At 32.1% G+C, this 58,697-nt stretch overlaps 1 protein-coding gene across 3 annotated transcripts; it reads left to right on the forward strand.

Annotated features, from left to right (window-relative positions):
• The first annotated feature begins 11,379 nt into the window (after nt 1-11,379).
• On the forward strand, nt 11,380-40,143 carry LOC134240668 (fibropellin-1-like). Of its 3 annotated transcripts, XM_062722733.1 has the most exons (10): nt 11,380-11,567; nt 23,717-24,938; nt 30,902-30,903; nt 32,713-32,831; nt 33,009-33,135; nt 34,011-34,174; nt 34,304-34,422; nt 35,036-37,534; nt 39,668-39,815; nt 39,951-40,140. In XM_062722733.1, exons 2-10 carry the CDS (start codon nt 23,744-23,746, stop codon nt 40,087-40,089), a joined length of 4,512 nt encoding a protein of 1,503 aa, XP_062578717.1. In that variant the 5' UTR covers nt 11,380-11,567; nt 23,717-23,743; the 3' UTR covers nt 40,090-40,140. The 3 variants fall into 3 exon arrangements, with proteins under 3 accessions (XP_062578717.1, XP_062578715.1, XP_062578716.1); XM_062722731.1 differs by lacking the exons at nt 11,380-11,567; nt 23,717-24,938; nt 30,902-30,903 and adding an exon at nt 32,039-32,209 and having other exon boundaries at nt 39,951-40,143; XM_062722732.1 differs by lacking the exons at nt 11,380-11,567; nt 23,717-24,938; nt 30,902-30,903 and adding an exon at nt 32,039-32,209 and having other exon boundaries at nt 35,036-37,504; nt 39,951-40,143.
• The last annotated feature ends 18,554 nt before the right edge of the window (nt 40,144-58,697 follow it).

Consider the following 58,697-nt stretch of genomic DNA (forward strand, 5'->3'; position numbering starts at 1 on the left):
GTTTTTCAGTCGTATGTCTGACTAGCAGATGAAGAGTTAAAAAATAAAGTTAGCAACTAAGTACTTAAATTCTTGTCACAAGGAAAACACAAAAGTAAAAGCTTTAAATAGCACTATACATTAAAAAAATATGACCAAAGTAATTTTTTTTTTCAAAAGTACGGGATCAATGTCACGCGTTTACAAAATATTAGATTCAAAGTAAAGGTCGTTTCACAAGGAATATATCAATGACTGTTTAATTTAAAAGCACCGGCAACAACTTTCCAAAAGTTCAAATTAGGCAAGGTTATTTTTTAAATGTGAGTTATGTCAAAAGCCAAGCCATAACAGAAATGCAGGTACCGAAAGTTAGTAAAAAAAATCCAAGAATGAAAATTTAAATTAAGATGTTTAATGAAACAAAGGAAAGGTCTTGTAAAAAAAATATGGTCGTTTAAAATCATCAGAGGTGGGATCAGGTGCCATGGAGGAGTGAGCATTCCCTGCCGATCGGTCACACCCGCAGTGTGCTTCTTGTCATATTCGAGAAAAAATGAAAAAAAAAAAAATCCGTCGACAATTCAGTGTGTTTGATATTATGGCCTAACAATTAGTATGAAAAACGTCAGTCAGCATTCGACTCAATGATAAATTGTATTTTGCTGACAAGGTCATTGTATCGACAATAAAACTTAGAATGAAATGATAACATCAAAGGAAAATGATGAAATTTTGTTTCAGCAACTTGTTTGTCAATAATTATCTCGTTCTCTCGTAGAGGATGCTCTCTCGTATCGAATCGACTGAGAGATATAAATCCTAAAGATTCATTGCTGCATCAGTAAGGAACGTTGACGATTGAAAAGTTGGAGTCATCACTTTTATCATAAGGCTTGATTCATTTGTCAGAATGATGACCATTTAGGTGTTTTTAAGTTGATTAAAATATCTAAATATGAAACAGATGTGTCAGACTCTATGATATCTTTTATTTCAAGCTCACTGGATATATCGTATCGACATAAGAATGGGAATTACCAATGTAAATTAACATTACGTCGTAGATATATCTAAATGTCGAGTTGAAGGACACAGCAAATATAGGGTTATGAACAAATTCTCAATCTCAATACTATGCATTTGATCTACTCCTCTTAGACGTTTGTGCGACCATACTCGAGGGTTCCAAACAGGTCTTAGGCAGAGTAAATTTTAGATCAACGAAGCCCAATTTTATAATTAAGATAACTGACATCATTAGTTTTGCTTAAGATGACGTATTTGATTTTTATCATTTATGATCATTAATGTTGATCTTTTAATGCGTCGTAAAAGTACTTTTAATTAACGTGAAAAAATGTAGATGTCTATTGTCAAAAGATAATAAAAACAAAGGACACCACTTAAAGCTCTGTTTATAAATAACTTAGAAAATTGGAAAACAGAAATAGTGCATAAATTTCAGAAATAATCTACAAAAACACTAAAATCAAACAGACGTACATGTAAAGCCACACCAAGATTTTTATGTATTGATATAGATAAGTGAAAACCATGCAAACTATTTTGAATTGCATAAGTTAGATATGAAATAAAGGATGCTGACAGGTATTTACTAATAATAATAAGTTTGTTATTTGGATGAGCATTTAATATCACTTTAATTTAAAACTGGAATTTGAGAAATCTATAATTTAACAGCTACTCTTATACATGTAAATGGTCTAGGCCAACCTTTTTAAATTGAAGTCATCAACGTTTTATGCACGTTTATTCATTGATGTAATTTAGTGAAAAAAAACAGATTTTCTAGCCACAAGGTTTCTATTTCTATTTACTTTTTTGATGTTCAAAAGTTTTTTTAATTTCAAGTAAGATATGAAACAGTTTGATAGTTTGATTTGGGTTTTGTGAAATGTTGTTTTGTAGTAAAACCTATGCCAACCGGTGATTTTAATGGTTGTGGTTGGACTTTTAAATTGGGTTTTCAAAGTTACAAAAATATACATATATCAACCACAAGTACATGTATATGTATAGGGACGGCATAAATTCTCCTGTATTTTTTGGACGAATAAAAAAACAGTGTTACTGTAAAATCATAATACCGGTATATAATGGTTTATGTACCGAATAAAATTTGGCAAGCGGCATCCACACAAGAATTTACGTAGCCGCCCCACCCCCAAAAATAGTTTTAAAAATGTAAAAAAAAAAATAATAATAATAATAAATAAACAGTCCAATTTTTAAAACTACACCAGTAAACTATTCTCTGTCAAGGGGGCACCCCGACCCTACCACAAATTATGGTTGTGTATAAAGTTGAAAAATCGTAAGTTTTTAAGCTGATTTTGGTAGAAGCTTGTAATTTTAAATCTTCCAAAACTTCCTTCGAAATCAATATCTAGAGTTAAAAATACTTTGGCAATCTGTGCTTTTTTTATATTTAATATTCAATATTTACTATTCAATATTTTATATTTAATATTAATATCTCATATTCATATTTCACATTTTAAATATTCATGTTCTTTGTTAAAAAATAAAATATACCAAATGTACATATAAAAGACCAAATTTAAAGAAATATAATGCTTACGTTAAAAATTAAATTGTGTGTAATAATTTGTAACTAAAATAGGCTTTAAAAGGTAGTAAGCTCTTTCTTTAAGAAAACATTAAGGAATTATATTCTTAAACACGCAGATATTATAAATTAAGCTGGTGCTCTGATGTCTATTGGAGAGAAAAAAATCACATCATTAATATCTTCACTTGATGTTTATATCATAAATATATCTAATATTAAAAGAAATCAACTTCGAGGATGGCACGAAATCAAATCATTTAATTACTTACATATTTTACATTTAAAATAACATAAAATAATGATTCTGAATTGAAGAGGGTTGGATGGAAGATTTCAGAATCAAGAACACCTGCCTGTAATTCATAGAGAGAAGAAAAGGTATTTTATATTGCAATGATAAAATTTTGGTATCCATTAAACCACTTATCTGATATCACATGAGAAGGAAATCGTGTTATCAGCAAAGTTTACCAAATATTTCAACACTTATAACCTGAACATACTTCTTCAAGCATCAGATGTTTCTCCTGATTGAGAAGATTGTAGATTCCACGACTTGATGGGTATAAATATTTTATTGAAAACGCTGTTAATCGCAGAGATGCCTATAAGCTTAAGGTGTTCTTGAACAACAAACTTTTGATAAAAGTATGTCCTACTCTTTGCTTGTTGACGCTGTGCCACATTTATATACACTGTGCTTTTCACGGCTGGTGACCGATTTAATTTCTGTTTGAAGATAAATATGATATATTTCTGTCATGTAATATCGTTTTTATTTTTCATACTTTTGGCATTAATCTCAAACAAAGGACCTAAAATTCAATTTTTGAAATAGCTAGCTAGCTGAGGATCCATTTCCGACCGATATCTAAATGCAAGTGCCTTTCAATATGAAACTGCTGATGTAATTCATAGCTTAGTGCATTATGAATACGATATATCTACACGTTATTTAATCTCTTAAAATTTGAAAGCTGCATAAAACAGTTATAAGATAATCATTTTTGAAATATTGGAGCCTACACCCTCTAAATAACATTGACCGTTTAATGCTTTACAGGTGAAGGACTTTTAATGTTTAAAGCTCAGGATTGACATTGTTGACCTTGCCAATTATCGACCTTTTTTTATTTTTAATTTTTTTTTATTGGTTCATAACTTTGAAATAAAAATTGACTAACACCATGTGTTTCGATGTCTGTGCGTGTAATCCTTTATCATTTCATACGATTTTAAAGTAAGGTTATCTCCATTTTGATTAGACTCCCCTCGCCATCATGGTGTTTATGTTTAGGACAATTCAAAGAAAGACTAGCTGGTGACTTCTCCTGTCCAAAAATGAATTTTAACAATCAGTCAGAATTTCAATAAGAACCAATTTCACCCTATTGTGTGTGTTATAAGACTTTTTTGGTATTCATATAAAATAGAATTGATTACAAAAATATTAGAAGATTAAAGCATATGCATTGACATTAAACTCGACAGAAAGGTATATTGATAAAGCGTTATCAATTAACAATAATAGTTATTTACATTCATATGCCATGTATGTCGACACATTTTTTCCAAATCTAGTGAACTTGAAATGAGTGGTACCACAGAGTCTGGTGTAACTTTTACCATATTTATATGGTTTACTTGGGAAACAGACGTGAATGGAAACCTATAAAAACCGTGTAGTTACCGTAGTGACTTTCACTTTCCTTCTTTTACTTACTAGTAATTAGTAATTTAAACTTGAGTAGCATTACACCATTAAATCACCTGCATACTAGTATGTGGGTTATGTCCCTAAGTTGATTAAGATATGCAAGAACCTGCTCTGTGTAACAATTTCGTGAACAAGGCAAGGTATAAAAAATCCAGTTGATGACACAATGATATCAGCAGTCTCGATTTAAATCATAATTTTACAAGCCTATAGTCAATACATGCATGCAAATGACCAGTTCACGAAATACGATATATATTAAAGGTCGAATGCTGGCTGACGTTACTCACACTAATTCTAAGAATTTATTTACACACTGAATTTTCTATGGATTTTCCGTTTGCCCAAACATGACAAGGAGCACTCAGAAGATGTGACCGGTAGACAGGGAATGCTTTCTCTTCCATGGCACCTGATTCTAATAGTGGTAAATGTGTTCGCCCAGCTCTCGGTTTGGATGTGCATTGTTTGAATGAACTTCCAAATTGATTGCCGCTAGGACTATAAAAATTTCATGAAGAACTGAAGAACAAGACGTAGCACATTTTAAATTTATACATTAGGTTTTTTAAGAAAAAATATTTTAGTAGAAACAAAGCATTTATAAAAAACAAAATAAAAAAGTAAAATGTTACAATAGATAAAAATATTTATATGTTCCAAAAACCAAATATGACACGTGTTTATGTAAATGCCTTAATCCAAGTTATTGAAGATTTCTGGAGATACAAGTTTCACTAAAATCGATGTGCCATAAAATTGATTTTAAACACCTGCATTTTATTATTATCACTCAAGATCGATCACCAGGGAATGCATTCTCCTAATTTTATGATATACATGGTCTTTTGTTTTACAAACAAAAAGAAGCAGAAGATAGCTCTCATATCGCGTCAGCTGATGTGTTTTGAAACTGTAAATGTCATATCACAGTTTGAAATTCACCTGGTTTGTTGTCTAGATTACATGTAAGTAGACATTTCGATCCCAAAAAGTTTGTTAATATGCGAAAAATTGCTGAAATAGGTAAATTTTACATTTTTCCTCCACAAAGGATTGAACTGTATTTTTCTTCCAAGATTGGAAACAGGACACAGTTGTATGTTTATACAGGCAGGAAGTGTTTTAATAAAGATAAATTTCAAACTAAATGAAGGCTCTTGTAGTTGCATCATCAGATGCATCATGCATGCATCTATTTTCATTATAGGAGATAATGAAATGGACCTGCCCTAAAACCTTTCTTCTGGTCATTCAATTGGAAAATGTACAAGTAGGTCATTATGCAGCACCAAAGTATGTCTAGCAGTGCACAGTCGTGATGTTACGTCCATGCAAGTTTGACCCATGAAGGGATAGTAATTAATTCACAATACATCCTGTCCCAAAAGCTTTAACCCCCTTCCCCGCAGTCACGCATTTTAACGCATATACCATTTGAAATTTCTGACGCAAAATCACGCATTTACCGTTTCCCCGCAATCACGCATTTTCACGCACTTTAAAAAGCTCATTTAATCGAAAATTTAATGTCAATTTGCTTCTATTTCATAGTTGCAAAAATCTCATCAAATAAGAAAGGCTATTTTTGTGTTAAAATATGGCTTCATAATATTATTTACGCAAAACTTTAGAGAAACGTGTACCTCGCCAAAATGTGCTTGTGGGTATAATTAAAAAAATGGTAAATTTTTATTTCTATGACGTGAACATTTAGTGTATGTTGCATAACAGGTCATATAAGTTGTAAAGAGTTAATTAAAACTGCTAATCCTTTTGGACAATTAAAATATGAAAATGCAAAATTTTAAATATCACGAAGTTTTAATAAATCAGGGCACATAGAGCTCAGTGAAAAAAAATTACAAATGCTGGGACCCTTAAGACGAAGATATTACAAAAAGTGCGCGACTTTACCAGTTTTAGATGTAGAAGAAATCTCTGCATAGTGTGGCCACAATATAATATTATAATTTATCATAGCATTCCATTATATCCCCCCCCCCTTAAGTGTTGCTAGAAATTTCTAGAATTTTTATCCATTTTGTAAGTTCTATATGCTCGATACAATGACCTTGTCAGCATTTCCAATTTGTCATCGAGTCAATTAAATGCTGACTGACGTTTTTCCTACAAATTGTGAGGTCACTATTTACACATTGAATTGTCGACGGATTTTATCGTTAAATCCCGATCATGACAAGGAGCACACGGCGGGTGTGACCGGTCTGCAAGGGATGTTCACTCCTCCATGGATCTAATGAAATAATTTTTTTAGATATCTTTTTCAAATTGATCGGCACAGGAAAAAAATACGATATGGCTAGTGATGAAACCCAATTTTTTACACTTAATATAATTTTGTCCTTATGGAGGAAATATCCAGCTATTTTGTTATCTGCGAATGTTCGTTTACCAGACGTACAAATCCTTTTCTCCTACTGCATTCCGCTTCCTTTAATATTTTATAACATACAATGCAACGAAGATGGTCAAATTTTAGGGTTTTTAGAAATATCACCAGATTTAACAACTCATTTCTAATACATTTCTTATCAAGGTTTTCTTATTCTAATGGCAGTTTTTTTAAAAGCAGCATTACATGTTTTTATAAAGGGTGTTAAGAAAGTTCGTTCCACATGTTTTCTTTTATTTTCGAAAAGAAATACGAAGAGAAGATATTCACAATTTGTGATATTTCATGTTTAAAGAGTCCATTCTTGCTAATGATAAGGTTTTAACTGTCTTTTGTTGAATTGATAAGGGGAGGGCAGGTATTAAAATAGATGATGTCTGTTCAGAAAAAATCAGGGATGGCATAAATTTGTGACATTTATTAAGCACACAGGTCAGGACATCCTTTCAAATACTATGCAAAAATTATCAAATCTGTGGAAAATTTCAAAATGACAAACCTATTCTGTTGAAAAGTTATCTATCATTGTTATTCCATCGTTCATCAGCTTGTCTGATGCAAGAACACAGCTATGAAGAAACAAAAGTAAATAAGCCTTTATTTTTATTCAAAATGACCAGAAATTTCTATCATTGGGTGCTTTAAAGATTTTTTTATATATATTTTCGTATGGATGAACAATTCTATTGTTTTCTGCTAGAAATAAATTCCTTTAAATTTAAAGCAAACTCTTGTGATTTTGTCATACAATGAAAATTAATCTCTTTGGTTAGGATTTAACACTATTTTGAAATTTTTATCAAGGCTTTCTTATTCTAATGGCAGTTTTTTTAAAGCAGCATTACATGTTTTTATAGGAACAATATACAGCATATGTTGTCTCAAACCTGTGTCATTCTCGAACGTTAAATTAAATTGGATTCGACTCAAAACCGAAAGATGTTTGGTTTATAAGACCTAAATTAATCCTAACAAGATTATATCGAATAACAGCAAAAATATGCATTTTATTTAATACTTACCGTAAATGTTTTCAAATCAATAAACGATTAGATCAAGTTAGGTTTTAATAAGATATTTTGAATGTCATTAAATTAACAAAGCATAGCTATAGATTAATGCCCTGTTCACGCGGAGAGTTTTATTCGCAGTAAATTAATATGCAGTAAACTAATGCGAATTAAAATAATGTGACTAAAATAGCGCTCACAGGAAGCCAAAGCGAGGTATACTAATGCAAATTTAAAATTTCGTTTCTACAATAGGGCTATTCAGTAAGGCTATTATGACGTCATTTGTAAATCCCATCATGAATCAATTGCATAGCTGGCCATCCATTTGATATGGTGATCTGACCAAATACATTTTAATGATTAATATCATAATTTTCCTTGACTTTTCAACCCAAAACAGCACAGATGCCTAAATCTGACCACCGCCATGTGGCCTGTGACCTAATTCCATCCTTAGGCATGCGTCAAATTTAAATTCAAATTAGCTTCGATTAGCGTTCACACGGAGGTAATGCTAAGTAATTTAATGCGCAGTTAGTTAATTCGAATTAAACAAATTCGCATTAAATTCTCCATGTATGACTCCTCACTTCTTATTTCCATATATTATTTTCTTATATCGATACGAGATATCCCCGTGAGCTTGAGATTAAAGATATCACAGAGTCTGACACATTTGTTTCATATTTGGATAATTTAATTCAAGATGACTCTAACTTTACAATCGTTAACTTCACTTACATGTATTTATACAGTAATATACCTTCATTACATATATACGGAGTTTATATATCTCAGTTGATTTCATACACCAGAGCATGCTCTGCGTATGAACAATTTCTAAAACGAGATAATTTATTGACAAACAAGTTGATGAAACAAGGATTTCAACATTCTCGTTTAAAGTCATCATTTTGTAGGTTCTAGGGTTGATATAATGACCTTGTCAGCAAATACAATAAATCATTGAGTCAAAGGCTGACTGATGTTTTGAATAGTAATTGTTAGCTATATATAGTCCATTATTTATACATGGAATTGAGCACACGGCGGGTGTGACCGGTCGGAAGGGGGTGCTCACTCCTCTATGGCACCTGATCCCACCTCTGATGTTTTGGAGGTCCTTGTTTGTTCTGTTCCTTTTCTGTAATGTTTTAGAGATTTTTGATATTGAACAACTTTCGTTATCTCCAGATGTTTTATGCGTTAATGCCCTGTTCACATGGAGAGTTAAAATGCGAATTCAATTTGAACCGCATTCAAACGGAGAATTTAATGCGCATTAGTTTAATTTAAATTAACTTACTGCGCATTAAATTACTTCGCACAGACTCCGTGCGAACGCTAAGGAAGGTAATTTGAATTAAATTTGACGCATGTTTAAAGCCAGAATTAGGTCACAGGCAACATGTCGGTGATTAGATGTATTTGTGCCATTATTATTAAGAAAAATGAAGGAAAATTATTCACTAATTAAAAATGTATACATTCACTATGATTTTTTATGTCAACTGGATACGCAGCTCTTCATATATGACGTGATCTACAAATGACGTCATATTGTAAAAATAAAATTTTAATTCGCATTAGTTAACTTCGCTTTATCTGTTGAGTAAAGGCAATTTATTTTGCATCAATTTACTTTGGATTATTTTATTTAGCACTAATTTACTCCGACTTAAACTCTCCGTATCTTGAAACTACGGACTTAAATTACGACCATCAATGTAAACATTTTGATATTAAATCACACAGCCTCACTATACAATTTTTAGCTCTACTGGTCAGAGACCAGAAGAGCTTATGCGATAGTAATGCGTCCGGCGTCCGTCCGTCTGTCTGTCTGTCTGTAAACAATATTTCAAAATGCTACTCCTTCTACAATTTTAGTCTGATTTCAATATTACTTGGCACACAAGTAGACTACACTAAGATACATAGAATAGTGCATCGGTTTTTGATTTCGATGAACAGTGTTGTGAAATTCCTTTAAAACGCTACTCCTTCTACAGTTTTGGTCTGATTTCAATATAACTTGGCACACAAGTAGACTACACTAAGATACATAGAATAGTGCATCGGTTTTTGATTTTGGTGAACGGTGTTGCCATGGTTACTAAAAATAGAATTTTCTGTGAAATTCCTTTAAAACGCTACTCCTTCTACAGTTTTGATCTGATTTCAATTTAACTTGGCACACAAGTAGACTACACTAAGATACAAAGAATAGTGCATCGGTTTTTGATTTCGATGAACGGTGTTGCCATGGTTACTAAAAATAGAATTTTCTGTGAAATTCCTTTGAAATGCTACTCCTTCTACAGTTTTGGTCTGATTTCAATATAACTTGGCACACAAGTAGATACAGTAAGATACAAAGAATAGTGCATAAATTTTTGATTTCAATGAATGGTGTTGCCATGGTTACTAGAAATAGAATTTTCCGTGAAATTCCTTTAAAACACTACTCCTTCTACAGTTTTAGTTTGATTTCAAAATAAGTTGGCACACAAGTAGACTACACATAGAAACTTAAAATAGTGCAATGGTTTTTGATAAGTACAAACCAGTAGAGCTACAGTCTCGACAGAGACTTCTGGTTATGGAAATATGACTTATTGTAAACTTACATTTTGAAGATTATTGTGTGTATCTGGATCAGGTTACAGACCTATGCACAGTGGTCCTAAACTTTAAGCTCTTTGTTAAAATAAAAAAAAATCAACGGTATCGACATAACAATAAATACTTTGGTTGTTAAGGAAATAAATTTTCCCCACAGTTGTAATGTAAATTCTCAGCAACTTTTGTAATAAACTGTTTAATTGAAATTCCCTTTGTTCTAGTGAATTAGTGATGGACAACAAAACAATTTTTATGAGCCATTCCTTGTACAAAGATGAGGACATTTTTAGTTCAATCCACGAAGTTTTTGAGGAACAGTCAACTATTTGCTTTAAAGGCGTTATATGCTCTTTGAAGCGATGCTAGCAATAAATTGACCAATAAATGCCTTTATAGTGAATTTAACAAATAAATGAATGGTTATCGATTTTCTAAAATCAGTTATATATTAATGTGAAATGATAGTGATGTAAACTACATCTAATAGTAATCTTTTTTTTCAACGTTATGATAATTTTTATGTGGAAACAGTGTCATATCAATGCATTTCTATCATAAGTCTCCAATTTTCTTTTGGTGTTCATTTTCCAGTGTAGAGTGATAACGATATAAACAATTTATAAAAAGACTGTGCAATCTAGAAAAATGAAACTTTGACTTGTATATAGCAAAAAATGATTAGATTCCTTCTTTTCTGCATGTTACTATCCATATAAATTTATAATTTATTGATTTACGGTACAGCCTTGAATACAAAATGAAATTCCATTAAAATGTCCTCACAAAAATTAAGAACAAATATATATTATAAGATAAGTAACACATCCATTTTGTTAAATGACAACTAATGTCAGGATCGAATAATAACAGTGTGTGCAACATTTGCTTACGTCAGTTTCATTTCAAAAAAAACATCCAGCACTGCAGAGATTGTGTGTGAAATATTATCAGACGACCCGTCCTCACCTAACTCTCATGGCCTGTTTTCTTCCATTCCGTGTTAAATAGTAATATATATTATTTTTCCAAGAAGAATTTTTTTTTTCAAGACACGTTGGCTTATCGGCCTTCGGGGAGTGAGCTTCGATGTCATCACGGCATTGAGTGACAACGACGGCTGCTATATATCAGAAGTAGTGAATCTGCAATGGAAAAAAGAACTTGAAGCCTCAGAAATAAGACAAGATCTTCAGTTTCTTCTTCATTCTTCACGTGTTACAGGTAGGATCATTTTTCATGTTCTTTAATTTTTTATCAGATTTTGTTTGTGTTGATGTATGACTGACGCTAATCTATTTTCTTTGAAAACTTGAATGTCTAACTTAAAAGTTCTTTATTCGGGCTAGGTATATTTCTGAACGACACAAAATAGAATCTTGAACATTTTTTTGTTTGTTTGTTATAAGCTTCTCTTCACTTCTCTTTTGTACTAAATCAAATATTAGATGGACATTATCTTATAGTGTTAGTACATGTAAATGTTGTTCTTTTATATAAATATTTAATGTCTCTATGTGCACAGATGGATGAAAACTGAAATTTTTATAGCAAAGACATTTATAACTAGTATTGAACTTAGTATTTAATGTCAAAGTCATCATCTTTTATGTGTAGTTTGACAATAATTCATATAAAATTGCATAGGACACACAACACAATGGATTTCGTTCAATAGTTTCTCAAACTTTAACACGATTGGTTCGCTTTATACTATATTTCCTATTCAAATTTTTAACTGAGGGAAACATAAATTATCGACTTTCTCTATAAACAAATACATGTACATTAAAAGTGAATAATTATAAATCTAAGAGGGAGTTACAGATAATTATTTGTAAATTTTTCATTTATTTTTATGAACTTTTTGCAAGCTTTTGACCTGCACGTGCGAAAAAATCAAAGAGAGCAAGCAACAAAGCACTAATAACATAAAAATATTGATCAAGACTTACCAGCAACGTAAGAAAACAGTCAGTCATTAACGATAAATAATACTCCATTTTTTCACTGGTCTTGTCAAACACTATTAAATTTTCCAAGTAAGGCAAGGCCATTATGCGCCACACCATCAACAAAATAATTTTTTCGCGTCATTCAGGATTTACATGCGCATCTATAAATCTAAGAAAAGGTGAATCGGAAGAATCGACAATTCTTCCGTTTGAACATCTTTTTGATTTAATTTTGATTGGTTAATTATACGCAATTATTATACAAGTTTTTTAAAGTAGTAGCTCAACCACAATATCTTCGTTGCAAATATATTGCATAAAAATTACATATTAATTTCCACAAAGTTATAAGAGACTGGAGATTTAACTAATATTAGAAATATCAGCTTGCATTTAACTACTACTGATTTAAACAATTATCGGTCAGGAATAAAGAAAGAACAAACATCGATTGGTATCATTTTCATGAGAACATACTTTATTTTATTTTCGCCCTTGTCTTAAGTAGGCGAATTTAAAACGGGGCGAATTCAAAGAACACAGTATTAATTCTTAAACAAAATTGTGGGAGAATTTAAAACGGGGCAAAATTGTCAGCAATTGTAAAAGGGCGAAAATAGCAAGGGACGAAAATAACTGCAAAAGTCATCATTAGGGACTTTTCCAGTCCTATCATCTTCTTTCATTGAACTGAATGGTTAAGGTTTATTCTTCGATGATCAAATGAGTAACGAAAATTTAGTTAAGAACTGGTACAATTTGAATACATGAAAGCAAAATTCATCTTTCCCTCAAATGTAAATTGCTCTCAGATTATCGTCGATAAAATTTATAATGCTTTTATGCATTTTGCAAATTAATGTTTAATTTAGGTGTTAATAATTATGTCATTCTTTGAAGCTCATGTTTAATATTAAAAATTAATGAAATTATTCACTGAGCCATGCATTTTTTCAGTATATTTCAATGTATAGCCTCCATCTCCGTTTTAAGCAAATTCCTTACCCCCGGGTCATGACGTGAGAGTGATTTAAGATCCTCATTTCCTATGTAATTAAAGTTATAACAAAAATGATCTAAAATATTTTTTTACCATTCGTTATTTTCTACCCTTGGAAGTACGCTTGTTCATGTACATGTAGAATTAGGATACTTTGTGTCAATATTTATCGAACTTAGCATTGGTTCTCAAGAACATTGGTTCCGAGCCGAGAATGTGAAATTCTACAGATGAACGTACTAACAACAGCTAGACAGACAGAAAAAACATAGGTGCAGACAACTAGACGGACGGACACATGAAAGCCAGACAACGGGGGATCAGAGAATGAGCTCGGTTGATTTTTCAGCTCAGGTGAGCTTTATAAAAAGTACTTCAATTTCTGCTGATTCATGAAATCTTAAGTGACGTATTTTATTGCCTTGCTTAATCTTGAAACGCACTAAAAGTATTACTCACCAGATTTCACTAATTCCAGTCACACAGATTGATTTTGGAATGTGAAAAGCTCGATTTTTGTTACACGTTTTTAATTCATAAATTTCTTTCTGACGATAGGCAATATATAAAATCGTTTTCACATATAAATAACATTATGAAACTCACAGTGTTGATATATGATTAGAAATGCAATATATGATATTTTTATAATGGTCATACTGAGTAATCCATTTAAATAACTAGAACTTGCAAAAGAAAGTAAGTTTAAATAAAGAAATTATAGAGGGCATAAAAGGTTTTTACAATATGAGGGTATAATAATACGTAAAATCAAACCAGTCCTAGCTTCATTATAGCTAAAACGTACATGCAAAACATTTATTCATCATTACATTTTTTGTATTGAAATTTATTACATTTTTACCCGTGAAATACTGTAATTTATTCGTTGAATAAAAATGATATCCTGTCACAGTGTGAAAGGATATCAAAATGATATCCTGTCACAGTGTGACGAATATCAAAAGTGCGGGAAAACTCTCGATTTCCTTTCTCATAACGAAGATTTCTGTAAAAATATCATCCTTGACCTAATGTAACATTAGATGGAAATAAATAAAGCATTCTGACAGCAAATATAACTGTCAAAATAACGAAAAAATTGTTGTCAAATTCATGTTAATAGTGTTTTCACTTCACTTAGCTATGACGTCTCAACCGCTCAACTATGACGTCACGAGTCCATGAAATTATTACAAAAAAAGACAGAGCCAAAGGAAAAATCAAAGAATTTTTTTAAAAAAATGTAATAAACAGAAAATTCAATGTTTTGTAGTTGAATATGGAATTTATTTCACTCGTGAGACAGGATTTTTTGATATTTTCACTCGTGCTTCGCACTCGTGAAAATATCAAAAATCCTGTCCCACTCGTGAAATAAATGCCATATTCAACTACAAAACATTGAATATCCTCTATTTATATAATTATTCTGAAAAAAGTCCTTTATTTTATACTGAAACCAATGCTAAGCAATAATAAAGATGCAATAGCCAAATATAGATAATAATTTAATTAAATTGAAAAGGTACATGTATGAAGACATATCCAGTTCATTTATATATATTAAGGATATCATATGACTTTAATTGTATACTTTTTTCCTCAAAGAAATCTTTTAACATGAGAAAAATAAGGTCAAACAATGCTAAAGCTGTAGGCAACTCCGTTTGAAATCATGTAAAAGTACAAGTAATCTTGTAATTGATGTATCCAGTTTCATTTTATATAAAGGAAAGGAACAGAATAATATATATAATTCGTTTTTCCTAAGAGACTGTAGGCGACATGGTTGCATTTCCTTCGTCTGATGTGTTGAAAAACTTCCAAATTGTCTATTTTTCTTATGTGTTTATTGAAAATTACAGTTTGAATATTCAATATCTGCATTTACCAACAATTATGTCCCGATATATCTCATCTTATTACTGTATAGCTAAAAGGCATCATCAAAATAGAAAAAATATGTGGACCCCTTCCACACACAAGGTTTTGACCATAAGTATTTATACAAAAAAAATTAGCAGCATGGATGTAAAAATAGCTTATAAAAAACTTGATTGTTAATATTTATTCTCTTGTATGACAGTTCACAGTTATTTGCAAGATAAAAGTTTTCCAAAAGTAGGTTTAAAAGATTAAAAAGTCGCTTGTACCAAACAGAAATTCTCTCCTCAGGGAATTGTGAAAAAAGACACAATTTTCAGAAAATATGGCCGATGTAAATGTTTGAAAGGTGCAAATTATTGGCATACATAAAAGTCTTTCCCGAGGCCCTCAAACGTCAAGGACATAAAGTAAAAAATAACTAAATACGATAGTGTCACAAAAGACACTCGATATATACATATACATCAACTACTAAACTTAATCGTCCACTGTGGCCTAGCTTTTTTCCCTGGAGTTATAATTTTAACAGATTTGAATCTAAAGATGCTTATATATTAATTTGACTAGCTCATACCTTTGATTATGTTGACCAGAATTTTAAAGATTAGTCCCATATATTTTAATGTAAAACTATTGCCTCATCCTAAATCCGGATTTGAAAAACGTTGAATCTTAACCATAAAATGATGTTCCAACGTACTATTTAGGTTTTTTCAGGCCCAGTAGTTATTGAGAAATTTAAAAAAAAAAAATCTTCTATAGATTTTCACACATCCGTGAATTCGGCGATATACGTATGTCCTGCAGTCCGTCTGTTCGTCTGTCCGTCTAGAACGCTTTCGGGATACCCATCTCTTATCCGCAACTTCACTTTTTTCCACTGAATGAAATTTAATAAGACCTTCATGAAATTTATGTTATATAGTGCCATCGTGCACCTACTACTTTTAACTTTTGACCCGACGCTTAATTCGGGTCTTGCAGAGCAAAACATGGAGTTTGACTTTACTTAATGGGAGGTGGAGATATCATTTAGTGAGCTCATTGCTCATAGTACCTCTAGTATTCAATATAGTTTAATTCCTTACCACCCTTGTGGAATAAATGTTTGGAATTCAAAGCCAACAGAGAGATTTGCATCAAGATTGTATGCTTTCGTGAAATTGGAGATTATCTTTGTAAATATTATCGAAAATGATGAACACCGAAACGTATTATTTCCCAAAATAATTTAAATTACCCGTCCTTATCTTGACACCACAAAGATTTTTTTTTAAAGTTTAGCGTTTTTAAGTTTTGTTTTTGAAAACAATCAATGCCTTCTTTAAAGTTTTTTTTATTTAATGTTTTAGATTTCTCTTGTCCGATAAAACCAGCGTTTAAGAAAAACGTTTTTATTTGAAAATCTGTGAAACATCAACATTTTGTAATAAAAAAAGAGAGAGATAACTTTTTTGGAATTCAGAACAAAAAGCTTCATTTAAGAAGGATGTAGTCTAAAACAAAAACGAAAGATAAGAATATACTTTTATACATGGATATCAAATTAAATCATTAATGAGCATTACATTTAATTATATCAAATTCGTATTAAATACTTTCATACGTCACCACTGTTTACTATTTATTTCACTGAATAATATACGTGTACAATGAACTTTGCTTTGCATGTGAAACTAAATCTATTATAAAAGATAATCGTCACAGAATGGCGTCGTTCCTTTTTACTTTAAAGGTGAAAATAGAAAAGGCGATAATAAATATTTTTCCACGTGTTAAAAAGTACACGAGACCAATATACATTTGGCCTTTGTCGAAGTTTCTCAAATGGAAGTCAAACTTTAATGTCAATGGATGAAAAATACTTATTGTTGATTAGTCAAAGAAAGAATGCGTTCTTAATGGATTTATCTTTAAAGTATGAAAGTCTAAGAACTAATCATTAATAACGAATGGCCAAGGTCAAAGTTTATAAATGTGGGTCAAACTCCAAGGTCTAAGTGATAGAAATTAATTAAAAGTTGGCCAAGGGAAGGCTTAGTCATAAGAAGTACACTTAGAAATATTAAAGAATTAGCACCAGTAGTATTACGTTAAAGCCAAGGTTAAAGTTTTTCAAAAGTAGGTCCACTCTAAGGTCAAAAGGTCAATACATGTATCATTAATAGACTTTAGTCATATGAAATACACATTAGAATATGAAGGCCTTGATACTTACTGTTTAAAAGTAATGTCCAATGTAAAAAAGATTTTTAAGAATAGGTCAAACTGAAAGGTCAAGGTCAGATAAAAACTCTAAATTACCACGGGAAATGTCTTATTACAATGAATACACATGTGCAAAATAAAGGCTCAAGCACCAACTGTTCAAAGTTATAGTCAATATTAAAGTTTGGTAATCTTTTGCAAAATTGTGTCAAACTCCTAGGTCAAGATCAAGAATTCAAATTATGTGATACTTATCAAGGCCTTGTCACAAGGAAGACACATTTGAATTATGGGAGTCATAGCTCCAAGCAATCAAAAGTTATGGGTAATGTTTTAGATTTTGCGGACAAACAGACAGAGAGCTACATGGACATGGTAAAAGAACTACATACCCCCAAATCTTCTATTATATGTATGGGGGCATATCAAACGATATTACGTACAAGGTGTTAAATTGTCTATAAACACTTCCAAGCTACTTGAAACAAACCTCACTTGAGTAATGTCATTTTAAAAAAAAATGGATCGTCTCAGTATGCACAGAAATTTGAGAAATAACTGAACACATGCTTCTATACTGGGTCACTTTAGGGAGGTATTTCGTCTCGATATCTCTACAAACGAGCCCTCTTATCTCTCAAATGCAGTTAAAATGACGCAAACCTAATCCGTGAATCAATTAACAGAACAGATAGACATAGGAATTCATCAAAATTTTAAGATATGTTGATCAAATAAATAGCTGTATTTTATCCGTTTACAAGTTACTACACCCTTTTGAATTCCATATCACTTGTCTGCATGTTCACTGCAATTCTGAACGAAAATATTTCAAAGTTGGAATTTATCAGACTACTTTATCGTGGAGGGGATTAGGTGGAGTTTTGAAACCGCGTAAATGACAGTAAATCATTTTGCTATCTGTTTAAAATATAATTTTTATACACTACAAGTCTTGAAGCGACGGGCTGGGGGAGATAGACACGTTGACCTACATATGTTGGAATCGTCTCAGAAATGATGACCAAACAGCATTTTCTTCATTACTCTTTTACACTTCAAATTGATTAATTTGAAGGAGGACATCCCTCTTTTCAAGACACATCATTCAACAAAGATTAGATATATTTTACAAAATTACATACCTCATAAAACATAACAGGACTCGTCTTTATTCTTGACCAATCGGGGTCCTTGAGGCGGGGCCCATTGGCACATTGGGTCCCCTTTTAAAATTTTAGGATCCACCACTGCTGCATGTACTTGTGTATCTGTATGAATGAAAAATCTAAAACTTGCATGCTATTTAACGAAAAATTGCTCATACTGCAGAACACTGGATTTCATAAACTAAACAAGAAAATGTATAACAATTAAAAGTGTGTACATTATAAATTGTGTGTTTTCTTCCTGGCCATTTAATAATTCTTTGACAATTAACCACAATCATTGAAGGCAAAACCTGAATTAGCTGTATCCCTCTGATTTTTTTCTGTGTTGTGGAATATTTTAAAACGTGGAACTCTAAGGTTCATATTTCCGGATATATACTCACCATATTGTGTGTGTGTTTTTTTTTTGTTTTTTTTTAGATAAAACTAGAGAATTAAAATTATCAATATGCATTTCTCTGAATTTTGTTTTATATTAAAAAGAGGAGTTCGTGATTTTGCTGCAAGGCATGCTTCTAAGTAGTGTTTTTAAATCACCTGAACTTACATGTAGAAGACATTGAATTCCCAAGTGTGTCAAAGCATGACTTTTATTTTCCAATTCTTTTTAAAGTTTAAAGTTTAAAAAATTAATATGCGTTGATTAACAGACAGAGCCTATATTTTCAATCAAAGAATCAATGAAAAGGTATCGCAGTTTTGTATTTGATGAAAAGTTGTTATAATTGATATCAGAATGCAATTGCAATATTCCATTTCTGATGACCTTCAAATGAGACTGTATGAACAGAAATTCTTAATTCATTTTCATTATATATAAAGTCAATACTTCAATGCACTAGAACTCATTCCAACATTCTTGAACCAGTGTCAAATTAAAGTACTTATATTTTCAAAACAATAACAAGACTATGATTTGTTCATTTGTTTTCGTGTGCATATTTTGATTCTAACGTGATGCAATAGAAGTCTTCCTTGATAAAATAGATCCGCAGCAGTACCAAGTAAACACCCATTGAACTTTAAGAATTCAATAAATAAAGATTAGCGAGTTAACCCAGAACCACATTTCTAACTACTATCCCCTGGCCCGTCGATAAAGCATACTTGTTTTGCAATAATTAACACGACTTTGTGAATTCTCAAAGTTTTCTCTTCGTCATAAATTCTACAGAACTCATATCTTTTTATTAAAATGAAAAACTAATGGAAGTCATACGTAATACCTTATCTCTTGAGCATTAAGAAACCACAAATCTCTCCTAACCCTAGCAATGGAATCGCCTCCCAGAACAATTCCAAAATTATCTTTAGCCAGCGTTGTTAATATACTCCACGCCTGTTATTGATACAGGTATCAGTGGCGATGTCCTGAAGGGAATACCACGAGGTGCCATTACAAGGAATGCTTTCAGTGATCGCAACATTCGCATCAAATTCTTCGAGTGTTCGGGAGGCTTTACTGTGATATGAAGCCGAGACCTTAATTCTGAGTGACATTCACGCGCTATAGAGTGCTTTTTCACACTCACTTGGTGGTCAAGAGGGTGAGAAAAATACAAGGAAAAACTGGATCTAAAACAATCTGACATTTCTGTATTCTCGCATGTATAGAGAAGAAATATTCACACAATTCTGACTCTCTCTCTTCTTTTCAATGAGTCTTGTTGGTTTTGGCTGTCGGAGAGTCCAATTTACAATTTTGATAAATGAAGGAATTCTTTTTAAAAATCTAGATCCCTGCTAAACGGTAAGATTGAATTTTTTTTATATCTTACCCAAATAGATTTTATTTAACTTTATTTTCAGAATAATGATTGAAGTTATCTTTTCAATTGTTTGATCATGCTTTGAATTGAATTGGTGACTACGGATATATCCTTACTGTATGTACAGTGATTTATTTCGTCTTCAATAGATAATACAATTTTTTTTCGTTTTTCGTAAATAAGTTGATTAAACACGTTCGTTAATTCTATGATTCCATCGTTTTTACTTGTGTAATTGTTTAAGTATTATGTGTGTCAAAGTATACATGTACGAAATATAATAAGGAAATAAACTACAGTACTCAGTATTCTAGTCTTTTTTCGGTCAATTCAACAAAATAAGTTCAAAGCCATACACAATTTTCTATGAAGTTAAATCCGGAATGCACTGTTACTGACGGAAGTTTAAGATAAATCACATCAATGTGTTATAAATAAATAGTAGTAAAAATATTTTACTTCTATGAATTGTATAAAAAGCATATATAAGGAAATTTATGCATCAAAAGTGGAATTGATTCAATAATAAAGTCACTGTGGGATGAAACATTGTTCGTTTTGGGGGGTTTTCAATGGCAAATGCTCATATAATTATCTTGGGTTGTTTATCAAGTGCCAGACATACTTAGGAGGTACAGATTGGTTTTCCTGGAGGAATTTTATATCTTGTCAAAGCTCACGATTCTTCTGAGATTCGGTTCATTATCACCCCATATTAACCCCAGTCTATGGAGATTTCACCATCAGTACACAAGAAAGGGAAAAACAAAAGATTGAACAAATCGGTAGCAAACTTTGACATTTCTGTTGATTATTTGCGTAAAGATCACGGTATGTTTTATTTTTTTTAATTGCATCAATTAACATCAGTCTTCATTTTCCTTTTCATACTATATATACTAATTATTTTCAAAAGTTTGATAAAATGATGAATTGAACAGTCTGTATTTGAGATTAAAAGAAAGATACAATGAAAAAGTTGTTGGGCATGAAGAACACCATAGAACTATCATGTGTTACTTTGACCTCAGATATAAATTTATAAGTTATAACTGCATGACATCACATTTCTTACTTGCAGGTCAAAGTAACAATTGTAATGCAGAACTTGAAAAAGACTTAATTTTAAATAATATTTTAAATGTATACATGTAACAGAGGTGCAAAGTAGAAATAGAAATTTAACAAAAATATGAAAATATAATACGATGGAATCTAAGACATTATATTAATTTATTTTTTTTTTTATTTAAATTAATAAGTGTTAATTAGAAAAAGACTCGTTGCTCTCAACTTCAAGAAACTCTCTCCACAACTCACTACATACATGTATCAACTGATTTTTCAAATACAAAATTTTGAATAGGCGTGTAAATACTTTTGAAGCTATACTACATTTGAACGCAGAAAGATAAATATACAGACATTTATCATTAAGTTTTATTAATTAATTCCGAGATTTCATCTTATTGATGATAAACCAGATACGTCACAATGTTTAGTCGTAAGGCATTTATCTTTTGGAGGAAAAAAAGACATCAAAAGTTCACGTAATCTGATAAAATACAGGCGTTTCTCTCAAGAAAATAAATACACGATTTTATAAAACATATTGCATTTTTGCATTTGAAATAAAAAGAGAGATCTGGTTATCGTGAACTTGAATTACCTGCTATGAAGAAGCATAATATTACGTGTATCTATATAGCTGTATCATGAAAAATAACCTCGAAGAAATAGGCACAAAAGTTTACCATTCATAGTTTATGTTATGGGAATGATTTGTCATAATTGATTTATTTATCATATTTTGCATGCAGTCAGTATTTTTAAGAGCATTGGTTTTATACTTCTTCCTTTACTGTTTTTGTATGTTTGTTTCCAAATGTATGGAATGTACAAAATTTCCATTCTGCTAATAAACAACTACTTGTACTTTGCATCCTATTCAAATATTTTGCCTACTTTTTATTATTTTTTTTAATAAGAAATCAAAATCTGTCCCTGGTTCAAATAAGTCATGGTACATCTACATGTAGCTTTTATAAGTTAGATATCTTGGTTTTCATTTCCTTTTTCCTGATATTCCTTGAATCTGTGAATCAGGAAATACTTAATATAAAACATTCGTCATAATTTGTTTCAGTTTTTTTTACCTATATCGAGAAGGAAGATGAATTTCTTAACATAACTATATCCTGGTAAACTGAATTAGTTACCTTTTCCAATAAGTGTAGATTACAGAATATAATTATCCTAAGATTTATTTTCATGAGATGGTTAAGCGAGACGTATTTTTTTTTGGTATGGCTTAATGTGATCTTCAGTAATTCGCAGTTAATCTAAGTACTGTCTATTTTCCATCGAATTAAGTCTGTTTAAAAAGCATTTTAAGAAATAGTATTATACCGGGGATTTCAAACAGAATAATAAATTTTGCAAAATTTTACACTGTTGTTAATTTTTTGGGGGTTTTTTGAAGATAATTTAAGGTTATTTAATATATACATTAAAACAATATATCTAAGTTTGATATTTTACATCATCATATCAACAAAAATGCTATAATCGACATAATTATGAATTTTGGAAGGAAAATACATTTCCTGATAAAAGGAATGTTCTTTTTTTTGCCAGGGAATTTGAAATACATATTTTAACCGAGATCTCTTTATACCGGATTTGCTTTTATAGGCAAGATTTACTGTAGTAAAAAAATTACAATAATATTAAAATTCTAGAGAAACAAATTTCAGATCTACATTGTGTATCACTGATGATGTCGAATCTTGATTATGCCATGAAAATAGCTAAATATTTGATACTATAACCGTGGCGAAACATCTTGTAGAACATAAGATATCCTGCAGTCTTTAATCAGGTAACCACTGTGATATATAATCTAACTAAAATAAAACATGTTCCTTTCTCTTAAATATAGGTATGGCCTAATTTTATCATCGATAGAGGGGGTATTTACAAACATTTTAGGACCGCAAGGGATTGTTTTGATACATAATGTTAGATACGGTTATTTAGTGAGATTTTCCAGGAAAAAAAATCTTCAGTGATGTTAATGAATGTTAAGTGGCACCAACAGAGAATATAAATTAAGGGATAGGGTTTTATTTTCATCTTTATGCCCTTGATAAAACCAGAAGCTATCAGAATGATTGGCTCATGTTTGTTTTAAAGCAAAGTTATCATTTGTATTGCACAAACAATTTCTGAGTAAAGATACCCTAAAAACCTGAAATTTTATGATGAATAGAAGATATTGAATTCTACGTTTTGATTTGTGAAACCTATATATTAAACCTGATATCTAAAAAAAATACTTAATATGAAAACAATTTTAAGTGGAAATCTTTTATTTCAGGAACAAGGATCTTTCACAGAGTTCAAGATGGACTACACTGACCTGTATGACTACCACGATATAAATCTCACCCACCTGCTCGCTCTCTATAACGCATCAAGTATAGATGATGTTTTGAATAAATATCATTATTACGGAAACGAGTCAGATTACCAAGAATACTACGCTCCCAACTGTGACAATTCAGAACACCCGCATCTAATGTTCGTCAAGAATCTACCAAGCTATCACCGATTCTTCAACGTCTTTCAGCCAACAGCCTGTGCGATCGGCATCATTGGGATCGTACTAACTGTTGTTGTCCTTGGAAGGAAGAACATGACCACGTCTACCAACTCCTACCTTACTGCGTTAGCCATCGCTGATCTCGGCTTTCTCGTCAGTCTGGTTTCAATGTTCATGGCGTCAGAGCATATGGACGTGGAATTTTACTATAAATACTATGTGTATTCGTCTACTATTGCTCCAATATTCGTTGAGACTTTTCTGATGGCTTCTGTCTGGTTAACGGTTGTCCTTGCTGTAGAACGCTACATTGCAATTTGTCATCCTCTGAAGGCCATTGCTATTTGCACAGTAAATAGGGCAAGACTGATCATAGCTGGCATTTTTATATTTTCATTTATTTTCAGAATTCCTCGATTTTTTGAGTTCAGAACCGAAAGCACTGTGCGTTGTAATATTACCGTAGTTCATTCCGTGCCAACAGCAATGGGACTTAGTCACTATAGAATCGTATACCCTATCATAGTGGATTGTATATTTGGCTGTATATTTCCATTGATTGCGCTCCTTATTTTCAACATCAAGTTGATTCTAGAAATCAAAAAATCAACAAACTATCCTCGATTTCATGACGTCAATATGCAAAACATGATTTCAAGGGAACAACTCAAAATAACAATGATGCTGATTGGAATAATAATGGTATTTTTTGTATGTCAGGCCCCTATTCTATTGTGCTACGCCATAAGACATATAACAGCTTATACATTGAAAACCCATGAGGACATCCGAGTTTTTAACTTGGTAACTTTTATCGCGCTGAGTTTATTAACATTTAAGTCCTCGGTCAATTTCATCGTTTACTGCTGGTTCAGTGAAAAGTTCTGGAACACTTTCAAACGTGTATTTTGTGGAAAGCTCTGTCTAGCTCGACAAAAGTGTCCGAGGAAGCAAAATACTCACACAGTCCATTCTGCCGACCAAAACGGAAGTACCAGTATACGTAAAGCCTCATATATGACCAAGGACACAACCTGCTGATTTCTATTATGCAGAAGGCATAAAAATGGGAACACGTTTGTAAAAAGGGCAACAGAAGTATAAGCATTACAAATACTTTGTATATGACCAAAACACAATTGTAAAAGGACGACTTTCACGCCCTCTGAAGGAGCTAAATACTTATTAATATTAAACAAGTTATCAAAAATTGTGTTAGTTACGATTTGCACAGTCTTAGCTCCATTGTTACATTGTTCATAACTTAGAACGCAAGAAAGTGATTGTAGGGAGCAAAGAATTCATACATGTACATGTACGTATACATGTATGTTTGATAGATTAATCGCATATGTACATGTATATTGTTTATGTTTGCTATTGAGTGATTGTATGTGGTTTAAATAATCTGCGTTTTAAGAAGGAATTTGGAAGGGTTGAACAATTCAATTTTGAGAACAGAAAATCACGCAATTGTAAGACAGTTGCAAGAAAACTTAATTGATTGAAATTCGCCTGTCATACTTTAATTGTACAAAAGACAATTTTGTCCGTTTATTTTCATACGAAAAGTGTGCAGTTACAATGCTTTTCATTTTATTTTCTGTATTGATGATGTAAAATACAGGGCATATTTTTTATCTTTTGCATAGCAAGTGTAATTCAGTTAAGTATACTGTGAAATCAACATTATTCTTGAGGTATCATTATCAATGTTACTGGCCAAGGATTCCGTGGGTAAAGTGTGATCCAGGAATTTACTTCTCCTCGAACATTGATACACAATGGGCATAGAAGAACATTCATGATGCCAACGATTTATGTCCCCACAATTCAGGAAAATTAATATGGTAGTGTTGAACCCTATTAACACTAAAGATTCCCAAGTAAATAGCTTTTGTTCTCATGAATAGGAGTCATTTTATTTCATTACCAAAACAATATCCACATGCTGGCCAAATTTAGTTAACATATCATTGGGAAGTGATAATCATTCGTGCCTAAACGGATTTAAAATTTAAAAATGCTATATGAAGAAATCAAGAAATTCTAATATTCAAGTTAAATATTATGGAAATGGTCTTAAGATGCTACCTTTGATTCTGTATACTCTCATATCATGACGTTCATCATGATAAATTCATGATGAGAAATTCATACGACTGTAACATCTATTAGAAAATGGTCTGTTTCCTGTACTCATACATCTCAAAATTTTTCCAGTGTATTTGTTTCGTTCAGCTCTATTTTCAAATATTAATGTTTAAGAATAAGATGTATTCTACAAACTTTATGAAAAAAAGTTGTATAAATTTAAAATCTTTATTTCTTTTTATTAATGAACAAACTCAATTATACAAAAATAATCAAATAATAAAATAAGCTTCAAAAGACACATTTTGTCTTAAGTATATCACATGTGGTCAATATAAATGTTATATACGTATTTGAATTATGAAATGCATTGACGGATGGTAAGTAAGAATTTAAAAAGTGTTTTGAATCTCTTTTGGAAACTACATGTGAATATCAAAAACAGAAAAAAAGGGAGAAAAAATTCTTGTAAGAACTACACAAAGATTTTGATTTTAAAATTGCTCAGCAAAGTTTAGAATTGATATTTGTATATTATATCGTTTATTTTTTCTTTGTTAAACGAGAAGTTGGAAAATGTGATTGACAAATGTTTTTCGTCAATAAACACTTAGTTTAAAATCATTGTTCGTTGTTTTCCTTTGATTTTGAATTCAAAGACTAAAATAGCTTATTGCAACAATAATGTGTTGGTTTGCCTGCATTGAAAAATAAGTCAAAAAACGCTATTTCTCCTACAGTTTTAGTTCGATTTTGATTCGATCTTTGCAAACACGTAGTCGAAGTGATGATAGAAACAAAATCCATGCAGCATTTGATGTTATTTCTATACGAATAGTGATGATAGACAGTGAAATTAACGGACACGATTCGGCGCGCGCATCTGAGAAAAAATGTGAATAAAAATTCCAGTTTGAAATTCATTTTCAATTAATCTCAGCTATTCCCATGCGCACAGTGATAGTTGTAGATCAAGAAAGGAAATGATTTCAATTTGAAATCGTTTGAATTTTATATTCATCAGATTTTAAAAAGAAATAATAGAATGGCGGAGATTTGATACCTGAAAGAGGGCTTCTGTTAATTCTTGGAAATACATGTAAGCAAGAATGTTTTGAATTTAGACACCCTATTCTCATCTTGTTTGACAAAAGAATTCAGTAATGAGAAAATAAACTTCTTTTTTTTCATTCTATAAATAAATAAACAATATATTCTGTTTTGTGAAGACATGAACCGAAATAAACTTACCACCCCAACTCCACGATTAAGAATGAAAAATATCGTCCCTTAAGATATATATCTTCTAAATGTATATATATCTATTAATAACGCTTGCCTGTTTTCAAATTATTTCATTAAAAATTCTGATCTACAACACTTTCAAACTGTTTGGGAATTGAATTTATTTTTGGGTCATACATAAACACTCTGGTTATGAATGTAAGTAAGATTGAATGAAAAACAAATTTACCATTCCGACGTTTTCTCAGACGTCCGTGTCGAATTTTCCCGCCGATTCCTTTGTCAATCACCATATATTTGACAATAAAAAAAATGAAAATGGCATTGGCAGCATATTTTCAATCTTGCCTATGATGTTTCTTTATAACAAATTTGATAGTAGAATATTCTGTACATCCTGACCTGATTAATGTATAGGGCTCAAAGAGCATTACATAACCGGTCAACAGGGGATGCTCTCTATGTCTTTGCATCTGATCTCACCTTGAATGGTTCGTCTTTCTCTCCTGTTCATACTTGTATTTTTTTTTAATTGATTAGATTGATCACTGTTTGTTATTTTTGGTCATATTTTGCCTTCAACCAATAGATTCTTTTTATTTAAATCTGCAAAAAAAATGATGTATACAATTTTTATTCTCTTCCAGAAAGGAAGAAGTCTATAATTGACATAAATATCTTGTGAGTCTTAACCGTACAGAAAAAAGGACCTTTAGCTGAAAAAATACCTGTCGTTTAATTTTTTCATATTTTGTAGAACTCTAATATAGTATGTCCTACATTCCTTACAGCATATATATCAATAGATTTCTGGACTTTTTTTTTGAGATATTGAGTGACAAATACTATACCCCACAGTGTCTGAGTGGAGTTTTAATTCTCAGTGTTTCTGGGCCCATTAATCGGTCCATAATGGATTTTTTCAGTATAAATAAAAGAAATATCAGCCAACATGTGTCTTTTAAAATATTTCAGAGTATAAAAAGGGTTAAAAATTCGAAAACGCAATATTCTTTTGTCACATCGCATCTGGAGACGGAAATTTATGTACTTTTTAAGACAATCAGCAAAAAAATTAATTTCCAAAAAATCCTATCATTCAATATTTGAAAATTTACGTTGAAATGGAAGATAGTCATGATATTGATTAGTTGTAAAAATATCGATTGGTGAAGCTGAGCTCATTATTGCACAGGACATAGTTAAACAAGACATGAGCTTGAGAAAAACGTGTCATGTTTACATTTCTGGAGTACGGGAAAACTCAACTATGACGTCACACTTTTGCGAAATAAGATAAGATATACCTATAAAATATCTCCGTCAACAACCATGTAAAAATATTTTTTGTGCTCTCTAATTCACAAAAGAACCCACCATGTACTGATCATGACCCGTTTTTTATGAAAATACTATCCGCGTTTTACCGTCTATAATCTTACTGTACTGAGACATCCACTGTGACGTCAACTTCGACGTCAACGACTAGTTGGACCAAGCTCCAAACAGCTCAGTATTACGTAACGCTACAACTCCATATTATTATTCGTAGGGAAAGTAGTCCCGGAGAATTGACGCTGTATGGAGTTTGTAGTTGGACGTGCAGTGTAGGGAAACAGAAGAGTGGATCAATTTATTCCGTAATTTAATAATATTTGCAAGAAAGTTTGTATGTTTTTAGATATTTTTATACAAGATGGTGAACTCAAAGAAACAGTCAAAAAAAATATACAAGTACTGTTGTTTCAATCTTGTTTTGTATATATTTTATCAGAGATTGTGACGTAATCAAACTGAGTCATGTGACCAAACATCCTTCGTCCCCTTAAGGATAAAATTCTGAAAGCGGATTTGTAATAGGGTGGCAAAAGAGGAATATGAGGACTTAAATACAAAGCGAAACTAATTCACCCCATTTGAAACTGATTCAAGGGTCAGATTATCAATAACCGATTATTTTTCCTTGGAGGACTATTTCCATCGGGTATTTTATTTTTTCGAATTTTGCGAACTAAAACGTCACTCCGTAACCATGCAAGCTACAGTGTACAAGTACGAATGTACACAAAAACTCGGTGTACACGATATTTCGACATTAAACACCTTTAAGGTTTTTTTTTTCAGTTTTGAGATCAAAATGAAAGCTTTGTATGTGGTAACCATACAAAGATTTTTTAATAGTAAACCTACACAGGCAATATTTCAAAACAAGTATTTACACTTAAGGTAGGATTCTTCTCATATTTCTAATATTTAAAAATTAATGAAATTTTCACAGAATCAAGAACACAATATCAGTAAGTGATAGTATCAGTGAAATTAAATTGACTGTTTTTATATCAGAGGCAAGGTCAGGTCAAGGTCATTATCTTTTTCCTTGACATTAAGAATTAAAAATAACTGTTGCCAATCATGTGATACCTACTTCTAATTCAAAAGTTTAATGATTGTTCTTTTGTATAAAAACATATTGCTATATTGGGTCTATAACATGATATTACAAAATTTACATAAATAATTTAACTTAACTGGATATTGGCTAATCCGAATTTTCTCTGTTTTTCTTAATTTTTTTAGGATATATTAGTTATTTTCATATGCTTCCTATATCTAACTTTTTCTTATTTTCACATATAATAAAGTAGTCTTATAAATGTACAAAATGATACAAAAACAAAAAGGTTTGATCGTTTACTAAGAGAGAAAAAATACTTTTTATAGATTTTTGGTTCAAATCTGCACTTTGATAGGAAACGTTTAAAAGCTAATAAAGTTCTAGTTTGTTTGAAAAATCATATTTATTTGATATATTTTGAAAGTTTAGTCCCTCATTATTAATCTAACTTACATTTGAAAATTTCTCCAAGTCTTCGATTGTGTATAAATTATAACTAAATTCATTGTTCTATTATAATTTTGAGAGGCAGAAAAGAAGATATTTTCATACGCCACCATTCCGCCAAAAATATAGTCCCTGCTAGTTTTCAAACGCAGTTTACCATTTCTATTTCAAGTTGTACAATTGTGATGAAGAAAGAAAAATATGGTCTTTTAAATTTCTTACACCTCAATATATGACATATAAGCAAATATACTTTTAATATTTCATCTAGTAGTAGTCAGAAACCAGAGAAGAATCCTACCTTAATTCGTATCAGGTGCTAAAATAAGTATACTTTTATCATGTTTATCTTGAAAATGAAGCTAAAATAAATATAATAATTGATAAATATAGGAAAAAATAAGTAATTAACATGTCCTTGCTTCTGGCGTAACTCAATTGAACTTATTTTCCGTGTCACGGTGACTCAGCATACATTTTTTTCTTTAAATATCGTTGGAAAAGTTTTCAAATTATGCAATAACATTACAAAGTTTACATGTGTACTTTAATTTCAAGACTATATAATTTTCTCTCCCTCTATCTTTTTTTTTCATTTAAATAATTTAAAATACATTCATAAAGCAAAATTTTTTAAATACTGTCGTATTTAGAGTAAAAAGAGATATACAAGGACTTCAAAGATTGGCTTCGCCTTAATAATTATATGCAATATATCATGTTTGAGAGAATAATATTTCAAGTTTTTAATATTAAAATTTTTTTTTTTTTCAGTTCAGGCGTTATAAATAAGGCCTGTATAGCATGGCAATAAGGCTACACATTGTATAATATCTTCTCAATTAGAATTTTCAAAAATTGGGCAAGTTTTTAATATTAAAATTTTTTACGACGATTTAACATGTTTTACATGCAGAGGGATCTATGATTGCATTGAAATTCAAGAGTTCCTAGACACGTTCGCCGACAAAATACTATATAGCATCAAAGAAAACATATGGAAAAGGTTTGATGATCCATTTACAGAGAGTAAACAGTAAATATTTTTTTAATAAATAGGTCAGTGTGGATGAGCGTACAGGCGGACACAGGGGCACAATAACATCATTACCAGCAGTTATAATTAATACAGCGTGTGAACGCGCAATGTGTGTCATATGGTGCAAAAATACTCGAAGAAGGATAACTCATTAGAAATAATTTGTTTTTCTCGTACGGATGCGGCCTATCTCGAAAATACATTTTTCTTTGCTCATTGGTGTCTCAAACCTATCGCTTTCTGGAAAATAATTTTCCATTTACCGGTTTATTTCAGTTTATTCACACAAAACAATGTAAATTTAATTTAATGGAACATGACTACGTGAGGTACAAAGAATTCAACCAATTACAAAATTTTTAAAATGATATAACAAGAATATACTAAATATTATATAATTATTTACTCACGCGTGCATATATATGTACATGTACTTCTATGTATTTACTGCAATGGACACACAGAAGCTCGAACAGAAGGATCTGAAAGTTTTTAATTCGATTTTTCACAACCTGTAATTAACAATAAATTAATATTGCTTATTAACTAATGAAGATATAAATTCTTTTTTTTTTAAATAAAAATCACTTGAAGTGCAAAGTTTGTATATTTATCAATTCCTTAATATACAAAGCTAAAAATTTAGACAGTTCCTAAGTTTGAATGAGAATCAAATAGGATATTTTTATACAAGAAGGACACTTACTCAGTGACTCCATATCTGGTAAACCGTCAGATGTTTATTTGTTAAATGATAAAACAAAGTGTAGAAATGGAATGTCAAACAAATATCTTGTCCTACCACCGTGTCTTCGTTTTTCATCTGCAAGAACTTGAAATTGAACCGTTAGCAATTCTTAACACATACTGAAAATGTACAGTGGAATTTTTAATAACTTGATAAGGAATCGTTATGGTTAAATGTCGTGTGTTGCCACCCCACAAGGCTGAAAAGTGTTAAGAGCTCTCCAAGTCATTAGATAACTAAGCCATGTTTACTATGCAGAGAATATGCCTTCCTCTTTTGTTGTTCTTCTTTGTCTCAAAGGTAAGAAATAATTAAAATTTAAGGACATAATATGATACAAACAAACTTTTTAAAAAAAAATGAAAATAACAACTTGAGTCATGTTTTAATGATTAAAATGAATGGGTTTCACCGCGTAGATTTAATTTTTTCAATCAAATTTTGACAATAATGGGATTTGAAGTGAAAAATATTTGTATAGATTAATAAGGAGGTGTCAGAAATGCAGAACTTTGAACATCTCAGAAGGTTTACAATTTCTTTATACATGTATTCTAGAAATTTATTATTTCTATCATTTTCAGTGAAATTAGGCCATAAAATATATATTACTTATAAAATATTGGTATGAAAAATGTTTACAATTTTTAAAAGTTGCATATATTTTTGACGATAAATTAAAAAGTAAAACTCATCAGAATATTCAGATTCAAAAAAATATTATATATAGTCTTGAAAGGGATATAACCCCCTTCTAAAAGCATCCTCACCTCTTTGAAAGTTATTCATTCTTTCTTTCCAAGATAAAATGCAATGTAAATGTCTTCATCCATGTTGATCAAATAGTCGTCCATAACACGACAGCAGCCAAAGGCCAGTGTAAGGGAGACAACTGCGGGTTTCATATCAAACTCTGTATTAGGTATGTAAAAAAAGTCAAATATTGTGCTAGCAAAACATGTTGTACTTGGGGAAAAACGAATAAATTATACTATTAAATAATTTTAATTAACGAAGGAATTTTTAATTAATATTTATAACTGAAAAAACCTTTTGTAGCACACTGTAAATGGCACCATATGGGTTTTCTTTCTTGAAGGGGCAATAGTGCCATATGCGATGAGTCCACGGTGGCCTGGGTCAACATGTCCGGCCTCCAGTCCAGAGTGATCGGGGAGGATATCGGCGACAAAATGAACCCCCTACAAATGGACGTCAATCACACGGTATGTCTGCTTTTTTTAAAAAAAAAAAAAAGGGTTTTTTTTTAAATCTGCTCCAATGTAATTTCTCTTCATTGTATTTTGCCTTTTGTCTATTACTTTATCAGTCCGTATTTAAATACTGTACATGCATTTTGTATATTTATTCAAGTGGCTCTAATTTCTGAATTTTTTTGTTGTTTTAAGTCCCTTTCGAGAATTTTTCACTCATATGAAAACGCCACCACTTGCCGGTGGAGAGCTGCAAATTTTGTCCTTTACTCGGCACTAAGGGCCATTGAGAAGTGAGGGATCTTTTCCAGCACCCACTGCGACACGGGACCTCGATTTATAGGGTCTTATCGAAGCACCGGCTTCCACGTCCCACAGTGGGATCTAACCCGCAACGAAAGGATTGACTACTTACTTCGCGACTAAAGAGCAGACCCTCTCACCACTGTGCCACGCGTATTTCCTTTTCTCCGTTGCTTTATCAATCCGTAATTAAATACTGCACATGTGTTTTATATATATATTGAAGTGGCCCTAATTAGGTAACTGTTTTTTTTTTTCTTTAACGTCCCTTTTGAGAATTTTACACTCATATGGAGACACGACCACTTGCAGGTGGAAAACTGCAAATCTTGACCCATGCTCTACACATATGACCATTGATTAGTGAGGGATTTTTTCGTACCAGCACCTATTGCGACACGGGACCACGGTTTATACGGTTTCATTCGAAGGACCAGTCCCAACATCCGACAGTGCAATTCGATCCCGCGACGTAAGGATCAATTCCTTACACAACGACTCTTCAGCAGACGATCCTTCCACTGCGCAACGCGGACGATCTTAATTAATTTTGTTAATCAATGTTACCCTGTTCTATTCTATAGATGGGACCCTCCTCTGTTCTGAAGGTGTCTGTTTATAACAATGATTCCTCTGCCCTCCTTATGGAACAAACGATGAATGGAGCCAACCAATGGACGAACGGAAGTCAGTATATACTCGGTTACGATCAGTACATGACCTTTGATTTACACAACAGTATCTTAAGGTACAGTAATTTTTATTAAAAGATCATTACAAGTAATTGCATTGAAGGGTATCTTTTAATGGTGATTATAATGAAGCAATATCTCATGAGATTGTTACCTTTAAAAATCCATAATTTGGATACCTACAGTGTAACCCTAACCTCCTGGTTCTTTTGCTCTGATGGCTACCACGGGCCAAAGTGTTCGGTTTACTGCCGTGGAGATCCGCATAGGTGTGTCGTTGATGGCGTGCAGTACTGCAAGAATGGTAATAAAAAGTTTATCAGTTTTTTTAAAAGCAATCGTGAATACCACGAGATCGTATCTTTCGTTCCTTTTGAATGGCTTTTGTAAATAAAAATGAGCTCTGTCCTCATCTGTCATAACAAGTCGTTCATTGTGCGCCAAATACTTTTGTTATACCTTTAAAAATTTGTTCCCATACAAATCTATACAGAAAAAAGTCTAACATTACTAATGTTTTGCTGAGCGGGCATAAAAAAATCGATGTTGGACCGCTGAGTGAGATGTTGCGGAGAGATGTTGGACCGCTTACGTCACAGAATAAAAATTCTTTGGTTTTAAAAAATGACAGATCTAATGTTACATTACGGAATATAGTACAAAATATATGTATGTCAAAAAATATAAAATAAAATGAAAGGTATCATAACCATGCGTTTTGTCGACCCTTCATTGTCGGCCTAACGGCCTCAGGCAGACATAATGCAGAATAAACTTAATAATAATCATCAATCAACTCCATCTATCTCATTGAAAGGGACGAAAAGAGAAGAATGAGAATCATGTCGTCAGTGAAGATTGTTAGAATTGAGTAGTCATTTTAATTTTATTTCCTTAATAAAAAAAATATTTTACAGGATGGACAGGTCCAACCTGCGAAGACAACGTGAACGAGTGCACACACGCATGCGCCAACACTTACGGCAAATGCCAGGACACATTGGGTGGTTTCATTTGCCATTGTTCTGAATACGCGTATGGGAAACAGTGCATAATGGACAATGATGAATGTGCCAAACATCCTTGCAACACAGGTACATGTACAAACACTCTTGGACGCCATAACTGTTCTTGTCCCTCTGATGTTACGGGTGAAAATTGTGAAGAATTGATTGCCACGTCTTGTTCCTCGATTACTTGTTCTCAACATGGCGCCTGTTCTGTAAAGAAAGGAAAAGCACATTGCTCATGTTATTTTGGATATGTGGGCCCCGATTGTTCTATTGAATGCAAATTAGACTGTTTGAATGGCGGAAGGTGTGTTAGAGCTCCACACGGAAATCCAAAATGTGTTTGTCCTCCCGGATTTCTCGGAGACAACTGTCAAGTCCAAGATTTATGTTACTCTCATATCTGCCATAATATGGGTACTTGCGTGCAAAAAGGGTCCAATGTCAGTTGCTTATGTGACAAGGGCTCGTTCGGTGATCAGTGTGAATTTTACGACAAATGTTATGATTTGCCGTGTAAAAATCATGGTGTCTGTAAAAAGCTACATAAAGGGGAATATCAGTGCATCTGTCCGCATAGTTGGACAGGAAGAAACTGCGAGGTCTATAACTGTCAACATGCTTCTCCATGCCAAAACCACGGAAAATGTTTATCAATTCAATCAAATCCGGGATATCGATGTGTCTGCCAATCTTCTTGGTACGGAAATGTCTGTGAGCTATATGACGCATGCGTGTCCGACCCCTGTCAAAATGGCGGAACATGTCTCAACAATTTGAATGACTACACCTGCACTTGCGCAAAAGGTTTCATGGGACGCAATTGCGAGCATCGGGATCTGTGCTTCTGGAATGGTAAACCCTGTATAAACGGTGGGAATTGCATTGTCAATTCTAACATTTGTAATTGTTCAAAGTCTTGGGTAGGTGTTCAGTGCGAGAGAAACGTTAATGAATGTCTGTACAATCCTTGTGGCGTGTACGGTACGTGTGTGGATACTGTAGGCGGATACAAATGCTCCTGTAGCACATACTGGACAGGGAAAAACTGCGATGTTCACATGAAATCTTGTGCTTTCAATCCTTGCGGAGATAACGGCTTTTGTAACGATTTTGACAATACCTATCTGTGTACGTGTAATGCTCAATGGACTGGCAGGAACTGTGAAATTGATGTGAATGAATGCACAGTGTCATCACCATGCCAAAACGGCGGAACGTGTTCAAATATTGCGGGTGATTATACATGTAACTGTCCGCGAGGATGGATGGGTAAGAATTGTGAAACTGATATTAATGAATGTCAAGTGCAGAATTCATGTCCACCGAATACTCTGTGTGAAAACATTCCAGGGTCTCACGAATGCTTGGACTGTTCAACTTACACGTGTTATCATAATTCACAGTGCAAGGATGATATAAATGGTCCGGTTTGCAACTGTTCATCTACGGGATGGACCGGAAGGCAATGCGACACAAAGGATTTCTGTCACGAAACATGTACAGACTTAGAAATAAACAATGGGCATTGTCCGAGTCGATGTGGACGATCTTCTGAATGTTTGAACAAACAAGACGGCTATTCCTGTCATTATGATCCTTGTAAAAGTAATCCTTGTCAAAATGGAGGGAGCTGTTTCAAGGGCCACAACGACTTTAACTGCAAATGTGGCATTCACTGGGCCGGAAAAGCCTGCGATCAAGTAAATTACTGCGCGAATAACCCTTGTCAACATGGTGGCTCTTGTATAAATCAGCCAGATAGATTCAAGTGCAGTTGTACTCTTGAGTGGATAGGAACCACTTGCACGGAGAAAAACTATTGCTACCCAAATCCATGCACACATAATGGCGCTTGCACATCACTTGCAAACTCTTCAACGTGTCTTTGTTCAACGGAATGGACTGGGTCTTTCTGTGAAAAACGCAATTATTGCAGTAAAAATCCTTGCCAAAACGATGGAATATGTATAAATGGACCGACACATTTCACGTGCAACTGTACTGAAAATTGGATCAATGCAAATTGCGAACAGTATGACTACTGCTCCTCAAATCCTTGCAAAAACCGTGCAACTTGCATAAACAAGCCTGGAAACTTTGAATGTCATTGTCATGAGGGCTTTTCTGGAGTCACGTGTGGATCAGCAATCGACCATTGTCTGTCTTCCCCCTGCCAAAACAATGCCACTTGTACAAATAACCCCTACGGTTACTTCTGTCGCTGTGGTAGTGGGTATATGGGTAAGGACTGTACCCTCGACGTAGATGAATGCAAACTTAATATGTGTCCACCCATGTCCACATGCTACAATTATAATGGCGGATTTGACTGTCGATGGACTCGAAGATCAATCAGGGAAGCTCATCATGACGGTATGGTAAAAGTACAATCATTCACATACAGTATGTTTTAGCATATATATCCTCTCTCATTTATCATTAATCTCTAACAAACAATGATTTATCTAAAAAAAAATTCTTTACACAATACAAAACTGTGGTTAAGGCATAAACACGAACCCCTGGAAATCCAGAGGTGGGATAAGGTGCCTAGGAGGTGTAAGCATCCCTCTGTTGACCAGTCACACTCGTCGAGATCACTATGCATTTGCCATAATAATTACCAGGTCTAAAAACTAAATAAGAAACCTGTACATATAATAACATTGAAAACTTACCTCTGGACAGGATATTAGTCCATAAGTCAAGAGTTTAGCCAAGTAATTTTTTTTTCAAAATTGTCGAAAATTATACTCTTATGAAATACACAATTGTGTTTAATATTCTTGTGTACTTAAGAATATAATGTACCTAAAACAAATATTGAATTTGATGGGATTTCTCATCATACTTAAAATTCTTCTTTAACATGTATATTATAGGCATAAATATCATATAAAAATTCCGGGAGCATAGATTTTTTTGACCAATTTGATAATGAGCATTTATTATATAGCTTATAAATAGTCTCTAATAAAATACTACCAAAAATCAAGAGAATTTTAGCGTTCAATATCTTGACATTTTATTGAACGCTAAGTTTGTATTACGTATACGAGTACGAGTGTATGCCCTTAACATTCCGAATACGAGCGTTCGATATCGAACGCTCTGTTGTAAAAAAAAAATCGTCTGGTCAAATTCTCAGAGTTAAATAAAAGAAAAGGAGTGGCATCAATGTAATATGTGTTTATTATTTTTTTCTTACAAAAAATGAAATTATTTATTATAAATTTAGTACGTTTTAGACCCATTGAAACCAAAATAAGGAAACCGTAATGCTCGGTAGGGTGACATCGGAATGATGCGATATTGAACATTTACAGGACAGGCGTTAATCTGAATACCTATACTAAAAAAAACATTAATTTGAGTTTTTTAGTTGGAATAATTATTATAAATTATAGGAAATATTCTAGCTATATGATAAAAAGAGTTAATGAACTTATATTGGTGAATATTGGCACTCGTTGGCTGTACAAATGCACTCGAAAGCTCTAGCATTTGTACTGTCAACAGGTGCCAATATTCACCAATATAAGTTCAATAACCCTATAATATTGGATATTTACTCCCTCATCGATAGTTTAAACACCTCATTTGTTCACACATACCAAAAAATAATATAAGACCTTACTGGTTTTGCACTGAATAATTTGCTTTTGGTCTAATACCGTGCGGCGCAAAGTAGCGCTTGTCACCGCGAACTCAACTATTATCAACCAAATGACTTTTTTGCTTATTCCACCATCATACCTCACATGACCTCGGACGTCAAAGGTGTTCTATCATCATGTGATCTTATTTGAATTTCTTTCAAAATTTGATCTCTGAGGTTGTTTTGCTGCACTTCAAAAACTTTGGACGTGCTTTTAAGTGCCACCAACATAGGTTGTGAGAAGAACCTTTTTATTACAATTATGAATTAGACGAGTTAACAAAGCTTTTAGAAGAACTTTGTGTAGAGCGAAATATGATATAAGACCCGCAATGCATCGACCTTGATAATCACACGAGATTTGAAAAACAAATTTAATTTAAAAAAAATAAACTCGCTGTTAAAAGTTCGCGAGAATAACAAAGTTAAATTAGAATAAACTTTCTTTGATTTAAGGACTTTTTAAGGGTTATATTATAGGAAAAAAATAGTAAAGAAAACGTTCTTCATTAAAATATGTTCTGTTCAGGCTTCTGGTTGGTTATGTAACATACGTCGACGTAATGTGACGTGAGAGTCTAGACGCAGCAAATGTCACGTTCGGCAAAAAAGAAAAAAAGAAAAAATAAGACTGGTCTAAATACTGTTTCTGAACAGTGTACACTGAAAATGTATCTGCCCTCGTCCTAATGATCGAACCTTCAACATATTTTTTAATAAAAAAAATGGAGAATTACTGGTTGCAATCTTTTTACTTCATTTTTTACTTAAGGAAATATTTGTTCCATTTATTGCACAGTTAATTTATTCTATTTAATGAATAATTTAGAAGACAGAGTGATTGAAACTTTCAATGAAATGTTTTTCTATGTGTATAGGGACCAAATACGTTTTAACAACGGAGCGCAAAGATTCCATGATAACAGGTTCAGTTGTTCTTCAATCGCTTCAAAGTGCAATATCAAAGGCTGCATGTTCTAACAACGAAAAAGGACTTTTTGTTCCATACAAAATGGAGTTCTATGGGTAATGGAATTTTGTTTAAATTTTTGAAAGATTTCATTATGAAAAATATAAAAAAGTAAAAAGACATTTCAAAAGTACTTTTACATCTGGTCTATTTGTTTTGTGTTTTTGATTTAATATGTATCTCTATTTTAGCGGAATTCAAAACCTTACCTTCACCATCCATTGTGCAAAGGGAAAATATCAAAACCTTGTTGTATCCAACGTCGGTTCTTATTGCGATTCCGAACTGTGTAGATCTATTATAAAGAATTCGGAACTTTCAACATTGTAAGAACTTGAGTTATCCCGCTTGTTACCATCAACTTATTAAACCTTCACTTTGCTCTCTTATCATTTTAGCAAGATTTGATATTTGAGTATATGTAAAACTTCATTAGAACCCATTTTTATATGAGGCATATTTTTCGAGAAAACCATTTTCAAAAAGAAATTATATGATGCTACTTTTATACCTTGAGAAAACTCATTTTAAAAGTGAGCTCATTACTTGTTATTAAATAAGTTTTTGATTCAATGATAGTACACAAAAAATTCTTTCTTTCTTTATATTGTGTTTCATTATTGTAACCCTTCTATATAAGAGAGAAAGAAAAACAACTTTCACATTAGTCATAATCTCAAGGCCACTGACTTACAATGAACTTGGAGGAAAAGATCATTTAATCTTTTACAAAATCAGACTAAAACTGCGCCGACACGTTGAATGTAATTATTTTGCAACCTCTATCAAAGGTATTCTATCGGAAACTATCTTATAAAATTACTTGAATCCTTTGTCATTAAATATTTCATTCGGATGCGTTTTATTCATAGTACACTTTTGTCTCATCGACCTATTTCCTGCTTTCATCCATGGTACACAAAATCCCACATTAATGTCTCACGTTGATGAATCCATTGGGTACCGTCTGAATTCCTGAATAATCGTTATACTGGAGGGTCGGTCATACACCAATTAATGTTCCAATACTCTACCTGGGAGTAGAAAAACGTGTTTTCACGTGTTCGTTTGAATTCTTATTATGTTTCGAACGCACGCAAGATTTCCATTACCTTCGCAATCAAGTCCACCCTGATATTTAGCTATTGTGTATAATTGGATGAAAATTGGTCACTTGGGAGAAAATAGTCCAAAGGGTAATCCTCATAAATCTCGTGCGGGGTCTGGCACGAGAGGATAATTCGAGAATTACCTATAATATACAGCAATTAGTTCTGGACTATTCATATGTTTCGAAACATTTATTCTATAGTCTATATGTCTACGAAATGCCTGTTTCATTTCTTTTAATTGAAAGTTTAATGTTTAAAAAACAATCAGTTCATTACATTTTCTAATGTTATGTGATGCTTAAAAACTTCTGCAAATTTCATTTATAAACACTTCTTTTACAAAAAGACAAATGTAAAACTAAGTATTTTAAAACACGAATAATATACTTATTTTATGATCCCTCAAACTTTCAGTAAGACATGATACATGAATGTGTAATGTTTATTAAACGAGAATTATATCAAAAGTTTATCATGTTTATGGCAAGTGAAATATTCTTCAAAGATCTGAATAATGATAGGAACAAATTTCTTATATGATTTCTATTATCCAATATTTTTTGCTTATGTGACCCTAAGCTCATATTTATAAGGAGAAAACTATGTAACATGCAATTTCACATTCGCGCAAGAGTCTGCCGACAATTGATATATAAAATTGGTTCAATTATCGGTCTATAAGTCTCTTTTCTGTACATTATGACGTTCAAAGATGAACAGAATGCCCAAAGTACGAGTTATACTAGCATACATAATCCGATAGACAATATCTTACTGAAAGAAGTTGGCGAAACACGTCGACTCCTGGCGGAAATTTTCCTCATGTCTATGGATTCTTTTTGTCCCTCTGGCGTACTTCAGTTCTCTCCGTTTATGGCCCGGAATTCTGTTCTATGTATAGCTGCGGCCTAATTGACAGGTTAATTCATGGTGGTGGGGAATAACACGCAGGCAGAAATCGACTTTTTTGGGTGGAGGTTGAGGTTATATACGCCAAGTTCTATTTTGTATGAAGATGACAAAAACCTATCATAATTTGAAACCATCGTTTTGTGAGAAATTTTTTTCTCAATATCAAGAATCTTATCTACTGTTATAGACTGTATACAAAGGTTAAGAACAGGGTACCAAAATGTTTTCGAAGAAATTATTATTAGAATGTAATACATGTACAATTACACAATAAGATTTTTAGTTAGTGAGTATCAATGATAAAGTCAAATTCAAAGCTAATGAATAGGGTCAAAGATTGTTTACCTATTGGGTTGAATAAGTGAGGAAGCGCATATATGAGTGTTAACAGTTTCAAAGATTTTTTGCGATTGTACATAGAGCTAAATAAGAGAATTTATGCAGGGACGTAGTATGGGGGGGGGGGGGGGGGGGGGGGGGGGGGCCCCCCCCCCCCCCCCCACTTTTTTCTCCAACATTACTTTTACTATAGTAAATGTTCATTGAAAGAATGGTTGGCCCCCCCCCACTTTTAACCATAGTATATTGATATGAAGGAATTGTAGGGAAAAAAAATTGGAAGTGAAAGTAACTTGGCTCTGAAAAAGTTGGCCACTACCCCCCTCCCCCCCTCTCTCCCCCCCACACGAAATAGGATTTTTGAGTTTGGGCAACTTTTAAAATTTTTTTAAAATTTTTGTTTTTTTTTTTTTTTTTTTTTTTTTTTTTTTTTTTTTTTTTTTTGCTTGTCAACTTCTTCAGGTAATTAAAAAAAAATTTCTCTGGTTGGCCCCCCCACTTTCAAAAACGATGCTACGTGCCTGTTATGTGTCCATAAAGTTTCTGAGGAAGGTTGGGCTATAAGGTATCCTGTACTTAAGGTACAAGTGCAGGCAAATAAACGATATAAATACCAGTCAACATTTTTTGTTTTCTGAAATAAAATGCCCTTTTAAGTGATGGAAATTTGCATCATTTATTTTTGGAATTGGTAAAAAAATATCATGCAAGACCTCCCATAGGAAGTTCTTGAACCCAAACACTTTAAACCATTATCATTTAAAAATTAAGTGGGACGATATTTCACCAAGAACTTGTGAAATGGTGACTGAAAAACAGGATTTTTGATATTGTTTCATTAACTTAATTATAGGTTAAGTTTGCCTCGTTTCAAAAAATTGATTTATATCTAGAGCATACTCTTGTGTATCGAATCAACTGGTAAAAGCAAACCCCACAAACAGGTGTGATATCTGAAAAGGAAGTTGACGACTGCAGTCGAAGTTATCAAGTTTATTTTCACGGGGGCCTGGCCCCCCACTTTTTTTTCAATCTTACTTATAGTATAGGAAATGTTAATTGAAAGCCTGGTTGCCCCCCCCCCCCCACTTTTAGTGATGTACCCGAAAATGAAGTATTAGAATTGGTACTAGAAGTAGTTGACACTGAGAAAAAGTTCACCTACACTCCCCCCCCCCCCCCCCCCCCCCCCACGAAATAGGATTTTCGAATTTGGGCAACTTTAACCTTTTTTTTTTTTTTTTTTTTTTTGCTTGTCAACTTTTTCTGGCTGCCCCCCCCCCCCCCACTTTCAAAAACGATGCTACGCCACTGCTTCAAGTTTGGTTCTAAAGTACTATGAACCTCTTCTCGATCGTAATGTAACCAGTAGAGCTTCAGTAACGAATAAATGCAATAGTAAGGTGTCTTTCGCCTTAATGGGTAAAGGTTTCATATTAAAACAAATAAAACTCAAAAACTTCATATCGATCAATGAAATGCTAGATATTTTTATGTTTAATTTTATGAATACATTTGCATGTACATGTTATATATTATCTACTCATGAAAGCACGTAACTACGTGTTACATAGAACCGGTTGTTCGAATTAAAACAAATAATTTCAGTAAAATGCTTAGAATTATAATTGCTTCTTCCTGAAAAAGATACATGTAAAACAATGTCTTCATTACACCACAGGAGTTTGCACACCTATCAACTTTACCGAAATTTTCAGTAAATGAAAAAAATACTTAATACCTAATATAATATTGGGTATGATGTCAATTAAAAAAATTCTTAAAGGTAAATTACGTATTTTTTTTATTTACTGAAAATTTCGGAAAAATTGATAGGTACCGGAACTCCTGTGATTACACCTTAACATAGATGGGAAAGTCAAAAGGTGATTTTTTTTTATTGACATCACACCCGTTGCAACGTCATTAGCGAAAAGTAATATTTATGCTTACAGATTGAAGACTTCAAAAGGAGTAGCTGTTTAAATTTCTCATTCATCAAATGTAACTAACCCGAAACATGATACGATAATTTTAGAATATCTCACTATTGCAGATTAGCCTTGAAGTTTAATAAATGTTAGTAGATGCATGAATATCTTATTTTTGAAAAACGTACATGTACCTCAAAACTGCAAAAAAGCATCTCTATGTGCTAACATATATGACTTTTGTACGTTAATCAAATTGTTTGCACGCATAAAAAATTAATTCAACGTTTAGATATATTATGATAGAAATTCCTTTGTATATATAATATCATTAGGTGTTTAAATTGATTTTTATATTTAATTTTAGGTTTGGAACACTTAAAATGGAGATATTTTAATATAAAATACTTCATACAAGTTAATTGAATCTTATTAGAAGTAAAGAAAGAGAAATTTTGAAAAGAAATACCTCTGAATTTTTCTCCCTTGCATGCCAACATTGATCGACTGTTTTCTGGTTGGCAAATGGTTTTCTTGAGATGAAAATTTTCTACGTTATTTAGCAAAATAATCTTCACAATTTTAAAACAAATGAGAACAGGAAATCGTTAATGTAAAATAGATCAGTATAATCGTTGACAATTAAACCTTTCTCAAAATTGAAATGCTCCAAGCAGATAAAAGTAAAATAAGCTAATTTCCCTGGATAATATATACATGTAGTTTTGTTCATCACATAAGGAATTATTTTTAATTGAATATACCTCAAAATTACTACATAATCTATTTCATGTATCAATACTCACCTTTGTTGCAAACAAAAAACTACTGTAACACCACAAGATCCAATCTAATATAGAAGAGTACATGTATTTATAACATTTACATGTAATACAGGTTTAAAATTTCGAGAAATTCTAAATAAGAAAGTAAAAATAGTTATAAAGGATGGTATCAAGAAGTTAAAAAAAATACCGGTTTAATTATTTTCATTCAAAGGTTAAAATAAACGACAAAACTCGTCCAACGCAGATGTTATTAATTAGAAATCTTGTCTATGTCAACTTTTTATCCTTTTCATTCCTCAATGACACCTGATCCTGCTTTTGATGTTCTGAGGTTTGCTCTGCTCTTATTCTGTATTGTTTAATGGACTTTTGGGCTTGAATACTGTTCGTTTTTTTTCATGTATAAAATTTCATTGTATGAAATTATGTTGAATCTGGAAATCAATGTTTTCTAAACAATCCAATTTCTCAATTAGAAAAGTTTATTGCTTCGACTATGTAATTGTGAAACACTATGCGCCCGGTGGCAACAAAGTTCGAAAAAAGCTATTTCTAGTAAATGGGTCAAAGTCAAAGTCACAAGGTCACTGACCTTGGTGTCATTTGAAAGAACTTGATTAGTGGAATATGCATACCGAATATGAAGTTTCCATCTCTCATGGTTCAAAGTCATCGTTAAGGTTCAAAAAAGCTATTTTTAGCATATATGTCACAGTCAAAGTGTCTTGGTGTCATTTCAAAGAGCTAAATGAATAAAGTACGCATACCAAATATGAAGTCTTTGCCTTTCATGGTTCAAAAGTTAAAGCAAAGATTAAAGTTGAAAGACAAATATTAAGCTATTTTAAGCATATACGAGGGTTGATCCAAAAGTTCGTGGAATTTCTTTCTAAAATTTTATCGTGATTTGATGAAAGCAGACAACAACCATATTTATAATATAGAGTCATAATGCAACAATATTAGAAAAATTTCACCACTTTCCAATTACCAATAAGGTCACACGAGCTTTCTGAAAATGGATAGTTGTGAAACCCGGGGGAGACTTCGACGTAACGTCAAGTTAGATATGTCACGTCACGTTATACGAGGGTTGTTCGAAAAGTTCGTGGACGATGTCAGTCTAATTTAAATTACTCACTAGGAATTTAAAACAAGTACAATTTAATATGTTAAAATATTTGTTTTGTTGATGTGTGAAGTTTCATTCCAATCGATTTAACAGAAATCAATTTATTTCAGTTTAAAATCTACATGTTTTGTACCCGCGGAGCACACTTAACGGCAATGTGACGTCAAAACAAAGCGTCAAGAATTTCTAAAAAATACAATCCCTATACATTTCACATAGTATAATCCAATGTCCATTCATAAAATCTTTTTTCTAATATTTGAAATTTATCTTTTAAGAATTGCTCTCGTTGTATAATTTCTTTTGTTAAGGTTTTGATTACTTTTATTACTTAACTCTACTTTAACAGGATAAGCAACTATGAAGCGCTCATGTCTTTTCTTGAAGTTCCAACTTTTCAAAATTTTTGTTCAGATTTTTAAAGCTAAACCGTTTCTTCACAGATTATCCTCACCCGATACTGAGTCTCTGTCACTGAAATACTGCCTGTAATATCTGTACACACATGCACAGCTCACTTGTGACAAATTTCTCGATTCCTCCAACTTTATTAGTGTTTATTCAGGATTTTTTCAAAGAAAAACACAAAATTGCATCGTTATCTGCTGCTCCGTGACGTTCTAAAACGTCTTCGTTTTTGTCGTTTTCAATAAGGACTACTTATCTTCCCAAGTCCATTGCTTTTCAACAAAGCAAAATATAAAGCCATATTTTTTATACGAATCGATGTAACAATTCTTAATTTGAATTTCTAGGTTGTTTTTCGTTTTTCCTCCATTTTATAGAGAATATGACTTCAGACATTATAAAGTGTTTTGTTTGTAACTTACTAAATTTTGACCTGCTCCGCTATCAAATTTTTGCATTTTTAAAATCTAAATTAGTTTTAAATGATTCGTAATATTTTGAAAATAATTAATACAAATCAGTTGGATTTATTGTTAAAATACTTCTACCAAATTTGGATAACATATGACGTCAAATAAAAAAGGTATGACAGTTGTCCACGAACTTTTCGAACAACCCTCGTAGAAGCATCTCATCCTAATGACCAGTTTGAATACGTTATTCTGCAAAATGCTTCCCTTTCCTCCATTTTTTTTCCCTCAAAAAAAGCCTGGGTATCCTCTCGCACCAACCTATCTTCAATTTTTATTCATATTTCAAAATACTACCCATCTTCTTATCTTCATTTTTTATTCATATTTCAAAATACTACCCATCTTTCCATATGATGTTCCAATTTCATTAGCAATGTCAAGAACAGTGCGGCAGCCGACAACGTCCATTGACGTTTTTGATTTGTCTAATGGGATATTCACTTTAAATAGAGCCCCCAAAAAGCGACCACATCATAAATCAACGTTCACAGAAGTTCTATTTTTTCTTAAATTTCTTATGCCACTGGAAATCCAGTAATTAAATTATTTTTCCCAAGCCTATGTGAATAATATACGCGTTTAAGATAGAGTGATCCCGAGATTTTAGCTAAACATATAACTTGACCGAAATTTGACGTTCTCTAACAATTTAAAGATAAACAATAAATCATCAACTTATAAACTAAATATCCAGTAAAATCAGTAAAACTCTCATACAAAGGTTTATAAAAGATCAAACAATCGTAATAATGACATAATTTTCGTTTTATATAGCACATAGGGCGGTTAAATTTTCATTTAACGTACATGTGTATTAAGAATTAAAGTAGTAACAAACGCGTTAATGTCTCCCCCGCATTTCCAAACAACCGTTTCTGTGGCAACTGCCATAGAGTTACTATCAAAGATATTAAAAATGTTTTTTTAATTTTAAATATTCATCAAGTGAAGGTTAAATGTTGCAGAAAAAAGCTATTTTAGCATATAGGTCACAGTCAAGGTCACAAGGTCATTGACCTTGGTGTCATTTGAAAGAGCTTCATTATTGGAGTATGCATACCAAATATGAAGTCTTTGTCTTTCAGGGTTCAAAAGTTATGGTGAAGATTAAAGTTTGCAGACAAACAGACAAACAGGACAAAAACAATATTCGCCCGGGATCCGCGCGCATAAAAAAATACAATTGTTTTTTTTTTTTTTTTTTTTTTTTTTTTTTTTTGCAAAAGCATCAAGTTCAGCTTTCTATATTTAAAAAAAGAGCATACTTATTTAGCCAGATTGGCAGAGCCCCGCAAAATAGAATACAGAATTAGTTTTACTGTGTTAAGAAACAATATATTCAGTTAAAATATATCATTGAAAGAGTCAGCAAGATTCCAGTTCCCAAACAGCAAGTCTAATTCCCGAGGCGCAGTCTGCCGAGGAAATTAGGCTTGTTTGGGGGGGGGGGGGGGGGGGGGGGCTGGAATCTTGCTGAATATCTCAGTTATATACTTGAACTGTTTTATTATACTGATACCAAAATTAGACTATTTTCAATATCGTGACCGCAATTCTATTCTTATCGCAGTGCAATTATTAGGTCGTAATCAATTATGTTGATTACTCAAAATGTAGATAAATAAATAAGATTTTTGCTTTTGAATCACATTTAAATTGTCTAAAAAATACCTTTATAATATGCAAGCAATTCTGATTATAAAATTTTCATTAGCAATTTACACTGTGACTAAGTTTAATGTGTGATCTGTCTATAGCATCTACAGCTCTCAGTGTACTTTGGTTTACCATGTTGACGTCATAATAACATTTTATTCAATCCCGTATTTAAATAAGGCTCCACCTCTTTTGAAAAAAAACTTTCACTAAGCTGCATAATGAATATTTATGACTGTGTTTGGAACATATTGGTACTTTTCGTATGATTAAAAGAAATTGCAAGGTGTTCAGAATAGATGGGTATCAGTTCATCAAACTGACGCACCTTTTTGCAGGGAATCAGTCTTTTTACGGTGATTTTCAGGGAATCAGCAAAATATATCGATTTTCTTTTATATAGTGAAAATCAGTAGATGTATTGTAAATAGAAACAAATAGAAACAGATTATAGATATGGATAACTCTTTGCAGAATACAACACTAGATATGGACTTTCATATCTCTTTTCACTCTGATTTTTGTAAATTAATAGTTTACAAGATTACAAATGATTCTCAGACTTCTTAGACAAAACTAATTTAAAAGCTCGGACTACTAGTAGTTGCTTTGAGAGTGCTTTACTTTGCTTTCTTTCACCGTCCATCCCTTACTAAAAACAAGTATCTTTTTATTGAACATCAAACCTGTTACTAAATCATCTGCTTGAGAAAAGTCATATAGTTTCTAGATCCTAGGTAGTATATCGGAGAGTGGTGCTCTTATCTTTCTTAGTGCAATTATTGATCTCTGAACTACTGTAGGTAATTTTTAGGAAGGAGACTAGCTTGGTGCAAAAATTCCCAGTGTCTGAAGATAGCACACATTTCAAACAGATTTAGAATAACTGAATTACATGAACTTTATCACTATAGTAGCCTTACGTACAAGTATATGTAAATAACTGTGTCTGTCAGTTGCACTGTGCTTTCAGAGATTGTAGTAAATAAAGCGAGTCTTTCAATACAGTGGTGATACTTAATTAATTAGGACTATAAATAAAAAAGAAGATGAGGCAATAATCAACAAAGATCCCTGAAAACTGTGAAGGTAGGATCAGGTGCCTAGTATGAGAAAGAATCCTTGTAGACTCCTCACACCAGCCGTGAAGGTGAATTTGTTCTCATTGGTTTCTCTATATATGTGGCTATGTTTTAATGTGTGTCTTTCTTTAGTTTAGTTAATTATTAACTTCCTTTTAATATATACAGTCATGCAAGTAAGTCTTACTACATGTAACATCTTAATTGGCATAACTTAAATACACATCTTAATTTTCAAAAGGCACAAGATGAATTTCAGCTGAAAGTTGACTCAATGGCAGCTCTCTGTCATTAAGTCACCTTCTACGACCTTTCGGTGTCTATTCAATTGACTGAATGAGAGCCATATAGTCAGAGGTTTCCTTGCATCATAGAGATACAGTAGCATCTAGGTTTACCATTAGAATGTTTATTACATATTGACTCATACATTGACAAATTTGAATGCCCCGTATCTGACACAGTCGTACAACTAAAGTATACACTGTAACAGGATGAATTTACCAGACCATCTCATGGGAGTAGATGGAATCATTAGTTCCCGGTGACTTCCATTTATGATCGTTTGTAATTTGAACTGGGACTGGCAGTACAATTTGGAGGCGTTAATTTAATGTTGTCTGTCTATGCACACATTTGTACTGTTAACCCAAGTTCTTATTTTAGTACGGTCATTTTTAACGAACTCATTTTCGTGTTTGTTCTAAAAATATACATGAAATACATGGACCCCTTTACCCTTATCATTTGGAGTGAGTATTTTGTGCAAATACGTACTGTAAATCACTTTTTATTCGCGAGAACTTTATTTTCGCGTAATTACGCGAGACGGTTTGCTCGCAAAAATTTCATTCTGGCGTATAATAGAATTCCTTAAGATTATATAGAGCAATGACCACAATTCGTGAAAATTTTGTCTCGCTAATAAGAAGTCATTGACAATCTCACGAAAATAAGGTGTCGCGAAAATTAAGTGATCTACAGTATGAAAAGCCTTCAATATGATAAGGTATAATATTTTATTCAAGAGGTTATGAGCCTTTTGCAGGGGGATGGAGTGGACAAATTCAGCTTGATATAATGAAATCAGTAAGATAAACATTATCAGATTTCAACACTTATCATATCTCATTATGAATGGATTCATGTCGAATGCATTACGCTGGACAAAAACGAAATACTATATGTACACAAATTAAATGTAATTCGCTTAGAAGAGGGAAAAAAAGACCCTTTAAAAGAAATTAAATTATCAATGATAATAGCGTTCATATCTAGCATCTAAAGGAAACACAATGAGAAATTCTACGTATAGATGCTGAATATTATATCATGAACAAGAATAAGTTATTTTCAAGGGAAAGCATGCACATGACAAACAAAATAATTTGAAAGAAGAAAATCAAATATACCAAGGACTTGGCTGTCAACAATTCCCCTTATTCATTCCTTGTAGCATCGTTACGGTAACAAATACCGCTAAAAGCCTTATTGTTCGTTTATAGAAAAGAAAATAAATTTATGTCTTTTTACGTATAGAATTAACGGAAAAATGAACAAATTACTTACTTTGGGGATATTTACTACAAATTATTTTCACTTTATCTTCATGATTATTTCATGCTCTCTATCTTTGATGACTTAAAAAATGGTTTTTGAATATTGGATATTCAGACACAAAAAAATGAAAATTCCTAAACATGCACATCTACAGGACACCACAAAGCATCTCCCAAAAGATAATAAGGCTACTGAGTAAACTTTAAGAGGAGTTCAGGGAACCAGGGCCTTTTTGCATCAACACAATGAGTCAAACTAATATGCTTCTAAGATATATGTATTATACACAGAAAGATTCATGAAAATTTTGAGCATATAGCTAAGATATGACTATTAAACTGCAAGAAAAACTGCACAATATAAGTGCCCAAAAAACAAAGGTTGTGTCTACCGTTTCATTTTTTTCGTGTACTTTAAGGTCACGCCTCTTTTATTTTTAGCTCAAACTTGTAAACAACATTCAAATGGAGTATGCAAAGACTGCATCAAAATTTTGGTCTACTTACATTCATTCTTGGGTACGTGAGACCCTCGTAGCTATGGAAACTTATTCAACTTTCCTGCGTACAATAGGGAGGAAGAAGGATAAAGCAATATTTTCGTTATTGGCATACTGAAATTGTTTTTACCTTTATTTTTCTCCTTAAAATTAGAATTATAGGTTCTGAAACTTTAAATTTTCTGAAAGCTAATACATTTAGGAAAAATTTGCATGGGTCGTGCAGAAATTATACATTTGTGAATTTTCCCCTTTTGTGTGTCACGATGTCTCTTTAAAAACGTTATTGTCGTCGATATCCTTTTCACCCCAAGCTGAAAATGAAAATTCTGAGAACTTATTGTACATTAATTTAACACTAACAACCATCTCCAAAAAGCTAATGAGCCTTATCTGTAAAAAGGTAAGAAGAGTGCAAGGAACCAAAGTTTTTTTGTTTTTTTTTTTTTTACGTCCCTCATTTGACCACTAGGGTAAATATGAAAATTCTGAAACCATACAGCATCTACGAGGGTTGTCCCAGAAAAACGCGAACATTTTATATATCTTTTGTTTCACTAAGATTATAAGCTTAAAAATTGGCTACTTTATGATCAGCAATAGTTGAATGATGCCTAAAAATTTCAATGAAATATTTTTTTTAAATAAAATTTTTCTCACAGGTAAACGAATCTAACGAATCCGCTGTAGGCATAAACTGACGACGTCATAACGTATATCGTAGTATTTGTGAATTTGTTCTGAAAAATATTCTCTAAAAATTGTTTTAAGCATACATTTGGTATTTTATCTATTTTTTTTTTTGATTACGAAGTTCACGTCGTCTTTTCAGTTTTTTTTTAAATGGTCTATTCTCTTCTATCGGGTGACCAGTCACTTCAAACTTCAAACTCAAAATCCTTCTACTAGAGATAAACCAGTTTCCTATACTTATGTTTGTCTTTTCATTGTTTACATCTCTTTTCCTTATTTACAGGAGTTATATCCCGCTAAACATGGTGTTGCTTGATACTTTGGTGCTCCATATTACCGCTTAACGTCACCATTTTTGACAATGTCTAATTCAAAACGCTTTGGCACATATCTTCATACATTTGTCATTAATTATCTGATACAATGTACTGGTCTTTTTTCACATATAATATACTAACCTTCCACATTTGAGATTTATGAAAGAGATAAAAGAAAGTTCCCTTTGGGATATTTCTATAGTTTCCTGATAAAGCCAATATCGCGATAGATACATATTTGTGTTCATAAATATTTATGATAGATATCAAATATATATACATTAGAGATCCTAACAATGCGGTTAGTTATGACATCGAGTACTAGATAAAGGCCGGTAATCTATATCTGCTATTGGTATTCTTTATTATTGAAATGGGAATTAGGGTACAATACTCCTCAAACACAAAGCTAAAATTACACATCACTGTCTTGTTTTTAAATTTTTCTGTCATTTTCATGAAATACATTGGATCATGAAACATGACTTCAGAACTGGAATTTTGAAATGAGATCTAGAGATATAGTTTTAAAATCTACATCAAAATGCTTCATTTTGTCTGTTGGTAAATAATCTAATATTCTAGAGGGCTATTCAATAAATAATGACATGAACTCGTTGACATACAGCATAGAAATCATATGACATTGGGCTTGACTTTCTCTCTTTCTCTTACTATTGAATCGTTAATGAATTAATAACAGTTTATGGGATCACTTTTCATCACATAGTTTCATTGTTGGAGGCTGGATATCAAAGGCTGTACGAGACACTACATTAAAAATGAATCAGTAAACTAGAGTGAAATTAAACGCTTCATTAAAAACTGCAGTAACTCTTGTTACGAATTCCAAAGAAATATTAACTGAAATAAGTGAAATTTACAGCAACCAATGTCTTTTTATACACACATGAGCAGGCAGATTTCAATGAACAAAAAAGATATAATGGGCATCAAATTTAAATATGGTTACCGTCCATGCCAACCAGGACTTACAACAACCAAAAATGTTGTGCGAAAATTCAACAAATTATCACTGATTATGCTTAATTGGCCTTAAGACACATAGCAAATTTGATAGGCATCATCAAAGAGGTAGTTCACAATGTTTTTAAGAAACATTTAACATTCAAAAAACTTAATATTCAAAGGTCACCGTATGTTTTGAAAAATGAGGGAAAAAGACAGCTTGTAAGAATATCTAAACAATTATTTAAAAAACAAAATCAAAAATTGTACTTATCCACGTTTGTCTGAAATTCAAAAAGATAATGAAACTTAAATCCATTGCTTTTGACCCTCAAAACAAATTTACAATAAGATGCACTTCACAAAAAAGGCCTGAGAAGAACAAAGAATTGCAAGAGCACAAAAGCATTTTCTATGCTATTTTCGTAAATATTAGTGGTCTAGATCTTGTAGTTCAAATTCTTATTCGGGGAGGCAGTTCTATTTCTGGAGGAGTCTAGAAAGCAATATTTTTGCAAAGTAAAAATCGAAAAATTTATGAGAGGAAGGAACCAAATCAGGAATCCACTGCATTAAATTTCTTTATGGCAGCGTCCAAAACAACTGGTCACGAATACAGAAAGTTAATGGTTTGTCACACCAACAATATTTGTCAGATCTTTCAACATTTTGTTGACTTGTTTTATTTCCCAAACTTGAAAAAAAAATCACCTTTAAAAAAGAAAAAAAAAACAACTACAGAAAATCATTGGATCTGCCATATTCCAGTATACGAAGGGCCATACTCAAAAATATGTTGTAAAAACAATTAGAAATTGAATAAAAATGTTACGTACATCTGTTTTAATTAAAAGAGCATATTTAAGTTAAATCATTAAGACTAAGTCATTGAAAAGCGTTTTTTTTTCTCTCTCCAAGAACCACTGAAATTATTTATTGAACAGCCTTCGTATTTTGTTACTTACTAACGTTGTATATTGATATAATCATTGAAATACCTTTACAAAAACCTTAAGTCTTCTTGTTTATGTAAAAAGAAAGTTTCACGAAGCAAGAGAATACCGAGGGTGTTTAAAATGAGCTGCTCACGGCTCCAAGGCACATGGTTCTATCTCAGAACTACGTGTATAAAGGACCATGTTAGCCTTGCTCCCAGTTTGTATTGTTGTAATGATTTGTTTAGTTTCATTAGGCTTACAGTGTAGTTATCTCCATATTTCATTTTACAAATACCAGGGTTACATGTATGTTATTTCTGTGAAAATTGTGAAAATGGGTCTTAGTTAACCTAGCACAGGTATTATTAGGCGTAATACAGATTCATACAAAAAAATTAAAAAATCTCGTTAAATGCACCATACGAAGTGCAATCTACTTAATGTTGTTAAATGAATCCATCTACACATTGTTCAAAATAGAATTTACACGATAGAATAATATGCAGCTCACGGACTTAATATTTATGTTAAAAGTTTTCACTTGTAATGTTACAACATGCCTTATTCTTTCGTTACTTTTTGATATTTACATCAATGTAAAATATTTCATCATATGAAAATGTTTTTCAATTTTCAATAGGACCTATGCTTTTGCCATTTTTTAATTACCGGTTTGCTCTTAACCAGTACTCATTAACTTAAAGTTCAAACTTCAATGCACCCTTATAACCCTTACCTTTTTATTCTTAGTTTCTCTGTAGAAGAAAAAGATGCATTAGTCCATTGAAATGATTTGCGCTGTTTTTGCAATTATATTTTGAATGGAATTTTGTTTGAAAGAATTAATTTTTTTATCAGGATACATTGTTCTTTCATATAATATAGTAATTTGATAACTTTTGTGATTACATGTATATGCTGGCGCGTCCATGATTGCTGCACATTTGTCTAACTCTAAGTTTAATCTTACAGCCTTAAAAGACAGAAACAAATTAGTCAATGATTAAAGACAGTTTTGTGATATTTTATTCTTTCCATATTTTGGGAAGACTGCATAGAAAAAAGTGCAAGAAATCTCTAACAACCATATAAATAACATTAAATGTAACATTGTTAACAAAAACAATCTAACACAGTAATATTGCATGAAAGGAAATCACCGCAAACAATTTAAATTTTTTCATACATCGTCTCATTTTCATCTCCTTAAAAACACTCACCTTTTTCAGTTTATACATGTATATAAATAGTCAATAACACTGGTGTTGTGATTTCTATACATTCAAATAACAAGGTGTTTCAACATATAAATATTAAAGAACATACAATTTTAAAAGAGATTAAATCTTGCAATTCAAAGTGATTATTTTTCATTGCTAGAAACATATTATTAAATGAAAAAAGACAATCTAAAAAATTAGTATCGTTTGTTCCAAAAAAGAGTCTGAATTTAGTGATTTTAAATGCATTGGAATCCATACCTCGATTGAAATTCGAGAAACCTTTGATAATGAATTATCACAATTTTTTGTCAAAATTACCAATAAAAAATGGTAGCATTACCTGAAAACAATGAAAACTATTTTTATAGATATGGAATGATAAGAATAATATTTTCTCTATAGAAGATAAACATAATTTGCGGAACATGCTTATGAGAATCCGCATACCCACTTTAACTATTATTTTTAACCTATAAAAATCTAATCCATGATACATGTATCTCGAAGACTAAAAATACACAATTTGACAAACAATTAAAGAAATTATATCAATATTCCCTCTTAAACTGATGACAGATTAAAGAAATCATTTTTTTTACAATATTTAGTGCAGTGTATCCTTTAAAAGTAAATCTTGAATGATGTTACATAGCTAAAAGATGTGCGAGGTATCCCAATGAACATACTGTATAATACCAAAAGTATGTAAATAGAAAACAACCCAAAAATCTTTCATAATAAACGTCGTCAAACTAAGCGACCTTTGTAGCCCGTTTTAGCACTTAAATTTGCATAATGAATCTTTAACTTACAGTTATGTTCAAGTATGATTTAAATTGACTTATATTTGTATGACACTGGCAACAAATGAGAAATTTGTTTTTTTGAATTATTCAGAAGTTTACAGGTTAAGTATATCAAATGGAAAATGTTTTGTTTACAATTTTGAAAAATCTTCAACATACTCTAAGCTATGCATTTTCATGACTAGCTCTAAAACTATCGATTTTCGAAGAGTTCATACATAAAAAGCAATGAAGCGGTTACTCAGGTAATCAAATATTGAGCAGAAGATACTTTGGAGAGATGCAATTCCATTGTTTAAACATAATGAATTTCCCACTTGTTACCTTTCAATTTTATGTTGTTTTTCCCTTCAGAAATACCAACAACAATTTTTCTATGCAATGTCTTGAAGACATTTTTTCCTCTTTCTTTATAGCGTACAAAACTTTCAGAAATCCCGTGGTTTAAAATTTACCAAAACAAATTAGATTTTGAGAAACGAAATTCTTTTGGCAAAATAATGAAAAAAAAAAATGCAAAAATAATTGAAGGGTCAGCTAATTAGTATTATTGCAGGAGCAGTTAAAAATGTAATATAAAAACAAATCAAAAAACGGGCTGATCGTTTTTGAAAAAGAAAGTGAAGATTAATGAAAATATCTCTAACCTATTGTTCGTTTACAATCGATATTTCTAGTCGTGATGAGCTTTTCTTATCACAACCTGTTACCATGTTATTCAACAAAACACATTTACTGCAACATCACTTCGTGTATATATTGATTAAAATGCACATCTTTTTATATTTACTATGATGATGAAATAGAGGATTTATTGCTGGATTCTGTTTCTAAGTCTAGTAACATAAGGTAGCCTGCTTACAAAAAGACACAAAGGACATTCACTTTCCTTTTCAATTGACAGCTTTACATTAGTTAAAAATAAAAAATAAATAAATAAATAAATAATAAACGCAATTCTGATTTTTAAGCTAATCAAAGCATTTATATATCTAACAAATCAAGTTTCAATCGTGCAAACCAAAAGTTCTTTAAACACTGCTTAAAATAAGAAAAGACATCCCCAATGTACTAAACGTTAAACAAGTGAATAATTTGTTCTTTCTTGGCTTAATCTACACGAGAGAGTCCTTGTATAAATGAAACTGCTAGACATTCTTAATGGTCTTAACGGTCTAAAGTTGTCAAAGGAGCATTACGAGGTCGAAAGAAGATGCATTATACAGAAAACTGACATCGACAGGGGAATAAAAGCATCGTCCTCAGTTTTAAAATAGCTTCAGTGACTCTAGCTCAGACAAGACTTCTTACACGTTCTTTTCTTATTGAATTATTAGGTAACTAGTCTAGCAAATTCAATGACTTAGAGTCACGATTTATAGCATTCTGTAATCAAAAGAAATGTATTAATGAAAAGAATTTCATTACATTGGATTTTGTTGGTTAATAAAACCAACACATGTTCCTGAGCTTGGTATGGAAAATTTCATTTCTTTTTCTTATTTGTGGGAGCTAAAAGTTTGAGATTATTGTTTGGATTTGTAATCTATAGAAGATAGCATAAAAACCGTCAGCACCAGTTTTCCTACAATAACATATTGATCAGCTTCTAGTTTAAATACAGACTCGGATGCATAGGATATTCCCTATTAGAATTGAATTTTCCCATGATGCTTAATTCCACGAGCCAACACAGGCTTTCTCTGATGTTTTTAACCTTCGAATGATTAAATTATTCCTAGATCAAACAAATTCACTATGACAGCTGAATTTGATTACTGAATGAATTAAGGCACTATATAGTCCGCTAGTATTGACGTTTTTCCCCTCTTTTTGCTTTGCTAGGATTGTAATCTATGTTTCAATTTTACAGTCTATCCACTTAACGCATTGGCTGATAAAAATGTTTTAAATTTGTACCCAAAACCAGGAATTGGTTGGGTCATTATATGATCATTTCAAATGATTGGAATTTAGTGCAAATGTTCCTTGAAGTACTTGTAAAATACTTGTAATTCTAGGCTTTCATGCTTAGCATTATGGTCATGATAGACCTTTAGTTTTTAAATGTATTCAAGTAACCAACTAAGAAATACAGTT

The sequence above is a fragment of the Saccostrea cucullata genome, unplaced genomic scaffold, assembly GCF_032062105.1.
Source record: "Saccostrea cucullata isolate Sc308-1 unplaced genomic scaffold, CSIRO_AGI_Scuc_v1 ctg259, whole genome shotgun sequence".
NCBI classification, from domain to species: domain Eukaryota; kingdom Metazoa; phylum Mollusca; class Bivalvia; order Ostreida; family Ostreidae; genus Saccostrea; species Saccostrea cuccullata.

Bases quoted from the DNA above. Each gene is read 5' to 3' on its own strand.
- LOC134240668 (XM_062722733.1), top strand. From the start codon at position 23,744: ATGGACTACACTGACCTGTATGACTACCACGATATAAATCTCACCCAC. The intron at 37,535-39,667 runs GTATGTTTTAGC...CTATGTGTATAG, and splicing joins AGTACAATCATTCACATACA to GGACCAAATACGTTTTAACA. The intron at 39,816-39,950 runs GTAATGGAATTT...TCTCTATTTTAG, and splicing joins TACAAAATGGAGTTCTATGG to CGGAATTCAAAACCTTACCT.